This window comes from Balaenoptera ricei, chromosome 3 (assembly GCF_028023285.1).
Source record: "Balaenoptera ricei isolate mBalRic1 chromosome 3, mBalRic1.hap2, whole genome shotgun sequence".
NCBI classification, from domain to species: Eukaryota; Metazoa; Chordata; class Mammalia; order Artiodactyla; family Balaenopteridae; genus Balaenoptera; species Balaenoptera ricei.
Genome location: NC_082641.1, coordinates 34,567,211 through 34,633,964, shown reverse-complemented (window position 1 = coordinate 34,633,964; position 66,754 = coordinate 34,567,211). Strand labels below are relative to the sequence as shown.

The window sequence follows — 66,754 nt, the reverse complement described above, 5'->3', positions numbered from 1 at the left end:
AAAGTAGGTCCTGATTATTGCATGGGACACACTTCTACTAATGAATTATTTATCATTTTTCTAAAATTCAATTTTAACTGAGCATCTTATATTTTTATTTGCTAAATCAAGCAACCCCAGTGCAATCTAACGGGAGTCCTGAGCCGGAATCACTAAGCTAAACCACTCCTGAATTCCTGAACCACAAAACTGTATGAGATAATAAATCCATGTTGTCTTAAGGCACTAAGCTTTAAGGTAATTTGCTACGCACCAGTGGATAACTATTACACAGAAAGTCTGTGATTCCACTCAAAGTCGTATGCAAATTTCTGTGCATAATTGCATAGGTGTATTTTCTGGGTAATGGCTTCGATTAAATTCTTAATGGAGTCAGAAGCTATTCCCAAGCATAATATACATGAAACAGAGCAAGAAAAAGAAGGCAAGAGACGTGGGTTTAGTTGACCTCTTTGGCGGGTTAAGTCAAATGACATTTCCAATAGAACTTTCTGCAATGACGGAAATGTTCTATATCTGCACTGGCCAATATGGTGGCCACTAGCCACGTGTGGCAACTGAACACTTGAAATGTGGCTAGTCCATCGGAGGAATTAAGCTTTTAATTTTAAGTTTAAGTAGCCATATGTAGCTAGTAGCTACAGTATTGCACAAGACGATATCAGAACATGGGGCAAAGAGTCGTAACAGAATTTGGGCTGAGCCACCCAGAACTATAGGACGTTCTCAAAAAGTATAAATTCACTGACACAAGACCTTGTCTGATACTTCTTTATATATCCATCCCCACTATTACTCTCCACCCATCCTAGAACCAGCAGGGCCTTCCTTATCATTGATTGGTGGAAATTAGGTAGAATGGCCCCAAAAAACGCGCATCACAGCTAAATCTTTGTCTAAACCCTAATCTTAGAAGGATTCACCCTGACAAGAATTTCCGAGACTCTTTTTATCATATTCCAGCTTCACGCCTTACTAGCTGTGTGACTTGGGAAAATCATTTTACCTCTCTGTACTTCAATTTCCACATCGGTAAATTGGGATCATAATTATCTACCTCAAGGTGCTCTTGTGAAGATTAAATGTATTAACGTGCAAGTAAAGCACTTAGGAACCTCGCACAGAATCATTTTTACGCAAATGTTAACTATACAATGTAAATATTAATATAGTAACAAATTTATTATTAGAATCACAAATTTTAACATAAACTCAGCGACTGGCATATAAAGCCAGCTGATTATCCTACCCCACGTGGCCACGTACCTGGCTCAGCGAACGTTACTGCCCTTCTGGAGAGGATGTAGACAAGGCGGTCCCTCTAGTCAGAGGATCCCAGCTCAGCTGCTCTGGCGGCCGCTTACTGACTGCAATTCCCCATCGCAGCCTTCTTACTTGCTGTCTTATCATACAGAATAAGCCACAGTCAGGCTGTGTGACAGGGGAAATTTAGACCTATTTGCTCTCCCCAACAATTATTTCTCGTAATCCCTCCCAACCACTACCATCCGCTCTCAAAGAGTTGCCCCCGCCCCCCTTGATGCCTCTCTTTCCGTCAGTCCTCCACTGGCCTCCGTGGTTCATCTCTATGGTTCAAACACAGCCATGTTACCTGGGGCAGAGAGACTTACTGAGGGTCTTAGGGAAGGAGAGTTCTAGAGAAAAATTATGTTCAAGAACTCGTGAAGAAATTACAGATTTGTTTTTCATTGTTACTCCTGCTGCTTGCCTCACTATTATTTGCACATGTAATCGTTTTTCAACTTGTGTTTACTTTAGGATAGAGATTCAACGATGTTCACAGACTGCTTAATGGGCCAGCGCTACTTTGAAGCGCTCTGAATCACATTATTTTGCAATTCAGCGCTCTGCCCTTTAACCCAACAATGAGAGCCAGTGTTCTGCTGGTAAATCAGGGACGTTTAGCTTGGCTGACCTTGCTAAGAAGACAGTTTTACCAGAAAACAGGAAAACAAAAAATCACAGATGGGAAGAAAGAAATAGGCTTCCAAAGAAAGAAGCCAGGGGGATTGCTTCATTGGAATTGTCCCCTTACCGCCATAGTTTTAAAAGTTAAAATCAAGACCAGGCACTTCTTCTGGAGCCCTCAAGAGACTCCAAGATTGCAGCAAAGTATTTTCTAAAAGTGTTTTATTATCACTTGATTTAGTCCCCAACCCTGCCACTCTCCTTCAGATTACCTAAGTATAAAACTAGAGAATGCGTGTCAGTCACACATGGTAGCATCCTGTGAGCTAATCAGGAACTTTGATCTACACCCCTGACAGAAAGCAACTCTCTGACAAGCAATCTTCTATAGCTGCAGTCTGGGAATTATCATTTCTTGGAATTTCTCTTTCTTTCTAATTTACTGCAGGTATCCCTAAGACTGGGACAGTAGAAAACATGGGTAGAGTCACGAGCAACATGAGGGAAAGACAGTGGGGTTCATTACAAAAATGTACGTGTGTTTGCGTACATATAAAAATCACCAAGTCATGACCTGAGAAATGGCATTTACTTCTTACCTCTACTCTGTCAAACTTTATTTATCCAAAAAAACAATCTTACTTATTTGTATTCCTTCTGGACACATGGTCCTGGATTTTATTTATTGAATTATGTGGTTATCCTGAAAGCAAGGTAAATTTGGAGAGCACGATTTTCTAAATATATGTGACTCATAGTTTCTTTTTCAATTTGGGAGCCACCGAAAAACACAAGATAAGAAATCCTTCCTTCTACCTTACCTATCACTTCCTCCAAATATTCGGAGGTAAATCTTGAGGATTAAATTGAGCAATGCCCTAACACCTCAATTGAACATTGGTCAAAAAGAAGCTCAATCTTAAAAATGGGAAACCTGGAGAATTGCTTATTAGTCTGCAGGACAGTTTAACCAGGACATGTAAAATTTTTCTGGGAAAGATGGGGGAGTTGAAATTTATCTTTACCTTGAGTCCAGTGGAATTATAAGAAAGTCATTAATTACCCCACATCCAACCCTCAGTGACTCTGCTTAGGGCTGGGATGGTGAGAATGTGCCAGACCTGTGAATGGAGGTAGACAGGACTGTGGGGCCATTATCCAATCTGTAACTTCCATAGAGGATGGAATGGAGCCCCATGACAATAGCAGAAATGTGTTACTAAGAGATGAAGACGGCTAAATAGCAAAGGGCCAAATACTGAATGACAAATCAGGTTACACTATATCTGGAAGACACTGGGTAGCCAGAAGAAGTTCTTGAACAAGGTAATAAAATAATAACTTAACTTAGTATTTTAGCATGTAATTACCAGAGTAGATAAACTGGTAAGTCAGACAGTAGGTGATAGACTTTTGGACTCAGGAACTATTATAAAAAGAAATGACAGGGTGGTCAATTACTAGTAAGGAGATTGAATCAGTAATCAAAAACCTCCCAACAAACAAAAGTCTAGGGCCAGATGTCTTCTCCGGTGAATGCTACCAAACATTTAAAGGAGAGTCAATACCAATCTTTCTCAAAAGCTTCCAAAAAATAGAACACTTCCAAACTCATTTTATGAGGCCTGCATTACCCCGATACCAAAAGCAGACAAGGATGCTACAAGACAGGAAAGTTACAGACCAATATCCCTGATGAATATAGACGCAAAAGTCCTCAGCAAAATATTAGCAAATCAAGTTCAACATTATATTAAAAGGATCATACACCACGATATGCTTAAGTGAGATTTATGGCATAACTTAGTTCATAGGAATCTAGATCAACCTTCTCTTCTATGAAATATCATGTCAACCAATTGCATTGATGACATGATGATTGGACCTAGTGAACAAGAAATAGCAACTACTCTAGACTTATTGGTAAGACATTTGTATGTTAGAGGTTGGGAAATAAATTTGACTAAACTGAGAGTATCTCAGTGAAATTTCTAGGGGCCCAATGGTGTGGGGCCATGTGGAGACATCCCATCTACAGTGAAGGATAAGTTGTTGCATCCTGCCACTCCTACAACCAAGAAAACACAATGCCTAGTGGACTTCTCACTTCACAGCAAAAAAAAAAAAAAAAAGTCCTGCAACAGGCCTTAGTATTTTGGAGCCAAGCCCTGCCATCCTCTGCAAATAACTACTCTTCTTTCAAGAAACAACACTTGGCTTGCTACTAGGCCTTAGTAGAGACTGAACACTTGATTGTGGGCCACCAAGTTACCATGTGAGCTGAGCTGCCCATCATGAACAGGGTGTTATCTGACCCACCATGCCAGAAATTTGGGCATGCACAGCGGCACTCCATCATCGAATGGAAGTGATGTATATGTGATTGGCAAGTTATGTGAAGAAGTGATGCAAATGCCCGGCTACACTGCCTTCTCTCACCCATGTTCACCTATGGCCCCACGGTACACGATGAGCACCGTGATCAGCTGACAAAGGAAGAGGGAACTCATGCCGGGCTTACAGATGGGTCTGCACAATATGCAGCCACCACCCATGAGCAGACAGCGGTGACACTACAGCCCTTTCTCTGAAAACAGCAGTGAAGGGAAATCCTCCCAGTGGACAGAACTTTGAGCAGGGCACCTCATTGTCCACTTTGCTTGGAAGGAGCAGTGGTCAGACGTGCGATTATATACAGATTCCTGGGCTGTGCCCCATGATTTGGCTAGATGGTCGGGGACTTGGAAAGACATGATTGGAAAATTGGTGCCAAGAAAATATAGGGAAGAGGAACATGAATAGACTTCTCTGAATTTTCAAAAAATATGAAGATATTTGTGTCCCATGTAAATATTCACCAAAATGTGACCCCAGCAACAGAGGGCTTTAATAATCAAGTAGCGAGAATGACTTGTTCTGTGGAACCAGCCAGCCTCTTTCCCCAGCCATTCACATCATAACCCAATGGGCTCATGAACAAAGTGGCCATCGTGGCAGGGATAGAGGTCATGCTTAGACTCAGCAACGTGGAGTTCCACTCACTAAGGCTGACCTGGCCACGGCCACCACTGAGTGACCAGTCTGCCAGCAGCAGAGACTAACACTGAGTCCTCAATATAGCACCATTCCCCAGGGTGATCAGCTAGCTACCTGATGGCACATTGATTACATTGAACAAAACATCTATTATGGAAGGGGTAGTGTTTTGTTCTCACTGAAATTGACACTAAGCGTGCATATGGATTTGCCTTCTCTGCATCCAAAGCTTCTGCTAAGACTACCATCTGTGGACTTACAGAGTGTCTTATCCACTGTCGTGGTATTCCACACATCATTGCTTCCAATCTAGGAACTCACTTCACAGCAAGTGCCGCAATGGGCACATGCTCATGGAATTCACTGGTGTTACCATGTTCCTCACCATCCTGAGAGAGCTGGCTTGACAGGATAGTGGACTGGCCTTTTGAAGACTTAGTTACAGTGCCAGCTAGGTGGCAATACCTTGCAGGGCTGGGGCAAGAATCTGCAGAAGATTGTATATGCTCTGAATCAGCATCCAATGTATAGTGCTGTTTCTCCCATCCACTATTCAGAGATCCAAGAACTAAGGGATGGAAATGGGAGTGGCATCACTCACTGTTATTATCTCTAGTAATCCATTAGCAAAATTTTTGCTTTCTGCTCCCATGATCTTATGCTCTGCTGGCCTAGAAGTCTTAGTTCCAGAGGGTGAATGCTTCCACAAGGAGACACAAAAATGATTCCATTGAATGGGAAGTTAAGACTGCCACCTGGCCGCTTTGGGCTCTTCAGGCCTCTGAATCAACAGGCAAGGAAGGAAGTAACTGGGCTGACTGGAGTGACTGATCCTGACTACTAGACACTAGAAATTGGAGTACTCCTCCACAGTGGAGGTAAGGAAGAGCATGTCTGGGGTACAGGAGATCCTTTAGGGCCTCTCTTAGTGATACCATGCCCTGTGATTAAGGTCAATGGAAAACAACAACATCCCAATCCAGGCAGGACTACTAATGGCCCAGACCATTCAGGAATGAAGGTGTGGGTCACTGCATCATGTAAAGAACCACAACTAGCTGAGGCGCTTGCTGAAGGCAAAGGGAATACAGATTTGGTAGCTGAAGAAGAGAGTTAAAATACCAGCTACAACCACATGACCAGCTGTAGAAATGAGGACTGTAATTGTCCTGAATATTTCCTCTTTATTTTGTTATGAAATTGTGTGTGTATATTAAGCAAATATTTTTTTCTTTCCTCTCTTATTTCCGTATCATGCAACATAAGATTATTTACTTTACATCATAGTATTTAAGTATTGTTCATTTTACATCATAGTATTTAAGTCACAGGATATCAAGGGGAAGTGTAAACATTCCTCAAGTTCTCTACCTCCTCTTCTGGGCAAAGGGTTAGTATGTTTTCAGTTGTATGTAAGATAGTTGTATCATGTGAGATGGAATTCTGACCTTATTATTATCTTTATTTGGAGATTAAGTATGGTTTATAGAGATGTGTATGGAGGTTAATAAGTTAAGCCAAGTTAATAAGGGGTGGACTTGAGATGACTAATTTTCTGCGTCAACTTGCCTGGGCTGTAGGATGCCCAGATATCTAGTTAAACATTTTTTCTGAGTGTGTCTGTGAGGGTGTTTCCAGAAGAGATTGACATTTGAATTGGTGGACTGAGTAAAGCAGATTGCCATCCCCAGTGTAGGTGAGGATCAGTCAATCCATCGAGGACCCAAATAGAACAAAAAGCAGAGGAAGTTTGAATTCTCTCTCCCTCTCTACCTAATTGCTTGAGCTGAGACTGGTCTCCTCCTGACCTTGGAATGAAGCTTAAACCATTGGTACTCCTGGTTCTCAGGCCTTCAGAGTTGAACTGGAATTTACACCAGGGGTTTTCTGGATCTGTAGCTTGCAATGGGAGGTCATAGGACTTCTTAGCTTTCATAATCACATGAGCCGATTCCTTATAATAAATTATATATTATATATATTATAATTATATAATTATAGGGTTCTCTGAAGAATCCTAATACACTCTACTTATATGTACAATATTTATATACACTACTTCTAAAATCAAATGAAAACTGAAGTAGCTATATTAATACCAGACAAAGTAGACTTCAAAACAAAGAATATATCAAAAATACATTTGACTGGCAACAAATGGGTCAATTTATCAAGAGGACATAATAATCCTAAAAGTTTATGCACCTAAATCCACACAAAAGTTAGAGATTTCAATACTCTCAATAACTGATAGAACAAGCAGTCTGAAGATCAATAAGGATACAGAAGACTTGAACAACACTACCAACGTGAACTTATTGACGTGTGGGAACACTCCACTGAACCACAGAAAGCAACTACTTTGCAAGTGCACATGGAACATTCACCAAAATAGACCATATTCTGGGCCATAAAACAAATCTCTACAAATTTAAAAGGATTGAAATCGTACAAAGTATGTTCTCTAATCACAGTAGAATTGAACAATTGAACTGAATCAATAACAGGAAAATATCTTGAAATCTCCAAAATATTTAGAGAATTAAATGTTATTCAATAAAGAACAAGCCAGTGTTTATTAAAGCTCCATATCCTCAAGATCAAAATCTTGGCAGTCCCATTCCTAGGTGAATATACCCCTAGACCCATTCAAACACACACACACACACACACACACACACACACACACACACACACACACACTAGATTCATGGAGCATTAGAGCTTTAAAAATTTATTTCAATCCATTTTAAAATATCAGTTTGAGAAATTCATCATATTTATACAGCTGAATCTTTCTGAAAAGTTATGGAAATTAACTACTGTATTTTTATTTCAGTAACCAAATCTTATCTTGAATGTTGGCTTATTCTGAATAGGACAAAGTATTGCAAAAAATTTAGAACCTGTTAACGTCCTGTATCAATGAGAAGTGCTATTACCATCTTCAACATATCAGAATAGTGGTTAAGAGTATGATCTACTGAACCAAAGGGCTTGGATTTGAATCCTGTTTCCTCCATTTGTTATCTGTGTGAAGTTGGGTAAATCACTTACTTAGCTTCTCTATGCCTCCATTTCCTCATTTGTAAAACGAGGCTAATAATAGTACTTATTCCTAGTGTCCTTGAGCTGGTTGAATGAGTTAACATAAGTAAAGTGCTCCCAGCAGGTTTAGGTTTAAATATTAATGTTGCTCTTTTCCTGCATTTGTGTCTTTGCAATCCACAGCCCAAGACTGTGTTCCAATGTTCCTTCTCAGAAGAGATGGTATATACTAGCCTGAGTTGCTTGGGACTTGTATTAGGCATTTAAAACACTGTCATTATAATGTGAGAGAAAAATGTCTCCTAGAATATGTAGAGAGAATTATCACGTTCCATAAATTTACTTTGCTCTCTTTCCATTATTTGCCAAGATTGCCAAAGGGCAAGCTCATGAGATAAGATTCCTCACCAACCCAGTGGATGAAGCAACAGGCTTGACCAATAAATTACAGTAATTTATGGTCCCTTCTATGGGCTAAATGTGTCCCCTCAAAATTCATATGTTGAAGCCTTAATCCCCAAGGTGATGGTATTTGGAGATGGAACCTTTGGGAGGTAATTACGTTTAGATGAGGTCAGAGGTCATAAGGGTAGCGCCCCCATGATAGGATTAGTGCTCTTATAAGAGGAAGAGACCAGAGCTCCCTCTCTTTCCACCATGTGAAGATACAGCAAGAAAGCAGCTGTCTGCAAACCAGGAGGAAGGCCCTCACCAGACACCCAATTTACTGGGACCTTGATCTTGGACTTCCCAGCCTCCAGGACTGTGAGAAATAAATGTTGTTTAAGCCATCCAGTCCGTGGTGTTTTGTTATAGCAGCCAGAACTAAGACATTCGTGTTCTCTCTCCCACCAACATGGGAAAGACTGTTGATCACAGATTAGAATTCCCAGTCTGCGTTCCAGGGAACCGTCAGCTGCAGCCACCCCCACTGTTAGAAGCAGGAAAAACAATCTCTTCATAAGCCAGCATCCCAAGATCAACTTTCCCAGAACTTAGCCTTGCTTGTCAATATCATTTGGATCTCAGGAATTTCTGTTTCTCCCTTAAGTCCTCTGCCTCATTCTCTACTGCAGTTCTCAAGAGTGGGCATTCTCACCCTCCGTCAATCTTCCACAGGGGACATGAGACAAAATCCCCTAACTGTATTCAAAAGAAAAAAAGGGAGAGAATTAAGAGGCCCACACTTCCATGGCACAAAAGATTAGTATTTCAGAATACCTGCCCTGTGGGTGTCTCAAGAGAACACTCCCACACTGCACATGAACCTGCCCCTGCCTGGCAAGACACAACCCAAACATAACAGCCACGTGTCCACAGGACAGTAAAGGGGCCAGGTATAGTGAAACGGGATGAGCACCCCCCTGGGAGGCAGAAGAGCCATTTCTGGAGTAAACCAGCTGTGTCACAATGGATAATAACTGGAAAATGGCCGTTTTATTGAATATATACAGCCAGTGTCCTGAGTCACAGCGGGCACAGAACCATATCGTCAAGTCCCTACCCTCACCAGTCCAGAGGAGGCTTGGGGACCAGATCTCCTCAAAGGTGGCTTTCTCCCACATTTAATGAATCTGTGCACCACGTCCATGGGAAACAGCCAATCATTGCATTTTTAAGAGACTCCAGACACTTAGGATATCTCCTCATCATCCTGCCAAAGTATTTAATCCTATGGGGCCACAATCATCCCATCAGAGAGCTTGTCCAGGTTTACATCACACCTGACTTCAGCAATTCCCCCCTCAACACCCCGGTGCTCAGTGTCTGTGCAGAGAAGAGTTTCTGGACTTAGAGTTCAGTGGGGGCCCTTTATGAACTACTGTTATGGTACACACTAGGGCTGCATATGATCTAATAATACACCAATCCTGAGACTTTCATGTTAATCACTTTCTCCTGAGGGTGTCTGGTAAAACTTCCCTTTGATGAGAAAATTCCACTTCAGTATTACAGAAAATTCCTTTGACCTGTCTGTGTTCCCAGCCCACTTGGTCAGCTCATTATTGCATAACAGGCCCTCATCCAGCAGCACATCTGCTTCATTCTTTCAATCAATGCTTCTCTGTCTTGAGCATCATTGATCTGTTATGTACTTGAGGCCCCTCCCCTCTCTGAGGTACTGAGGGGGATTCAGTACCAGCCCCCTCTCATAGGGATGCACGGAAATAACAGTGATAACAGAGTAGCTCTTAATGTTTGTCCTTTCACAGGAAATTGTCCTCAGCCTGTGAATCAAAAAGAACATTTTATTGTTCTTTCTTGTGCCCACCTTTTCACCTTCAGCCCACCCCTTCTGAAAGGACAATCTTCCCATCTAGTCTTGTTAACCCTTGGATGAAAAAAGCAAATTTTTTTACATGATTGATGTTTTGAGGATAAAGCTGGAGCTTTGCCTGACGGGAATAAATAAAAAGACAAATTGTAGGTGCTTTGGTGGTCACAGCAGGGACTCCTATCATGCCATCAGCTTTCTTGTCCCCAAATGTGTGAACTGCCTGAAAGACCAAGGTAATTGAAAAGCATGCATATACCTCGGGTTTCTCAGATATTAACGGAAATTGCCTCCTACTGCGGTTGCTTTCTGGCTCAGTGTTCTGAAAGAGAACAGGTCATTCCATTTCTAGTGAAAGTATTGAATACACTTTAACTAGTCCATCAAGGGGGAAAAGTCTCAGTGGACTGGTGGGTAGCAGGACTAATGCAGCGGCTCAATTCTGCCCCTCCTATACTAAGGATGCTCCAATCTTTCCTCCCCCTCCCTCCCTCCTTCCCTCCCTCCCTTCTTTGCATTTCTTTTCTCTCCTCTTGTGTCTCCTCCTCCTCTCCTACCTCAGAGAAAGAAAGAGTCGTAGATACACCTGAACACCCTAAGTTTGTAACATCTTCCTTTATCTTCAAATTTATGATGACCACCTTCACTAGCTATTCTGCTCATCTTACAAATAATCCAAACGCCTGTGGTGAGTCAGTATGTGTGTGAGTATGAGGGTGTAAGGAATGTTGGTAGGTATAGAAAAAAATATAGAACAAATGATAAACTGTGGGGTCGGTCCAAACATATTGATGAATCCACATATCTTAACCAAAAGGAAAAGTGATGAATAATTTATGTGCAGCTGTTTTGGGGAATGTTGAGTAAACCAGCCGCTCAGCACCTGCAGCCCTGCGTGGCTACTTAACAACAGGAGGGACTCACAAGTCCCATATGAAGCTGAGATTAGCAATGACCTGCCTAGCTGAGAGGGGGAGCTCTCAGTCCAATGAGCCAGTTACCTGGCTTGTTGCTAGGCAACTCAAGAGTTCCAGGAGTCATTTGTCAGATATTCCTCTTGCCACTCCGCATCCCCACCGTACCCCCACCTGAATACCAAGAATATTCCCTCTGTTTCAAGGGACTTACAAGCACCCTGGACCGTTGCTGTTGGGAGGGAGGTTCCATACAGAGCAGTGAGGATGGCGCTCACTAAATCTCAGGGCATTGATAAAGCAGCACTCCTGTTGGTCAATTATTAGGAAATGTGTGGAGTGTCACAAGAAGGCACACTCCGACGCAATTAGGAGACCTTCCAAAGCAGCGTCTCTGCCCAGGTGACTTACAGTGTCCACTGAAAATGTTGAGTGATGGCCAGTAGGATGTGACTGGGCTCCCATATAGCTCCCTGAAACTGGTCAATGCTCCAGCTGATTCCCTCCTCTCCCTCTGTCCCCTGCTAGGTCCAGATGACTTTAACTTCAGCACTTTCTACCTTCTCTTCCAAGGCTAGATCCCATCCCAGCCCAGGTGTCCCTCACCTGGTCTGAGGCAGAGGGAAGGGCAGATGGGGACATTCTCACACTCCCTCTGCTCTCACTGCAGTCAATTTTCATGGCATAAACAGTCCTCCCAGCTTTCCTCAAAGGCTTCTCTTCAGATGTTCAAGAACTTATTTTGGAAGTTTCAAAATGTGTTTGAAGTCTTAATGTTGAAAGTTACTTTCTTCTTGCAGCCCTGCTTCCACGATCCTAATTCGCGCATAGACAATTGTGAAGGTCTCTGTCCAACTAGAGGAAAAGTCAAGTATAAGGATGCTCGGAAAACTTAAAAAGGCATGAAATTTCGTATTTCAAGACAGCAACTCTCTGCAACCTCATTCACTGGTCCCCTCCTTCTCCACCAACTATTCACTCATCCCTTGGATAGACCTGGAGGACATGATGCTGAATGAAATAAGCTAAATACAAAAAGATAAATACTGTATAATCTCACTTTTAGGAGGTATCTAAAACAGTCAAACTCATGGAGCGAAGAGTAGAATGGTGGTTGCCAGGGGCTAGGGGCAGGGAAAAATGGGGAAGTGATGGTCAAAAGATATCAAGTTTCAGTTATGCAAGATAAATGAGTTCTAGCGATCTACTATATAGCACAGTGCCTGTAGCTATCAATGCTATAATGTACACCTAAAATTTTCTAGCAGGGAAGATCTTATGTTAAGTGTTCTTACCATAATAATAATAATAATGAGGGTGGGAGGAAACCTTGGGAGATGTTGGATATGTTTATGGTCTGGATGGTGGTGATGGTTTCACAGATGTACACTTATCCCCAAACTCATGTACAGATCTTTACATGTCAATCATACCTCAATAAAGTATTTTGAAAATTTTAAAAATATAAAAAAGAGCACATTAGCCATCCTTCATGGAAAGTCTTTAAAATTAAACATAACACAGATTTTAAAATTCCAAAGTATAGTATCTTTAATGAGTTTTTTAATCATTGTCATTTAAACTAAAGTTTCATTGAAATGTATCAGAAAAATACAGAGATATTATTTGTATATAAAAGCGTATTTTAAATTCCATTGAAGCCCACTCATTTCATCACCTACAGCTGTTATTTTGTTTTGATGAAAGATGAATAGGGACTAAATAGAAGGCTAATGCCTCACATGGATCTACCTGTAGAGCCCCCTGAAAAGTCTAGGTGTGTGTCCACATTAGAGAGCGCTGTTCTCCCAAATACACAATCACTCAACGGCTCAGGCACGAATGATGCTTCCTGCAAAAGGAAAGGGGAGGAAGGGGACAGACTGCAGGTCTTGTGTCTGGAAAACACAAGAAAAGCTCCAGAGAGAAGCCTCAATTGTAAATACTTGTTCTCAGACAGGAAAGTAGAAGGTGCCCCTGTGACCATAATGTGATGGATTCCACTCTGATAGCAGTGATTCAACCTCCTGACAAGATTAGGGATCTCTAGGTGTGGTGCCTGGGATGGAATAATTGTATCTGCCTTTTTCCATTCAAGGTCCCCTTTGTACTCGGTTTCACTGAGCGAAGCCAGCCTCTCCAATCTTTCTGTTTTTTGTAATCATTTTGTAGAGTGTGTTCTGGTCGGTTCTTTTAATCATACTTAAAAGAATCATAGAGCATTCAGATTTCTCTAGTCCAACCCTCTAATTTTCAGATTAAAAAAAAGTCAAGGTCCAGAGAAGTCAGCAATTTTTCCAAGAACATAACAGCTCCTTCAAAGGTTCATCAATAGCCTTCAGCCTGACTGACATTTAAAGGGAAGAAAAAGAGGATCTGGATTCAGGTTTGGGAGAACAAAGGGTTGTGTAATTATGCAGGGCCTGGGGACTGCGAGAAGTGGACACGGAGTGGAAGGAGAAAGAATGGGCCCGCGTGCTGAGAAGCTGTCTACAGGGCCGGGCGTGCAGAGGTTCTAACTCGGCCACGCGGCTGCAGGATCGCGAGCAGGCCCACCGGCGCCGGGAGCTACGGGGCTCCGGCGGCGCAGGGCCGGATGCTGGTGACGGAGATGCTCTGTCCTCGGCATCTCAGGACGCCGGCCTCACACTCTGTCATCGTCCGCTCCCTGCCATTCGCCTCCACGCAGACGCTGAACCCTGTTTCCTCGCACTCCGAGGCGGCTCTGCAGACACATTTGCTGCTCTGGGCTGGAAAAAGAGGCAAGAGAGGCTTGGTGGCCCATGGTGGACGTGGGGAAGACAAGGCGCATCACGTCCAAAGTCGTGATGTTTGGTGATTGGAGAGCTATAGACGCTCCTGCCTCGCGTGATGTAATCAACTACCCTCCCCTCTCCCGGATCCCCAGGAAAAGCCGCAGGATTGGGCAAGGGAGGCATTTCGCTCCACTCCGACAGAATAAGCAGGTTTTGAGGCTGCTGCCAGGCTTCCTATCGATGGGACCCCCGCGGAGCGGTTCTCTCCTCCACGTGCTGCACGGGGGGGGGGGGGGGCCCAAACCCCCGGTGGGATCCCTCAACGCCCAGACCAAATACAGAGACCTCAGCAAAGAGCCGGGCGGCAAGGCTCAAACAGAGGGAGACAAAAGAATTAACTTGCTTTGAGAGAGAGAGGGCATGGGATGCAAAAGGCCTCATGTCCCGTAAAGACCCATCAGAAACGAGTCGGGGAGGAAAGCAGTGTGTGCGCTGAAGGTGCGAGGCTGGAACGCACCAGCCGGGCGTCCCCAGAAGGAGGGTAACCAGGTCTGCCAGACCACTGTGGTGACTGCCAAGCCGAAAGTGACCCAGACGCGGCTATATGTGTCATCGTCTCTGCTGCACATGGGACGGGAGTGAGGGGAAAGGTGCCCAGCGGGTACCGGCCAGGAAAAGGAGGGCCTGAGGAGCTGGCAGAGACCTTACAGATCAAGATCGCACAGTCCGGCTCCCAAATTGACAGATGGGGAAACTGAGGACGGTGACTTGGCTCTGGCGACCCAACTCTTGCCCCCGCGGAGGAGCGCTGGCCGGTGCTGGTTGTCAAGATCACTGTTAGGTGCTCCCTGGACACGGCACCAGCAAGTATGGAATCACAGCCTGAGAATGTAGTACCTCCTTTCCTATTCTCTTCACATCCTTCGGACTGCTTCTAGGAGAAAGTGTCAGCTTGGCACGGGTGCGCTTTCAGCACGCCCCTGACACTTGCTAAACACCCTTTATCACCAGGAAGCATCAACCTCCAAGCTTTGAGCAGCATCTGGCTGGAATCTCCTACCTTGTTTTGTTTCACTATGTATTTTCATGGTTACCTAATATTTAAGGCAAGGGACATTTCCTATTAAAGATGTGATATAAAGTTTCTTCTTCTAAAAATTGTTATTTTTATGGGAGTCTGTTTCTTTCTCAATGAGTACATAGTATGGATAATACAAGGACAGAGCAAAGATCGTGAAGGTGGAACGTGATGTTTGGGAGGACATTCAGACCATCAGGGAGAGTTCTTGATCCACCCCCTCCCCGGGGAAGGCAGTGGGGGAGGACAGTTCATGCCCAGACCAGTCGGGGTCTTTGACACCCTCAGGGATGTGCTTTGATCTGCTGCTAAACTAGAAAACTACATGTTTGAAAACTTCACTCCTATTACTTTAGCATTTTTATAGTTACAAATATGAAATGCCCCTTACCATCACATTTTCCCCATAGTGGACACACACCGCAAGCTTTCTCAGCTGAGGCAGGTAGAGTACAGCTCTCCCTACCAGCAACAGTGTAATTTCTACCCTGACATTGGAGAACATGCATCTTGCAAACTGTCAGAGGCAGTATCCTTTTGCTTCTCTCATCTCGAGCACATACATCCAAGGAGGATCTGAAACAAATTTTTTTAATTACTTTACTTACAAGATTTTCTTTCTTCAAAGCTGAGAATGAGAAGTGAAAGGTGAGGCTCTGGGTTCAGTGCCTCAGATGTTGTCACCTACAGCAAAAAGATGGAACAGAAATGCAAATGCCCCCCATTACTAGGGCCAACCCCCTCCAATCTTCAAAATGAACATATTTTGTTCTTTATTTACTCACAAATTTTACAAACTTAGATATCTAGTGTCAATGTAGTTTCATCTAGAACAGATCAGATACAGCAAATTAGAAGAGAAGGCAACGTCTGCTAGCCACAGCTGGTAGACTGACGACAAAGAAGGAGACAGAAAATTAGCAAAGATCAAAACACTCAGAGGAATGGTAGTCAAATGGGACCACTGACTGCAGAAGAAAGCACCTCCTCCCAGGCCAGCAGCCCTGAGAGTTCAGGTCCATATTATAGCATTATCCACAGCTGATGACTGAATCCTCAAGGGAAAATGAACTCTATTTTTCAATGCTATTTTTAGAGTATCTACGTTTACAAAATAGTTTAGAAATATCTCCATAAAATGGGTTACTTTTTTTTCGTATGCATTGGTGTTAAAATAGTGCTAACTATTTGAAATGTCACTAATAAAAACAACCACATTTCTGAATGCTGATGGGTAAGGAAACAATTACTGTAGTGAAACCCTAGACAACAAGGCATTTTTGAATAGTAAACAGAATCTATATTTACTTATATATATTTAGCTCTAATGCTTACTTCTCTGACCAAGAGTTAAATTTATTTGGACATTTACATAACAGAAACAAATCCTAGTATCTCTTTTTTATCTGTTTATTTAAACTTTAAATAGAAGTACTCAGGACACCTTAAAGGGCAGAGAACTTACAAGGCCATCTATCTGATTGTTATCAGTATCTGATATTAAAACTCTTACCGTATTTATAAACAGGTTGCAGATAAACTCAATGAATCAGAGAAGTTGGAAAGAGGATGAAAGTGAGTCAAAGTAAACAATGATTAATAGAGAATAACAGCACAGTCAGAAGATTCTGGGCTGACCATCTCCATTTATGCTATTCAGTTTTATGTTCTCCTTCACATGAGAAGTTACTTCTTATAAGATACCACCATAGTCATCATTACCCAATGTAGGTGTTCAAGATGTGTTTTGATGACCATACTAATTGAAAGCCAAGTAATTGGCTAATAATTTGTGTTTTGATTCTTAACCTTAAAGATGGCCAGTAAGTCCTGGGGACTGGATAGCTTCCATTTGCCTCTCCCGATCCACCCTCCACTCTTCTCCACCCTGCCTGGGAGGCTGACACGTATGGACCACATCAATAGACTTCCTTGTCCTCTAGCTTCAGGGGTGTTTGATCAATGGGGGAGTCTGGCAAGAGACTGGAGGGAGAGAAGAGGGTACAATGGGGGGTTTTATTCCCCTGGCTCACTGCTGGGGATCTCTGAGGTCCCCAAATGAGGGACTCAACTCCTCCTCAACTAGCCCTCTGTCAACAGGTTTTCCTAAGTGCTCCTCTCTCACACCTTCTGGCTTGGGCGTGGAGATACTATAAACCCGAACTGCTACCAGCCCAGGAGTACTGCCCTGTGGCTTGCAGTTTTCTTTACTCTGCACACATTTCTGTAAATAGTACCACCAGTAAACCTCCTCTTGTCCCAACTTAATCATGCCATCTGTATCCAACATACAGTAATTACTTCAGATATCTTTCTACAATGGAGTGATTTCAAGTGTGGTGGTGTTCTTAGAATGCAAATCTAGAAATAAACATATTTCAAGAATCAGAAAAGCAGCTGCTTTTGTTTCTCTTGGTATCTTTAAGAGTTTATGTCTCATGGGAATTTCAGCCCTAATCTCCTCAAGCTCTAAATCCTCAGGTGACAGTTTTGTCATTTTGCCCCATTTTATGTAGAGAACAAGCAATCTCAAGCAGCTCTTCAGCCTTTCTCACCAGCCAGATTAGAACACTGCCTAACGTCACCAATGGTCAGCGCTGGTGACCCAGGCAAATAACAAGCAGCAAATGGGCTGGATTGAAATGCAAAGACCCTTAACCCGTGGTAAGTAACACCTTTGAGCTAACAGAGACTAGCATCTAAGAAATCATCCCATCTATTTTTTTTAACTTAATTATTATTTTTTAACTTTTTATTTTATATTGGAGTATAGTTTATTAACAATGTTGTGTTAGTTTCAGGTGTACAGCAAACTGATTCAGTTATACATATACATGTATCTATTCTTTTTCAAATTCTTTTCCCATTTAGGTTGTTAAATAATACTGAGCAGAGTTCCCTGTGCTATACAGACGGTCCCTGTTGGTTACCTATTTTAAATACAGCAGTGTGTACATGTTAATCCCAAACTCCCTAACTATCCTTCCTCTGCACCCTTCCCCCCCGGTAACCATAAGTTCGTTCTCTAAGTCCGTGAGTCTGTTTCTATTTTGTAAATAAGTTCATTTGTACCAATTTTTTTTTTTAGATTCCGCATATAAGTGATATCATACGATATTTGTCTTTCTCTGTCTGACTTACTTCAGTTAGTAGGACAATCTCTAGGTCCATCCATGTTGCTTCAAATGGCATTAAGAAATCATCCCATCTATTTTAAATAAAATAAAACAGAGAAGAAGACAGAGCTTACCCACATTCATAAGGCATTTTACAAACACATCTTGAATTCTGCAGTTTCTCCCAGCGCTGACATTCAGGCACTTCCGGTGCCAAAGGGGCATCTAAAAGAAAACGATAATGGAGAGGCGATCATTAGGTGAAAAGCTTCTTTATAGCAAACAAGGTATTTTTTTAATTGTTGAACCAGGCTCTGTAATAGTCTCAACTGCAACAAGTTTGTACAGTAAAAAATAAAGCTATAAAGCATTTTACAAGAGCTAGAGCATTCCTAGGACCACCCAATTTCATTGGTCATAATAGCCACCATTTCTTGAGCATTTACTCTTGGCCCTGCCCTTTTTATACATTGTGATATTTAATCCCCTTAATAAATGCCCGTTTAGGAGATGAGGAAACTAAGAGACAGAAAAGTTAGGAAATTCATGCTAGTTAACAAATTGGCCAAGCCAGGATTGAAGTCCATGTTTGTCTGAATTGAAGGCCCACAGAGTAGGTTCCCCTTCATCAAGTACATGGGGTTTTAAAAACTGTTTGTTATGTGGACGCATTTTGCCCACTGTGCCTATAATGAGACAGAAAGCATACCATCACTTGACCTATACAAGAAGAGTTCTCAGTATCTCAAGGACAACTATAATAACCTCTTACATGTAAATGTCCAAGTGGTCTCCCCTCAACAGTGACTAAATGTCTGGAGGTACTTACATTAATAAAATCCTTTCCTTTATTTTATGTTTCCTACAAACTGATAGAAAGCCAATCATCATTCCAGTTTTTTTTTTTTTTAAAGAATTTCATTTATTTATTTATTTATTTATTTATTTATTTTTGGCTGTGTTGGGTCTTCGTTTCTGTGCGAGGGCTTTCTCTAGTTGCGGCAAACGGGGGCCACTCTTCATCGTGGTGCGCGGGCCTCTCACTATCGCGGCCTCTCTTGTTGCGGAGCACAGGCTCCAGACGCGCAGGCTCAGTAGTTGTGGCTCACGGGCCCAGTTGCTCCGCGGCATGTGGGATCTTCCCAGACCAGGGCTCGAACCCGTGTCCCCTGCATTGGCAGGTAGATTCTCAACCACTGCGCCACCAGGGAAGCCCTCATTCCAGTTTTGACAGGAAAACACTTTGGTCCAACTTACAAGAGCATAATTTGCCACGGCCTAGGCTATGCCTGCCTACAACGTGAACAGTCTATACCACCCTGCAATTTCCACCTCCTCCCAGCTTCATTACAATGGAATTCAGTGGCATATACTTTTGCATCATAAAACTAGCTACCTCCTGGATATATCTATAAAGGTCATTTGCCTGAAGGATGTGTTTTTATGGGTACACAAACTATGGAATACTTCCTTACTTCAGAAAACATAAGAGCTTTAGACATGACAGGAAAATCTCATGAACAAGGAAGGCATGAACTTGTAAAAATGGTAGCAAGGTGAAGTATGCCTGCCGTGTCCAGCAAGGTCTCTAGCAAGTACTTATTCTTTAAACATTTTCTTTGAAATGGTATTATCTTTTTTTTTTATACAGCAGGTTCTTATTAGTCATCAATTTTATACACATCAGTGTATACATGTCAATCCCAATCGCCCAATTTGAAATGCAACGTAGTATCCTGAATTGGATCCTAGACCATGAAAAGGATATCGGTGGAAAAACTGGTGATGTATGAACAGAGTCTGTAGGGTAGTCAATAGTATGGTACTGTTTAATATTAATGTCTTGGTTTTGACCAACTAAATTGTGTCAAGGTATGTAATGTGTTAATATTATGTGAAGATGGGTAAAGGGTATATGGAAACTATACTTGCAAATTTTCTGAAATCCTAAGTAACTCCAAAATAAAATATTTTAATGGTATTATCTAGATCAATGCTTCTCAACCAGGGGCAAATGTTTGCTCCCCAGGGGACATTTGGCAATGTCAACAGACATTTTTGGTTGTCACCCCTGTGAGACGCTATTGGCATCTAGTGAGCAGAGACCAGGGATTCTGCCAAACATCTGATAAGGCACAGGACAGGCTCCCACAACAAAGAATTATCAGGCCCCAGATTCCAGTAGTGCTGGGGTTGGGAAAGTCTGATCTAAATGGACCAAAACTGAAGTTCAGTGATTAAGTCATGTACATTAGTTCTGCATTATTATTAGCAGTTTATTTGCTAACCATTCATAAGGATAGAATTTCAAATTTTAAATATTTTCTAAAAGTTATTATAATTTCTTTGCGGAAAATCGCTTGTAGAATTACCTAGACCAAAGACTTTTGCATTTAAAAAGAATATAGCTTTGTTATCTTCATGGCTTGACTAACCAAGTAAACACACTCTTAGGACCCACCTACAGTATATACATTTACTATTTTAAAATCAAATATCTTCACATCAAGACTAAGTACTGATGCAGGTGTGGATAAATAACGGGCTAGTGTTTAACGGATACAGAGTTTCAGTTTGGGAAGATGGAAAAGCTCTGGAGACGGATGACAGTGATGGTTGAACAATAATGGGATTGTACTTAATGCTACTGAATTGCACATTTTTAAATGGTTAAAATGGTAAATTGTATGTTGTGTATATTTTACCACAATATAAAAAAGACTAAATACTTGTACATCAGGTATTTTAAAACTCTGGAGGCTGACAAACCTGGAACTTTTGGTTTGTTATAGGCTTATTTTAAGGGTAGTTATTATTGTTATCTAAATCTTCCGAAAAACATCCTTAATTAAAACCTTAATCGGATTTGCTACTGAGTGGGAGAAAATTCCTACCAAATGTGTTATAAAGTGACTGAAAAAGACATTTCAGAAAAAAACAAGTATATAAAGTATATAATCTCATTTGGAAGAAAAGAGCAACCTCATCAACTGTACACTGTTCTCCTTAATTTTAGCATTATTGGTACAGGTCCATTATTTTATCCCAAATAAACTCATAGCTTTACTTCACTGCATGTAGAAAACAAAGCAGCCGCCTCTGCTGTGACAGCTACAGAGCACGTGAGAACAGGTAGGGCAGCCATTCCACTGGACACGCAGCCCTCCCATTCTGTCCTCTGTGATCTGTTTAACACAATCAGTCACAGACTGCTCCATCAGTCACAACCTGCTCTCTTTTCAGCTGTGAAGATCGAATTCACCTAATATTACTACTCACGGAATCAACTCCTTCATCTTCACCATAGAAGCCAAATTTCAGCATTGAATTAAAAATTATATACTCAAGAAATAAGAATATCATATAAAATAGAATGCAAGTGCGATTTTCTTCTTTCTTGTTTTTAATTGTTACAAACATAATATTTTCCATTTCTTAAAAAAAAAGTAAACAAAGAAGAAAGAGGAGGTTATTTTGAAAACAAATCTATCCCATTTTAAGTATCTCTAAAAGAAATAGTTTGGCTTTCTAAATCTCTTCCTGCCTTAGCTTCTTAAAAGACCATTTTATACCAATGGACTTATTTACAAAACAGAAATAGAGTCACAGATGTAGAAAACTAACTTATGGTTATCAGGGGGAAAGGGGGGAGAGGGATAAATTGGGAGATTGGGATTGACATATACACACTACTATGTATAAAATAGATAACTAATAAGGACCTACTGTACAGCACCGGGAACTCTACTTAATACTCTGTAATGGCTTATATGGGAAAAGAATCCAAAAAGAGTGGATATATGTATATGTATAACTGATTCACTTTGCTGTACACCCGAAACTAACACAACATTGTAAACCAACTATACTCCAATAAAAAATTTTTTAAAAAACTATTTTAATTTGCCATGTGTTCAAAATACTGGATATTTGGATTTCTACTATTAAGAACAACTTCACAAACCACAATACTTTTCCTTCAATAACTCTGCTTTGCAGGGTTATATGTAAGCGCTTTTAAATTTTCAATTTCAATAGCACTAATAAACTCTAAGAGTCCAAAAACGAAACATACAGAATTTTATATAAATTATGATCTCAACTCTGTACTTCATAAAAGTACATTTTTAAAAATCAGGAGGAAACCAGAAATCAGCTTTTAGAAATTCTTTATTTTCTTGGCACCTTAACAAATATAAAGCTAATCTTTGATATGAAGGATTTAAGTTAAAATTTCAGAATCCCCAGGGCAATTCTTGCCTTTCCTTGAATTCTGTGAGTCTATCTGTGCCATGTGCAGAAAACTCTGTTACCCACTCTATGAACTGACCTCCTTCTTGTAGCAGGGCAGGCATGGAGGGAATGACTCCGTTATGGAGGTTCAGTGCCTTGAGGAACTGCCGCAAGGACTCTCATTCCCTGAGTGTATGTGTCCTTGGACAGACCCAAGAGCCACTCACCTTTTTGCACACACTGGACGTTCTTCATCTCAGGGCTCCACTTAAGGCTGGATCCGCAGAGAAATGTCGAAGGACCTTCTAAGGACCTGCCACCTGAACAGGAAAAGGTCACCTTCTCACCAACGGTGTAGAAAGGTTTGTGGGGATGACTCTGTATGCCATCCATCAGTGCAGGCAGAACGCAGGCAATTTCTAAAGAGAAAAGAGAGAAGAATACAAGGGTCACTGCTTTCCTACACCATCTTTTAAAAAAAAAGTGACAGCCTCGAATGGTGCTGATACACTTGTTCTGCTTTTTCTAATTAGAGGACAAGGAGGAAGAGGTGAGTTCACTCTTAGGATGCTCTGAAAGACATATCCCAACATGCCTGGCATGTTAATGACATGAATGACTGAAGGCCAAAACAGTTCCCACTCTCTCACCCCTGCCCTCAAAGCCATGTGACAACTTAAAATGAATAAGCCTTTTGGAGTCCTGAAGTCCAGCCTGCTGTTAAAACCAGACTTTTTACAGCTGCTACTTCTTGTCTGGTGAAGCCCCACTAGAATTTTCCCAAGAGTTGTGTTCATTTGCATATCATTAGCATATACCCAATTAGATATTTTGCTATCTGAAATCTTTAAAGAACCACCTTTAACCTTGCAACCATAAAAGTGTTAAATCATTTTTGGTTTCCCAGTTCTATCTTTTCTTATTCAATTACTTTCATTAGCTCAAATCTTCTACTTGAAAAAACAACAAGGAGAAAAATGAGAAACATGCATAGTCATGGAAAGCGAGTCAGAATTCATGATTAAAAAAAAAAAAATCTTGCCAATCTCTCTAGTGGACTTTGGACAATATTCTACAAAGTACTGCTTTATTTTTGCACCATTTTAATCAGAAAACCCATTCATTCATTCAAAATCAGCATTCATTGAGTGTCTATATTTTGCCAAATATGTTGTGTGCTACTAGGGACACAAAACACTAGTCACATAATCTGCCTTCAAAAAGCTAATAATTTAGCATCAGATTTGTTTATTTCTGGCCATGACACATTTGCTGGTTTCACACTAATGCTCCCACTAAGACATATAGAAAGGCTGTACAAAGTTAAAAGAAAAAGTATTTCTGAGCGCATCAGACAACAATCAGAGCAGTGGAAATTTGAAGGCCCAAGACTCTAGAAAAAGGGAAGTCTAAAGTAGTGATTACAACGTTTGGTAATGCTTTTGCCCTTGAGGTTATTTGTAAATTTGGAAAAAAACATTTTTTTTTTAATGTGCTGAAGGGCTGCTAAACTAAGCAGAAAGCTGCAGCTCAGAGGCTGAATAGCTGCATGGAGTTTTTAGCAGTCTCACAGGGCTAGGAGACCAAAAATTAGAGTCCAGTCCTGTTACAAAGGAGGAGCCTCAGTAGAAATCCCATACTTTCCCTTATGATCCCTTAATGGATACAACCTGAGATAAAGGTAAACCAGACATAAACAAGCCTTGTTCTTGCCAGTAACAAACCTAAATCTTTTCTAGAGGAAGATAACATCATCCATATGCATTTTTTTTACATATAAATCTGGCATTCAACCAAAACTAATCCAACATTCAAAAATACAATAGAAACATCTATAGCAGATCCAGATGATGGGGTTAACAGACATGGACCATGAAATAACTATGATTAATATGTTGGAAAAATGAAATTAGAAGATGGAGACTATCAACAGAGAATTAGAAAGTATAGAAAAGTAGACAAATGGAATATCTAGAATTGGAAAATGAAATTAAGAACTCAGTAGAGTTCTTGAAAGCAGATTGTCACAACTGTACAGAGAATTAATAAACTGGAACATAGATCAATAGAAAATATTTAAAATGAAACAGAGAGAGAAAAATCGATGTAAAACAAAAAAATGTAGGGAATTCCCTGGCGATCCAGTGGTGAGGACTCGGCACTTTCACTGTCTTGGGCCTGGGTTCGATCCCTGGTCGGGAAACTAAGATCCTGCAAGACACAGGGCATGGCAAAAAATACCAAAACAAAACAAAGAGATATATATATATATATATATATATATATATATATATATATATATATACATACACACACACACACACACACGTATGTATATGTATATACATTCTAAAAAATGTATAATTTGTGTCTCATGAGGAGACGTGAGCAAGAATGAGACAGAGCAATATTTGAGGACAAAGGTGAAGAATTTTCTAAAACTGACAAAAGACATTAAAGCATAGGTTCAAGAGTGCTTTGAAGATCAACCAGGACAAAGACAAAGAAAATCACACCTAGGCACATCAGAGTACAGTTGCTTCTGGAAAAGAAAAAAAAAAATCTTAAAAGCAGCCAGACCAAAAAAATATGATTTCCAAAGGAGAAACAATAAACTTGAAAGTTGACTTCTCACTAAAAAACAATGAAGTCAGAAGGCAATGTAATAAAATCTTTAAAGGCTTTAAAGAAAATAACTGCTAACTTAGAATTCCTTATCCAGTAAAACTATCCTTCAAAAGTAAAGATAAAATAAAAACGTTTTAGATGAACAAATACTGGGACAACTTTTCACCAGTAGATACACAATAAAGAAAAAGAAGCTCTTCAAGCAGAAGTATCTTATTAATCTTTTAAAAGAACTAAATTTTGGCTTTAATACTCTTAGCTAGGGAATATTTATAGTCTATTTCAGTAATATTGATAGTTTATTTCTTCCCAAGGACTCTAGGGCAGAGAGACAGAAAGACAGACAGAAACAGAGAGAACAAGAGGAGACCTTACAAATCAGTAAGAAAAAGACTAACAAACCAACAGAAAAAATGCCCAAAAGATTAGACAGCCACTTCACCAAAAAAAGTATCCAAATACCCAATAAATATATGAAAACAGGCTTAACATCATTAGTCATCAGAAGAAATACAAATTTAAAAATACAAATTAAAAAATAAGATATTGCTACACACTCACCAGTATAGCTAAAAAAAAATATATTTAAGATAGACAATATCAAGTGTAGGTGAGGATACAGAGCAATCTTGACGTCTCAGATTCTGTCTGGGATGTAAATTGGTACAACCACTTGGAAGATTGGTAGCATCTACCAACTCTAAATGTATGTATACCTGACAACTCAGAACTTTTACTAATATGTATGTACTCAAGAGAATAAAATGTACCTGTGTGCACTAGGACTTTCCTCACATAGCCTAGACCAACTGATATAGGACAAATACATCCCTGTAGCTCTGTCTATCCATCTGCTGAAGAATCTTATATTGTAGTACAGCTGAGATAGAAACCAGAAAATAGCGTTAGGGTGATACAACATGCAGAAGCACCTACTCAGATGCCTACATCTAAACAAAATAGGATCAAAAGCATTTAAGGAAGTCGATTGTGGTAAATCCCTGGTGATTAAACTCTAAAGAATGTCCTGATGGTCTTAACCAGAACTGAGCTCCCTGACCTATTCTAATTTGCACCAGAAACTTTAAAATTGCAATAAAATGTGCCTCACCTAACAGGAGCACTAGCAACTAGAGAAAGCTGAGGGGTTTTTCAAGATATTCCTGAAATTTGGACAGGATCATATAAGCTTTTCAGGAAAAGGAGATCAAGACATGGGCATATGGTAAGCTGTTATTTATCCTGATTTATTCCTTTCCACACTATTCTTTCATCTTAAATTATATACTATAATCAAGGCCACTCACTCTGACAATGCATTTTCCCAACAAGCCACTGTAAATTTTCTCCACATCTGGCAACAGGGTCTCCAACAAGAGAGTATCCTTCATGGCAAGTATACACTATGTTTTTCCCAACAGGAAACATGGCACCTTCATCCTGAACAGAAATAAAAGATGGAGAAAGGAAGAATATATCTCTTTTGCATTAACAAAATGTTTCTTTAGATATATTCAGCCTATAAATCATGACTTCTTTAATCGTCAGGCAGCCTACATTCAAATAACTCATTTTGAAAATTGTCTGTAAAATTATTTTTTCCTGTAGAGTCCTAGCCAACAACACTGGTACCACCATTAATTGAAATAAAGCTATTAATGCCACTGTACTATAATTTATTGGCAGCTCCCCAAAACCAAGCATTGTACTAAACATTTTACTAAAATTACTTTAGTGGACACTGCTCAAATAACTTCTATTACACTTTCAGGAAAGTATCGGATTTTGGAAATGTCCTTGTCAGTCAACTCTTCCTAGTGAGGTGTTATGGGCTGTCCGTTGGCAATACTGCCCAACAAATGTCATTATGAACAGGCAGAAATGTTCAAATGTCTTATCAACGTGTTCACGGAAGTTTGAGGTTCCCACGGATGACTTTCAGGGGAAGCATGATGTTGATCGTCACCCACTACCTTCCCCAGCCCCATCCTGTAAGGGAAGTGATGCTGAGGCTGGGTCAGATTCAGGGACATGCCATTAGCCCATAATGCCAGGAGGTGAGATTTCACTGTGAAGCAAGGAAGAATCTGAGGTCTGAGCCTAGAGGGAGTCATCATTCTTGTTTGGTGTCTCTCTTGGTTCCTTTCCTTATCCATCTAGTTCTCGGCTACTCAAGAAGATGGGGAAGAAAACTGGCCTGGGAGAGGGCATGGAGCTGGACCAGCTCTGCTGTAGGCAATAATAGAACAAAATTCTGTGGCGCCTTCTTCTCACAGACAGTCCTGTTCCTCCTGGCCCAGTCTGGCTCCATCATGAGAGTTGGTAGGAAAAAGAGCACCCAGATTGGCATTGTGATTTGAAGAAAATGGGGAAAGATATTTGATCTGCCTTGGTTCTAGCCCCTAGGCCTTCCTCTGCCTTGCAGAAGGGACTTCTATGTGAGAAAGTCTAACTCCACAGTGTCTAAACCTGACCTCTCTGTCAAAACCATTAGTAACAATTAAAAAAAAACAAAACTCTCAGGCTCTACACTAAACTTACAAAATGAGGAAAAAAAAAAATGGAGAACAAGGGGCAAGCAGCAATCTATTGTTAAGTTTCCTGGGTGCCTATGATGTAGCCAGTCCACGGGTCAGTGTTTGGAACCCCCAGCTCCTACAGGACACCACATGCACTACCGTTGAAGACAGCAGCTTCGTGGTTTGCTGAAGTATATGAGTCTGCCTGGCCTCATTCTATAAGCATGTTTCCTTCAGGAACTTCATGGGTTGTGGTGGGACAATATGAGTGTTAGAGATTCTAGGTTCACTTTCTCTCTCTCTCTCCACACACACACACACACACACACACACACATCTCCCAACAGTACCTACATTTGGGGAAATTTCAGCAAACACTCAGTGAGTATATGTTCAAGGGCCTGGCATTTGAGAGGCAAATTCCTCACCCAGAAACCAAGGCTGGTGGCATTGAGAAAATCCTGATGAACAATAGCTCCTATGTACCATGAAGAGATACTTCCTGGGGTTTGGAGGCAAAGCCTCATCATAAGAAGGAGTGAGAAGAGCACATGAATTAATATGGCCCCAAAGCCATATTAATTTCCCAGAATGACAAATGGCAGATGACTTGTGTTCCTTCCTGAACAAGAAAATTGCTCAAAGTATAATACAATGACCCATATCTCACCAGACACTGGCTAAATGTCTTACTGGCCCCTGGAATAAAACTAATGCTTTACCCCAACCCTTGTATTTATGAAAAATTTAAAAAGACTCCTTGCAGTGAAAAGAACAGGGTAAGTTCTCTATGCTGAAAAACTTGCTTATAGATTCCTACTTTTGTGTTCCGAATGGAAATGTTTAGCAACCCTCTGGCATGATTACATTTCTAATTCATTGGGTGGCGATATTGATTTCCTTTACCGCAGGAGATATATTACCTCCTGAAGAATTCTAACCACCTTGGGCCAAAGAAGAAAACTCACAAACTAAAACCCTCACTGCTAAACTAAAACGCACACATAAAATGTTTTTAGTACTGTTTCATCACGGAAGGAGGAAATAGGTTATGACATCAGTAGAGAGCTAGAACTTGGAACAAACAGTGTATGTAAAGGAAAAAAGTATCTTTTATAACCAACTTGAACATATCCGTCTTTCAAGGCAGGAGGTGATGGACAGAATTCTGTTGGAACCAAAGACAAAGGAAAGCAATGTGGTTCAACCAATCTGAAAGGAAAAGGAAACAAAACATAATTAACATGATGGATTTTCCACAGTTTAACAAATATTTTACAGCACAGTGAATTTTTCATTTGCATCTGAAGGGACTCCATCAAGTGAGTAGTGGACACTGTGATGTGATGTGATGTTTTTGTCATTCTCAGAATAAAATGTCTGATCACATCCCATAATAGAAAACACAAATATCAACTCAAGCTTCCAAAAGGTAACTACCAGATCAGTAGTATGGAAAACAAACAAAGAAAAGAAAAAGAAATAAAGCCATTGGACAACACATATGCTTTATGGGATTCCTAGAGGTCACCTGTCTCACACCCACTTTTTCTCCTGCTCTTTGGTTCTTAAATACCTTTAACACAAAATCAATTCTGTATTGAAAATAAGGTAATTCAAGTTCGTGATCCTGCGAGAGAGGTAACACAAAATAATAACTGTTTTTGACTGAGTGCTTACTATGTGCTTAGGCACCTTGGCAGATGTTCGACAAATGTGCCTCAGCTCAATTCACACTCACAGTAACCCCATGAGATATGTGGAGAAAGGCTCAGGAAGTTTGAATAACTTGTCCAAGGTTATAGAGTAAAAAATACCAGGGCTGGATTCATGTCTAGTTAGTTAAGCTCCTAAAATCATGCTATTTCTACCTCTCACAAGGCAATCTCTAGGGGAGCTCACAGTAACTGAAACCGAGCAGGGCCCTGTGGGGCTCCAAGGCACAGAGGCCTTTTTTTGTTCCCCATTTCTTGTAGGCAAGACTCCAGCCTCCATGACCTTCCCTGAGTTCCAAAGGGCAGATTTGAACAGTTGCTAATCAAGGGAGGAGCATCCAAGTAACCACCTGAGGCAAGATTAAAGAGGCCAGAGTGACTTCCCTGGTGGTCCAGTGGTTAAGAATTCACCCTCCAACACAGGGAACTTGGGTTCGATCCCTGGTCAGGGAACTAGATCCTGCATGCTGCAACTAAGGAGCACACATGCTGCAACTAAGACCTGGTGCAACAAGGAGAAATTAAATTAGTAAAAGTTAAAAATAGGTGTTTTAAAAAAATTTTTTTAAATGTTTCATTGCTGAATCATACCCCTGGGTTAGAGTTCTTTATGCCACACCCCACTCTTAAATACTGTCCTTATTAACCTTTTCTGATCAGGTATTGGCAAAAATTCTAGAAAGATAATTTGAAGGTCATGTGAGTTGAGGAAATGTGTAAGATGCTTGGGTGTCTGGTATTAACATAGGGAGGTGAGATGCCTTATTCCTGGGTCTTGGGTGCCTCGTAATCCAACAATAACCAATATCTCTTGGCTGAGGAAGCTGGCGAACATGTGAGATTCTGGTAGGAGAACAATGTTGTCTTCAAGGGCACAGATCTCTGGGGAGATGAGGGTCTCTGAGGAGACCTCTCCCTCCGTGGGCATATTTCCTCTGCCTGTAGACATAAAGCTGGATGGACAGGAGCATCCTAAGGGAAGCACTGAGAGAATTCTCACTCTTCTTGGTGCTCAGAGGAGAGGAAATATCCTCTTCCTCCTTAGTATAAAAAAAGGAAAATTATGCTTAATACTTCACATCTCTGAGTTTCCTCAGTGTGTGGCAAGCATATAAGGAACTCAGCTCAGAAGGAGGCGACATTCACAGGCTATTTGTAAGGCTTCCCCTCAGATTTCGTGTTTCTGGAGTGGAGATAATACTGGTGTAGAGTGACCTCAGAGGCACTGCTGAAAATCATTGTTTAATGATAGATGTCATTGTTATCATGATTATGATGCCGAAATCTCGGCCTCTCTGTACACCAATGCCGAATCAAATCTCAGAGACAGAGTTTTGGGTGAAGTAGAAAAGGCTAGCTTTATTACTTTGCCAGGCAAAGGGGAACACAGCGGGCTCCTGCCTTGAAAAACTATGTGTCCCCACCCCAGAGGATGTGATGAGGGGTTTATAACAACAGTCCAAGGGTGGGGTTTCTGACAAGATCAGGGTGTGTGCAGGGCTTGCCCTCCCTTGTCTCTGGTGGTCAGGCTCCTAATCTTGATGAGCTCCTCTGGTCCCTCCTACCAGAATCTCATATGTTTGCCAGCTTCCTCGGCCAAGAGATATTGGTTATTGTTGGATTACGAAGCACCCAAGGAATAAGGAATAAGGAATCTCACCTCCCTATGCTAATACCAGATACCCAAGCATCTTACACGTTTCCTCAACTCACATGACCTTCAAATTATCCTTCTAGAATTTTTGCCAATACCTGATCAGGAAAGGTTAATAAGGACAGTATTAAAGAGTGGGGTGTGGCATAAAGAACTCTAACCCAGGGGTATGATTCAGCAACGAAGCGGGTTTTTTTTTTTTAATATTGAAGCGTTTTTTTTTTTAAATATTGATTGATTGATTGATTGATTTTTGGCTGCGTCGGGTCTCAGTTGCCCTATGGCACGTGGGATCTTAATTGCCGACCAAGGATGGAACCCGCATCCCCTTCATTGGAAGGTGGATTCTCAACCACTGGACCACCAGGGAAGTCCAGCAACGAAGCATTTTTGAAGATAGCTTTTGCAAGATCCTGGCAAACAGGAAGTTGGTATCAGACACCTGGGCTAATCAGTGAAGATGTTAGCCGTCTCAAATGTATGCTTCATGCTTAGTCCAAAGTAAATAAATAAGAGGGAGTGGTATATCTGAAAAATAATGCAACTATTAGTGAATGCCTACTATATGCCAGGCACAGTACAAATCACTTTATATTCTTAACCTCAGGCAATATCCTATTAGCATTGTATCTACTATTTTTATCCTAACTTGCCCAAGTTCACAGAGCAAGTAGGTGGCAGATCTGCCTGATGCCAAAGCTGCTGCTCTCATGCACTGAGCCAGACTGCCTTCCAGTTCCCCAGCCTTTTGTAACACCTGGGTCAGGAAAACTTGAAGCACACAAGTGCAAATTGGCCACAATATGCCTCTCTCCTTCAACTGACCCCAATGCTAAGAGCAAAGCACTCCCTGATAAAAATCACCATTTAAGGTTTAAATCTTTCAATAGCAGCAATCGTGTATTCTGTGCTTACTGCAGAGGGCACTGAGTTTTACATAACTGCCAGGAGGTCTGGTCTCTATTACCGCAAGTGCTCCAACTCCTCGTCTTCGCATTGTCTGGTTTCTGACGTTTCTCCAATGCAGGATTTCCCACCCTCACTGGGAGGTGGGTTATTGCATTCTCGGCTCCTTGTTTTCTTCCCTTGAACACAGGGGCCCCAAGAGGACCAGCAGCTCCACCCTCCATCAATCCCTCCTGTAAATAAGAGAGACGTTGTTCAGAGAGTACTTGGAGAGGAAGATTTCAGAGCTCGGTAAGCTAAGCTTCCTACTATGTGGTTATTGGGGGAGGGGACGATCTGGGGTTTATTACCTTCACTCTGTTCACTGAGGTCTCCACAATGGCCAGACTGTCTCTGCACGCTGACTAGGATTGTCCGTATTAAGGCTGCATTAACGAACTTCTTGCAATACTATCTTAAATTTGTTTATTATTTTACAACTGTTTCAAAGCACTTTCACATGCATTTTATAATTCATTTACTTCTCATAAGAACGAATGGAGGTGGCCAAGAGGTCTGTTAACATTCTCATTTGATAGGCGTGGAATCCAAGACAAAGTGGTTAAATGATATGCGCAATGCTGTACTGGTGGGCAAGAGCCACATCCAGACTGTAACCTGGTCTTATGGCTGAGTCCAGGCTCTTTTTATCACCCCACAGTCTCTTAGTAAGGCAAATAAGTTCCTAATGTTAAAGCAGTGATTGGGCATGAGAAGAGCATAGTCTATTGCAGCGGTCCCCAACCTTTTTGCCACCAGGGATCGGTTTCATGGAAGACAATGTTTCCACGGACTGGGGAGGAGGGGACGGTTTGGGGATGATTCAAGCGCATTACATTTATTGTGCACTTTATTTCTATTATTATTACATTGTAATATATAATGAAATAATTATACAACTCACCATAATGCAGAGTCAGTGGGAGCCCTGAGCTTGTTTTCACTTGCCCCTCACTGATAGGGTTTTGATATGAGTCTGCAAGCAATTGATTTATTATGGTCTCTGTGCAGTCGAACTTCTCTGCTAATGATAATCTGTATCTGCAGCCACTCCCCAGCTCTAGCATCACCGCCTCAGCTCCACCTCAGATCATCAGGCATTAGATTCTCATAAGGAGCGCACAGCCTAGATCCCTCACATGCACAGTTCACGCTGTGAGGGTCTGTGCTCCTATGAGAATCTAATGCCGCTGCTGATCTGACAGGTGGTGGAGCTCAGGTGGTAATGCGAGTGATGGGGAGCGGCTGTAAATACAGATGAAGCTTTGCTCCCTCGCCCGCCGCTCACCTCCTGCTGTGCAGCCCGGTTCCTAACAGGCCATGGACCAGTACCAGTCCGTGGCCCGGGGGTTGGGGACCCCTGGTCTATTGGGTACTCCAGGCTGGCAACCCCAGGGCTGGTGCTGTACAAAATGAGGAAATATGTAAGTAGGAAAAATGCTTCTACCCCCTGTCAGCATCCTTCTCCAATCTACAGGCACCTCCTCAACTCACTCTGGCCACCTTCTACCTCAGGGCTGGTTCATGGCTCACAGTTTTTAGTATTTTTCCCGTCATATTCCTTGGAGGAGGTAAGAGAGAATTTGAAGCATATTCTAAGAGCTTTGCTTTCCTAGTTAGAAACTGATCTCAGGAACCATTCTCCCAAAGCATGACTTCTGATAATAGATGGCTGTGTTTACTGCTCCTTAGCTATTTCTACTGTGTGACCTACATCCCTCTTTCTTCCACTCCCTCCACAGCCACTCCTCAGTATCACACACAAAAAAACTAAAATAATTTGTATAATTTTGCCCATGATATTCCTTACCCTTACCCTTTCTTCCACAATTAGAAATTGAGTTAATAATATAGTCCCCTGAGTATGTTAATAGTAGGTAATAAGAGCTTGATGTATTATGATTGCTACTCCACTCCTCACCAGCAGGGGGAGCTTCCATTTTATCAAATAGCTGTAAATCTAAGCCTCAAAGGAATGAATCACAGTGGTGGCATTTTAGTTTACCAGGACAGGCCACTTGGGGAGACATTTGGAGGCAAGGATGCTTTCCTGATGCTTGTCTATAAGCAACCGTGGTTTAGTCATGTACTTATTCATTGATCAAACATTTATTAAGTGACTTTATGAATCAAGAACTATGTCAGGCTGTGGGAATAAAGAAAGGAATCAAACAGTTCCAAATTTAAGAAGTAAGCTTTCTAGAGGAGAGAGACACACAAATAAATATAAAAATAAATATACACAAATCATCTCACACTTTGCCTACTCATAAAGTGAACGTCACATACTAAATACTTAAAACACCAAATGCACTGTTGAGCACACAGCCAATGTTCAACAAATATTTGTGAATGATTGATTGGTGGGACATAACACAAAATAGAAATAGAGGTGTTTCCAAGAGCTTGCCACCAGAAAGGTTAGTCAGTGCAGACACAAGCTCTGTAGACCTAAGTTATGACAAAACCTTACTGAGATGACTATGGAAGGATGGAAGGTGTTTCAGGCATAAATCTGTTCTAATGGAGAGTGGAGAATAGATGCAGAATAGATGCAGAATAGATGCAGTTCTGTTAGTTCAGATGGGAAAATAGAGAGATAGCAAAGGGCCCGACCTCAGTAGCTACAACCCGGAGGTGGAATAGGGAGGGAGAGACAAATTCAAAGCCCTATGAGACTTCCCCTTCTCCATACACGAAGAAGCACAATCTCAGAGGCCAGAGGGAAAGGGTAATTCCCTTTTCATTGTGTCCAGCATAACTTGAGAGAATGCAGCACACTGACCTGCTTGATCCCCTACGAGGGCTCCTTGTTCACACGCCACACCAAACGTGTATGGTTTGCAATGGCACTGACACTGGGTCCCCTTAACAGTGGCCATGCCACCATTTTGACAAGGCCGGCAATGACAGGGGTCAAATTCATCCAGATATTCCTCAATGGCCCGTTTCAGGTACAGCCTTTTCACAGAGGCACAGGGTACTTCCTTTACCAGCTCATACAAAGGTGTCAGCTACACAGATAAAGACATCATGGTCAGTAATCAGGGTTTTGGGCGAGAATATTTTCCTTTCAGCATTTTGGCTCAATCTCCACTAAAACAAAATCAAAAGCCACTCTTATCTTAATTCCAACTATTTCTTGTTCAAATAAAAAGAGAAAGCAATTCACTACCTTTACAAGACAAACCTAGGGAAAATTAGAAACAGATAGGGAGGGAATATTTTTTGTATTTTGTGTGCATACATAAAATTTTAAAAAACCAACAGGATGTTCATTTTCTAGTTACTGAAAGATTATTTTGAAGACAACAAATTTCCACCTCTGCAGAGGATAGAAGAAAAGGAAATGCACTTAAATTACAGTAAAGAAGCAAATGCAATTAAATTTGAGATTAAATATCCTGACTCTGAGATACTTAACATATCTCTCTAATGGAGACTATGATTCTCTCTCCCTGAAGAAATTTAAAACAGGTAGGCATTATTGCCCTGTGCTGGATAGTTCTGATGAAGAGCAACTTCAAGACCGGAGATGGATTGGCTAAGCTCTAACAATCTGCTCTCCCAGAAACAAAAAGGCTCTCATTTGTAGCCTTTGCCGATTTCTGCAGTGTAACTACTCTCACCATGGCCAGTTTCCGGCTGCCACCATGATGTCACTGAGCACGGAGCTGGGAAGAGATCTGCACCATTGGCTCTTGAGAGAGTCTGAGTGAGCTGGCTAGAGCACCACTGCGAGTATGGAGATCAGCTCAGAGAGTCACATTGCCCTCCGTCTCTGCCCAAGCTCTTCTGAACTGAACAGCATTGCATGGTTATCTACCTGTAAAATGTCTCTTCTTTCTCTGTCCCTTTCCTGTCCAGCTAATAAGTTAGCATAGCTACGACAGTCACAGTCCTATGTGGGAAAGCACATAGTTGAGAATAGAAAAGAATGTCTGTTTTTTACCCTAAACAACAGTTTAGGATTTTTAAAGATTTGTATGAGATACTGACAATGAAAATAGGTCATTTTGAATATTAATGAATGACACTTTAAGGTAAGACTTCCCAGGAAAAACTCCCCCTCCCACTGTCACTGTTATTGGGAGGCAACTGGGCTCAGTATGGTGTTAGGAGGGTACCTGAGGAGCACTCGTAATTTTTGAGTTCATAAAAGTGTCCAAGTTTCTTAATCTCAAAAGTCAGGTTGGACCTGGGACACTGCCTGACTCCTGTGGCAGGGAATAGATCATAGAATCACTTCTTCTATAACATGTGTTTTGAAAATGTGAATTTGCTCCACTGAGATTGAGATATTAAAAAATAAAATGAGCATATCACAAATATTGTGTTTTCTTATGTACAATTTTGTCCATAAGAAACACGGGGTGAACACAGAAAACTGCACACAACTGAACCAAGTTGCATAAGAACACACAAAACACTCACACACAAGCGCACATCTCAAACACCCATCTAGTTCACCACCTGTATAATAAACCACACCAACTACAAATGGTGTTACGACTGTCTGTCATTTCTGATAGCGCTCCTTCTACCACTTCACAATAATTCACAATCTGTAACCCTCCCATCACCCAGCAAGCTTCAGATCCTCTTCTAGGTAATGTGCCACCTTTATTGTAGTCCGTGCATTTCTTAACAATTTAACATGTATAAAACTGCTACTGTTTTTATTGGTGCCTCTCTTTTTTTTTTAAATGAGTGTCACAAAAGTTTTTGAGTGTTGTTTTCCTAACACCTTTTTTCCCATAAGCCCTGTGGTCTTTATTGTGTAATTTTGCCTAGCTCTCTGATTTTGAAGAACACATACGTTGTGTTATAAAAGAACTGACTGTGCCAATAAAACATCCTAAAATTCTGCCAGCCAAATTGATTCTATCTTTTTAGAACTAATTTGCATGACCAGGAGCCTACAAGCCATGGCCACAGGAAGAAAGGTGACCTGACAAATGTAACACTAGACAAGCCCCTAAATGCCTTCCTCTTGCAAGAATCTATAGCTCCTCTGAATCAGGGACCAAGGAAAACATAATCAAATTTAGGTCAAAAGCTCGAAATGCAAATTTTAGCATTAATTTCTCTTGGGATTTACAAGACATTTAACCTTTACAACTGAAATATGGACATACAAGATAATGAAACTTGTTTCCTATTATGTATGCATTCATTTTACTATACAAAACATAACTGAGATACAGAAAACGCTAATTACAGCCTTCTCTGTTTAACCACCTTAATTTAATCTCGTTTTCCCAGTGCAAATAAACATGACTGCTTTCTGGTGCTTTCAACAGAGTGTCACGTACCTTTTGTTTTATGACTTGGGGAAGTTCAGTCACAGATCCTGCCCAGCGAGAATATCTCCATTTGTTTCCAGCAGGATTGTCCAGTTCCAGGTAACTAAGGCCAGACACAAGGCCAGGACGTCCCCCTCTGACAAATGGGTCCCCTCGTAACACATTGCCCTGAGCTCCTACTCAAGGAGAAATCAAACGAAATAAGTCTGGATGCACAAATGAAATGAGAATGAGAATATGAAATTGAAAGTCAATGAAGTAACACAACCCATTCAACTGTATGACATTCTGGAAAAGGCAAAACTATGGAGAGAGTAAAAATACCTGTGGTTGCCAGGAAGTGGGGTAGGAGGGATTTTTAGTATTTTTAGTGGATTTTTAGGATCTTTAGAGGACTTTTAGGGCAGTGAAATTGCTCTGTATACTATAATGGATACACGTCATTATGCATTTCTCCGAACCCACAGAATGTACAAGAGTGAACCCTCATGTAAACTATGCACTTTGAGTGATTATTATGTGTCAATGTAGTTTCATCAGTTGTAACAAATGGACCACTAAGGCCTGGATGCTAATAATGGAAGAGGCTGTGCCCATGGGGACAGCGGGGATATAGGGATTCTCTGTACTTTTTGCTCAATTGTTTTGTGAATCTAAAACTACTTTAAAAAATAATATCTATTAGGAGAGTAAAGAAAAGAGACACAACCATTACCTAACAGTAGATGATTATTAAGAAATTATTTTTCATATTCTTAATGTTCTTAGTGTAAGAAGAAAATTTGTTATACAGGTGACTATCTTGTTTCTTAGAAGATACATGCATGTATTTAAGGATGAAACATCATGACATCTGAAACTTCCAAATGGTTCAGCAAATATCACAAATATTTTAAATATATATTTATGCATTGCTAAACAGTCAACATTATAAATACTATATGTAGATATATATATCAAAACATCAAAATAATAATTATTGCACGTATGAGGTGGGTACGTTGGCGTTTTTTACTATGTTTTTTCAACTTTTCTGTATGTTTGAAAATTTTCATAAGAAAATGTTGGGAGGAAAAAGTTCATTGCATCTGGAATACTAACAGTAACCAAAATGCTATTAACAGGCATATATTAACACATAAAAAGTGTTCTAAAAAGTTTGAATACTAATCAAATCCTTTTTCTCATTTCTGTGCCTTATAATTTCAGAAATATTTTCATCTCCATGTATAATTGATTTCCACACTGGTCATGACTGGAAGTTCCTAACTTGCTGATCAGACTTATGTTGATTTTCATTTCCTTTTTTTAATTAAATTTTGCAATTTCATAACATTTTCATAAAATTTTGCAAATTCAAAAATTACACTTTTATCATCAGAAGTTATTAAAGTCTCATATTTTTAAAGAAATGCCTGAGTGCTTCCTCATCTTCCTTGTTAGCTACGTTTTAAAATGCAAATAGTCACACTTTTAATGCAGTGTATTGCCAAGTTCAGTCCCTGAACTACTGGAATCAGAATCACCTAGAATGACTGCAGATTTCTGAGCTCCAGCCAAGACACAGAAGGACGTAGCTGAGAGAAAAGTCAAGTACTCAGCATTTGAACAGGCTGCCCCAGGTAATCCTCTTGCATACCAAAGTTTGAGAATCACCACCTCAACTGACATGCTTGTTTACAAACTACACAGTCTAAGAAATCAGCTTTTATATTTATTTCTAAGCCTGTAGCCTCTCTCTCTACACCTCAGTGAGCTCTGTGCTCCAGCTGGCCCTCTTCCCCTAGACAATCAGCCTGGGGCAACAGTGAAGGGCCCAGATTGTGAAGCCAGACATTGGAATCTTGTGCCTGACCCCAACTGTGGTCTTGGGCAACCTTTCTGTGCCTCAGTGTCCCTGTCGGTAAAATGGAAATATGAATAATACCCAGTTCTTAGGTAGGAGTACATTGGTTAATTTTTGTAAATCACTTAAAATTGTGCTGGGCACATCATAAGTGCTACATGTTTGTTAAACATAAAATAAAATAAGATAAAACAAAGCAAAATTAAAATAAAATAAAATAAAATCAGTAAGTAGCTTCCAATCACCAGCCCAACTGATAACTGATGTCAACAACTTCTCAAAGCTCCCACTTTCATTTCTATTTCCAGATCAGTGTATTTCCATGTTGTTCAAAAACTTGTCCTCCTCCTTCGTCATGTCAGGTCCAAGAAGACAGGCACTTTTTCTGGCATGTTCACTGCTGTATCACCAGTGCCTAGAACAATTTCTGCAGGCACTATAGGTTCCGTAAATAGTTGATCAATAAAGTAAGTGAATGAGGAATTAAGCCTGGCTTAACACTTTGTCTCCCTCCTTATTGCAGTCATCTACTAAATGATTCTCACTTCCTTGATGAGGACTTCAGCACCTGGGTCAGTCTTCTCCTTCATCCCAATTTCTGCCATCACCCCGAGAGAACTTGAGCTCTAATGCTGCTCCATGGCCTCACACAATGCACCACAGTCTCATTTCCATCCCTACTACACTAAGAATCTCTTCATTTTAAGGCAATTAAGCCTGAATCACCAAATCCAATGAAGTCTTCAGACCTTCTCTTACGTCGCTTCGCTGTAGCATTTCTCGCTGTCGATTTCTTCTCTTTTACCTTCCATGTTACTCATCTTTTCTGGTTCTTACCCTATCAGATTATTTCTTTTCAGTCCCTCTTCTTTCGCTACAACTTTATATTTGTCATCTTTCATTTAATCACTCTCTGTATTAAATCCTTTAACGGCATCCCTTGCCATCAGGATGAAACCCAAACTCCCTAACACAGCATCTAGACACAGTCTAAATCAGCTTACCCTTCCAGTTCCTTCTTCAATCACTCAAAGACTAACACTCCACCTCCCGCACTCTGCCACCACCGTCACCACCACCACCATGCACCAAAAACTTTTAACTGCACTGAGTATCCATGTCACAGAGTGAAACTGAAGCTTCTCCTCTTGCTGTCATTTTTCTAGGCTTGTTTGTCAACCTTCCTCACAGGAAACAAAGATGGTGTTCACTGAGGACATAGTTACAGTACACAGAGATACCCAGTGAAATTTCCACTCTGTATGATGGCTCACTGCCATGACATATGACAGAGAGATCAGAGGTAAAAATAACCAAGTATTTCAAAAACACAAAACAGAACACCCGCTAGAATTTCAAAGGCCCTTGGAGACCAGGAATTAACCACAAGAAAGAGGGATGGAGGTAAGTTTGTAATGAAAATTACCCCCTTCCCATTTACCTGAAACCAATTTTAAGGTCTCTTCCATCTGCTTGCATGTGTGCTCTGATAATTTAAACAAAAAATTGATATGTGAGGAAGCACATTTCTTCTTCTCCTCTGAACTAAGACCTGGGGGGAAAAATTTTAAAGGTGCTTAGTTTCCACATTTGTTGAAAATCTCCTTTGAGATGCTGGCCAGGTGTGAGAGTGGGATAAGAGGTTGTTTCCTACCACTGGGGCCATATAATCAAAAATATACTATACGTACATTTTCAAGTGCTCTAGAAGGGTCAAGGGTCAGAAAAAGCAATATTTGATGTTTGTTATAAACAAAATAAGATACATGCATTATATTTAGGGGTAAAGCATCACATGTCTGAAACTTACTTTCAAATGGTTCAGCCGCTCTTGGCTTCTATTAACTTTGACCAGAGGGTGGGGGTGGGTGAAACAGTGAAGGGAGAAAAAACTGAGCACTTCACAGATTGATACCTTTTACCCAACTGCAGTCAGCTTCTCAGGCATAAGGCAAATAGGTAAAAGTAGACGTGCAATGGCCTCCAGCCCACCCATTGGAGACCCCAAAAGCTGGGTTCTGGTTCTACAGTAATTAATTCCTAAAATCCTAGTTCTAGTGCCTCAGTCTCTCTATCTTTAACATCTCTGGTTTCTACATTTTTTTCCTATGACATATAATCTTAGATGGTTACAATTTCTACTCATTATCAAATGGACTTTTGCCAATGCATTTTTTTAAAAGAGGATAGAAAATAATAAAGGGTAGAAATATATTTTTATATAATTTTACTAACTATATTATAATAAACTCAGAATTTCTTAAAGAACAATTGGGGGCATATAACATATCCCAGAATCCTTGATTAATTTCACTTAAAACTTTTAAGAACAAAAACTGCTCAAGAGTAAAATTTTTACTCAAAATTTTTTTACCAACTCAGAAAGCTTTAAAAAAAAAAATCCTCTTCGTTTCTTTTTAAGTGTTAAAGAAAAAAAAAATGGTCATGAAACTGAGTTTAGATCAAGTCCCTTTCCGGATTAATTCCCCAAAGAAATATTACCTCTGTTGTTGCTACAAAAACCTGTGCTTGTGCATTCATTTCCAGCCTGCTGAGGTTGGAAAAGCTCACACTCTAATTAAATCTTAATTGGTAAAAATTAAGCCCAATAGAAAAAAAAAAAAAAAAGTCAATGGAAACACAGAAAAATATTGTAGTTCACTCACAAGAGAAGGCTACAGGACCTCCTCCGAATCTCAGGTAAGCAGTCTTACTCTCCTCCAAGGTGGTAAGAGTCTTGACTGAAGAGTAAGATGCTAACGAGACGATTTGGGATAGAGAAGCAAGTGTGGCCACGAGCTTCAGGACAAAGTTGGAAAGGAGCAGGTTGGACTTGGAACGTAAATAAGCCAAAAGGTCTCTGGAAAGGAGGAATGGATACCAGGACACACACTCTTCTCCAACATGGCAGCAGCTGGTGAGGAACATCCTCTCACTGTGAAGTCAACCAAGTATGAACTCAGTGGTGTGCCCTGAGTCTAACAAAAAGCAGGCAATTCCAGCAGCAACATAGCGTAAGGAAAAAGCTAAGTTGACGCTGGAGCCAATTAGACCTGCTTACAATCAGTATGCCCCTGGATTTCACTCGGTAGCAGTGAGGATTATTGCTAACATAGGCAACCTGCCTGTCTAGAAGAAGGCATCCAATAAATTTAAGCTATTGTTACAAGTTTTAGGTAGTAAGCAAACTCATGATATCCAGAGCAGATTTTTTTTAAAGGAATGTGAGTGGTAAAGAACAGAGGTAAATAAGAAAAGACTTCATTGAAACGTTTTGATTTCTGCAATATCAGTAAACTCCTCATTACTTTTCCTCGAGGAATATTACTTAATCTGAGAAACGGGGAAGATTAAAAAGTATTCTAAAAATCCAGTCAACACCTTCTAGAGATAGCAATAATGATAATGGCTTAACTCTCACTTTAGGGTACTATCCAAAAGAGTAGGCAGGCTTTTTCTTAAACCCTGGAAGATTTTGAGTAGAGTATAATAGATTCTTGCAATTTTGGATTCTTTTGCAATTTAATCTCCATTTGTCATATTTTAAAGCTCTAAAGTTTAACTACTCATTAAAATCCCTGCGATGTTTGTATATAACAATATTTTTAATACTCTACCGCTTTGTTTGATTTTTTCTGAGTCCAAATAAAAGATAACTTTGTATTCTCCTCCTAAGGACCCAGACTGAAGATAATGTGTCCCATACTGGTCGATCAGTCTTCGATAGGCGCTGTAGTCATACAGAGAGGGAAGGTAGGAGAGTTCCTTCCAGAATGACTCAGCAAGTTGTAAAAAGTCCGGATTGTTATTGATAAACTGAGCCACTTCAACAGTGTTCTGAAGAACCAACAACTGATAACTCTATAGGAAGAAGAAAGAGTAAAAGGAGTTTTAGGATGAAGAGTAAAAGGCAATGGAAATAGTTCCTTGTCCAATGTCTCCATCAATAGCCACCTCCATCAATGCAGACTAAATGAATTTTTATTTTTGATGCATAATGAGGTCTCTTCTGGGCCCACCCACTTGAAGCAATCTAAGGAATTTTCGGAATCCCAAACAGAAATAACATCTGAGTGATGACATGGTAACTGGTTTTATACACGACTTTTAAAACCCCCAAGACCAAGTGGTTATGCCTTCCTCAACTAGAAAAAAAGATTCAACATTGTTAACTGCTAAATAATCTCACAAACAGGGATATAATATCCCTAGAGTCCACATCATAACAATGACTTATAGGTAAGGTGACCATATAATTTATCTCCCATACTGGAGTATTTACAGGGTAAGCTACTTTATAATGAGGTCTTTTAAACCCTTCCTAAGCATCTTTTCATGATGTCCAAGACAGAGCTACCTTACACCAAATCCTCACTTATGTGAACAATACAATATGGGTATAATAAATGTTTTTATAGCTCATATTTCCACAATCAACTTCTTAGTCATAAAACAAACAAAATTATATTCCTTTGTACCTCGCTTATGTGATTTATTAATCGTTACTGACTTTAAGAATGAGATGAATTATGTATATTATGAATGATGATCAGCCTGAAAAATTCTTCAGCAGTAAGTGTGAATCAATTAGAACAATTCATTTCAACTGTTCAGGTTGCCCATGATGAAAGTTTTAGTATCTCAATACAACAGAGTATCTAAAATTAAGTCTTTTAACCTCCTCGGATGAAAATGTTGGTATCTCCAAAGTAGTAAAGTATTTTAACATCTTTTATTTTCATGCACCTTCTTTAAAAAACTAGTATTAGTGTTTGGGAAGCACATTTCATTGGATTTTTGAAATTGTATATAATACTTAAAATAGTAGCATCAGTAATCATGAATTAGAAATTTAGGCTAGTTTTAACTAGAAGATTTGAAAGTAATAAGTTTTTTTTTTAGATTTTTAAATAAGAACAAATACTTCAATGAGAAAATAAAAAGTGTAAATAAATGTATTATCAAAGAGAATTAACAAGACAAAAACCATATCTTTTAAAGAAATATATTGGATTATCTCTTTGAAGAAGATACTGTGCCCTAATTAAAAAATGAAAGCTGATTCTTTTAGTAAATGCACTTCTGTTAATGTTAGAAATACCTAAACCAGTAAAATATGGAAAAGTCGGGCTTCCCTGGTGGCGCAGTGGTTGGGAGTCTGCCTGCTAATGCAGGGGGCACGGGTTCGAGCCCTGGTCTGGGAAGATCCCACATGCCGCGGAGCGGCTGGGCCCGTGAGCCACGGCTGCTGAGCCTGCGCGTCTGGAGCCTGTGCCCCCCAACGGGAGGGGCCGCGATAGTGAAAGGCCCGCGCACCGCGATGAGGAGCGGTCCCCGCACCGCGATGAAGAGTGGCCCCCGCTTGCCGTAACTGGAGAGGGCCCTCGCACGAACCGAAGACCCAACACAGCGAAAAATAAATAAATAAATAAATAAATAAAGTAGCTATAAAAAAAAAAAAAAAAAAAAAAAAAAAAAAAAAATATGGAAAAGTTAACTAATATTTCATACTAACCTTTTCCTTATGGATTTCTTCAATATTTGAAGAGTAACTGTACGAAGAAGATGAAGAACTAAAAAAGAGGAAGCGTCCTTTACTAGATGATGAATGTTCTGTTGATGTATGTTTTACATAAGACCAGGTACTATTGTAAAATTCATAATTAAAATCATTATTTATTTTCACCTATAAAGAAAACGAAAAAGTTAGATCTCTGGGACTTTGTTTTTGAAATGTTCTATGTGATCCAGTAGTGGATTTAAATTTCTAATTCTGTTCGACTTGAACAAATGTTAAGATTGGAATTGTTTTTCCTATGCTAGACAGTAGAAGAAAAAGTCATCCCAAACAAATTTAAAAACAGACAACAGGATAGTCACATGTGGTTGAGAAGGGACAGCTCCAGCATTCATGAAGACTACTATTTCTTTATCCTTTATTTTGTCCTAGATCAAGTGTCAAAATGAAATGCCCACAGAGGACTGGCAAGTAATATAAATGTTGGAAGCATCCAGTGGAAGGCGGGGTAATGAAGAAGTGAGCACACACCCTGTCTAAAAGGGTCTAAAAGGTACCCAACACTCAAATCCATCCGACAGTCCTATACATTACTACAGGTTCTAGCACTGACAGATATCTGATTTTTCAAGAAAAGAGATATATCTGAATCTTCATGAAAAAATCTTTAGTTTTCTTTTAAATCATAGGCAACTATCTTGCTAAAAATGTCAGTCACCATGAGAATAAAACAACATGAAATATGACTCTCAGTCTGTTCTATATAAATATTCAAATCAGTAACTCTCCTTTCACAAGTATTTGTGTTTTTATTATATGTCCATACACATCTGTATTTGAGATCAAAGTATAAATAAACACAGAGAAAATTAAAATGATGAATATGATACATTTTAAAAATAAAGCTAAAATCTAAAAAAGAGTGGATATATGTATATGTATAACAGATTCACTTTGCTGTACACCTGAAATTAACACAACATTGTAAATCAACTATACCCCAATAAAAATTAAAAAAAAAAAAAAGCTAAAAAGAAAATAGAATATTATGCAGCCATCGTAAAGGATGAGTGTGAGGACAAATTGTTCATGTTAAATGAAAAAGCAAGTATAAATGTGATATTTACAAATTCTATTAACCACAAATATGCAAGTATATGCCCAGTCAAAAAAAGACTAGAAGGAAGTTCAACAAAATGCCAGAAAATATTAAAAATACTTTCATCACTACCCATGTTAAAAATCAGGCATTCATGCTAGAAGCATGACAGAAGAGAAGAAAAAATAGATTTAACCATACCTTTTATTCCAACATTATTTTCATTATATTATGAAATTGGTTTGTTTAAAAGTCAAATGCAAAAATTCAGCTCAAGTCAAAATGAAGAATATATTATTATTCTTAACTACAAAGAGGACATTATTATTATTATTATTATTATTATTATTATTATTATTGAATACAAAGAGGACATTATTTAAAAATGTACTAGAGATTTCTAGAGTCACTAGATAGTGTCTCAGTCCTATTTGGTTTTGGACAGACACAGAATTTAGTTTTTTCTCTCGAGAAAGAAAAGTTACCTACCTTCCTTTCAATGTAAAAAAAAAAAAAAATTAGCCTATTTTTTTCTCTTCTTCAGATGTACAATTCAAATACTTGATTCATGATTTATGCAGATAAGCCTCTTACAAACTTCAGTTCAGCGTCTCCTCACTCCCATGCACTCTACACATAGCCACAAGAATCCTTTCTCAAGGTAGTGTGATCTTAAATTTTCTTTAATACCCTCTTCCTTCCAGCTAAGATCCTGAAATTTCCCCAGACTGAGTCTTCCTCTGAAGTCACAAATTCAAACATCCTACACTCTGACATCTCTTACTCTTTTGAAACTCATTCTATTATTGCCATATCTATTATTCAACCTCATAGAGACAGCCTTTCAACTTACTTTCCCTTCTCTTTCCCTATCAGCACCTTCATTTTGTCACTTCCTTCATGTTGTAGTTAAGTTTCATGGTTCATGACTTATTATTCTCTTGCCAATGAACCTAACTCCTGCCAATGAACCTTGCCTAGGTATGTTCTGCCACCATATTTGCCAGGCAAAAATTCAACCTTTGTTCAGTGCTCGCAGCCAAGCACCTTAGCACTGCTATAGAAAAATCACACAACTATCGATTGGTGTTACTGTAAGTCCATTCACAATCTCCAACCTCAGTGGAATCCTCAATACATTCCAGCAACCCTAAATCTCTAGCCAATTCTTTCTCTCATTCCCTACAGTGTCTATTTCAAAAGTTCTGCACCCATCTCAATCCCCCACTCTTACAATCATTTCCTTCAGTCTCAGAAGATAAACTTAACCTCTTTCTTTACAAACACTCCCACTATCAGACAGAGACTTCTTACACTTCTGGCTAACAAATTTACAGACTTACGAATGTCTTCGCTTCCTTTCCTGTGCAGGTGTTCCTCCTCCTGTCTAAGGCTAATTTCTCTGTCTTTTTTCTGTACTGCATTCCCTCTCACCTCTTCAAAGGACTAATTAAATTGATTGATTATTCCCTGTCTTACAGCTTCAACTTTTCTTTCTCTACTGGCTCATTCCTATCAACGCTTATACATATTCTAACCCCACCTAAGTACAGTGCGCTGCAAGGGCTCTGAGCCACACTTCTAGGGTTCAGACCCCATAGTTGTCATCTGCTACCTCTGTGATTGTAGGTAAATTACTCAGCACTCTTTGTCTCAGTTTCCTCATCTGTAAAAACAGTAGATGACAGTACCTACATACTTAGGTTATTATAAAAAAAATGTTCTATTGAAACGGTGCTTAGTATATAAAAGGTTCTTAATATATGTGAGCTACTTTTATTATCATTCAGATTATTTTCTGTTAACAAAGTAGATTTAGAAATCTCAGATATCTAGACACATACCAACAGAGGAAGCAGAGGATCAGATAACTAAGCATTAGTTAAAATTGCCTTTAGAATACATTTTTGTTATTCATTTGATATACATATAGGATCTTGCTTTAAAAAATATAATGAAGTATACTAAGTGAACTAAATCAGAGAAAGACAAACATCATATATCACTTATATGTGGAATCTAAAAAAAGGATACAAATGAACTTGTTTACAAAACAGAAACAGACTCACAGACACAGAAAACAAACTTATGGTTACCAAAGGGGAAGGAGAGGGAGGGATAAATTAGGAGTTTGGGATTAGCAGATACAAACTATTACGTATAAAACAGATAAACAACAAGGTCCTACTGTATAGCACAGGGAACTATATTCAATATCTTGGAATAAACTGTAATGGAAAAGACTCTGAAAAAGAATATATATATCTGAATCACTTTGCTGTACATCAGAAACTAACACAACATTGTAAATCAACTATACTTCAATAAAAAAATTTTTTTAATATAATGAATTACATTCAAGAGCAAAACAGGAGGATCCAGGAAGTTATTTTCTCCACCTTAATCTTTGCTCACTCCCATCTGCAACTCATTACATGCTGAGAATAAACAAGACAGTCTTTCAGCATCTCCCAGGCTAAGCTAAGCAGGGTGGCACCTTCCCAAAGTGACCGTGGAGCTGGAATGTGCTTATGTTTCAAAGGCTTCCTTGTGGTATGAAAAATATGAGCAAACAGAGAATGTGCATAGCATCAAAGTAAGTGGCTTACTCAATAAGAAACTGGGTTTGTCCTGGATAAACTACCATGCTGATTTCCAAAACAGAGATTAGAAGAGAGATTGACTGATTCTGTTTTATGTTTATTTACTAACATTTATGTTCCAACAAGCCAAAAGTCATGTTCCACCTGTAGAGGCCTGAATCCCCAGTGGCTCCCCCTCTATTTGAACTGAGGAGGACGTTGAGTTTCCCGCGGCAGTGATTGACTCACTGCCTATTGCTTCCACCTCACTTCCCTCCAGCTGGATCCTAAATAACAGGCTATAATTTCCCTCTGCCTCTGACAAACACCTTCAAATTCAGTGACTGGCAAGGCATTTCAGATGTCAATCCAAAAACCAAGCCATGCTGTAGAAAATGAATGTCAGGATTATGCTGTTATTAAGTTATTTTTCTTCTTCAGAAGCTGCAGGTTTCCAGCATGTCTCCTTTCCAACCATGTCAGAAATTCTCTCCCTTATTATTCCTCTGTTCTGTAACTTTCTAAATTTGACTACATATATACACACACACACACACACATATACACATATATATGCATATATATACATATATGCAATTCTCCCCCTTATAATTATGAAAGAATTATCAACACATCCTCTTAGTAATACGAGAAGAAAAAATTCTCTTTATATGCCTATCTCACATTCTCCCTTCTGGCCAAAGGGTAAATTACAATATATGTTTTTCACCAAGTAGAATTTAGAGTCAAAAAAGTGGTTAATACAATACATTCAGAGAGTAAAATATACTAGAAAAATGAAGGGCTGTGAAGTCTGACAGACTGGATCCAAACTCTACTGCTTATTAATGTGGTGACTTGAAGCAAGTCTGCTGAAGTCCTCTGAGCCTCGATTTCTATATATATAAAACAGTAAAATATTACTTACCTTCCACAGATGTCGTGAGGACTAAAATTACACAAATTGCCTAAAATAGTGCAGATGCCACAGGAAATATTCAAAAATTGGTAGCTATGATTATTTTTCAAGTCAGTTCCACTTTCTACTTTCATGATTCAATAACTCTTAAATGTAATTTAATTCCATTATAAGTTGGAGGTTGGTGGGTTTGCTCCTTATAATCAGAACTGCTTTCTGAAGATGACTAATTTTGGTAAACTAAAGCCCCTTCCTTCTGAATATCCTAATAGTTTTGGTTTACAAATTTGGGAGTAATCAGTAAGGAGGGCTGAACGGGAAATTTTTGAGCTCTGGGAAGATGGGAGGAAAGGCATGAGAGAGGAGATCTTGGAAGAGATGAGCAAGAAAGAGGCTAAAACAGGATGAGACCAGAAACTTCTTTCGGCTTAGGTTGTGGAAAGACAGACAATTTAAGATAGAGGATCTCAACTGTTTTTGTCAGAGGCATTGGCACTATGAGGTAGATAATCTCTCCTCTATGTTCCCTCTAAATCTTCAGGAATTTCCCCTAAAGCCATTACTGTTTTGTGTGAGTAGATTTTGTGTTGAAATCAATAAACAGGATGAGTTTAGGTGTGTAGGACAGAAACAGCCTGCAAGAAGCAGAAGCCTGCAGAGGAAACCTTGAGACCATAAACAAAATTTTAAAGTCTGGCAATATGGTTGCTGGCAAGGATGTGGAGCACAGGCCACTCTTCCACACTGCTGCTGGGGTATAGATTGGTCATATATAGGTTTTGGAAACTTTAGTAAAGTGTAACCTAAACATAGCCTACAAAGCAGCAATTCGAGTTCCAGGTGTCTGCACTAGAGAAGCTCTAGCTCATTTGTATGGAACTCATGCACAAGAATGTTCAAGGCATTTTCATAAGAAAAAAATAGAAACAGCAGTAAAAATGCCATCTACATCAGCATGAATAAACTTTAAAACTCTAATTTTGAGTGAAAGAACGATTCATAGAAGAATATATACTATATGATTTGTCTATATAAGTGGCAAAGAACAAGCAAAACTAAATCACAAATTTTTCTTTAGGGACAAAGACTTATGGGATAAACATATACAGAAAAACAAGGAAATGATTAATACAAAATATAAGATAGTGGTTGCATGGGCAGTACAGGTAGAGAAGATGTGACAGAGAGAGGTAGATAGGAGCCTTTAAATCACTGGTAATATTCTATTTCTTGAGGTGGGCGGTGGGCATATATAGTCCTGTTTGTATTATTAGTTTTCTCCAAACTGCAAGTATATGTTATTCACAGCCTTTTGTACATATGAAATATTTCATAATTTTAAAAAAAGCATTTTTAAGTAAGGTGACACTGTGGCAGTGGTTAGGAGACTATCACAACCAGTCATGAGCAGGGCCTTGGGTTTTAGCACCCAAACAGGGACAGACCATCAGGTTCTGGACCCACATGGAGTATGGAGTTGAAAATGAGACAATGGATATTTCAGCTTGAATGACACAAATTAAAAGTATCATTGCCCTATAACCCAGATTTAAAGAATATATATTCTTAAATAGTGAATGCAACATAAAAGAAGAAGACTCACAGATATAGAGAACAAACTGGTGGAACAGGGGGGGCAATATAGGGGTGAGGGAGTGGGAGGTACACACTACTGTGTGTAAGATAGGCTCAAGGATGTATTGTACAACACGGGGAATAGAGCCAATATTTTGCAGTAACTGTAAATGGAAAGTAAACTTTAAAAATTGTATAAAAAAAATTTTAAGAATAAATAAATCATTTTTTAAAAAAAGAAAATGTATTTTTTAAAGCCTATATAAGACATTTCTAAGAATTGACCACATATGAGGCCACAAGTAAATTCTCAACAAAATACCAAAAAAATCAATATCATATGAATAATGATCTCTGGCAACAATTCACATATTAGAAAGAAATCAAATCAATGTCATTAAGTACCTGGAATGTATAGGAGAGGATATTTCCACTCAGTCTGTAGAAATCTCTCCCATCCCCGCTAAACACCTTTCTGCATTGACCACCAAAACTTTTAGTGTTGAGGACTTTGTTCCTAAACTGGCCCGTGAGCGCATTGTAACTGTTTTTTAAAAAATGAAAGAAGAAAAGGCTGTTAAAAACCAGAAATACCACTTGCTGAAACAGGCATCATTAGAGAACTCTAGATATTCTTGAAATACATTACAGTTTAACATCTCTGCGAGAGCTCAAATAAAAAGCCTCCTAAAGCACACTATGCATTACCCTACTCCCCCTGCTTGCTATAATGGTTAAAACTAATAGCTGGGGAAACCCAACATCCTTTTAGCCTAAGAACGTATTTAGGAAACACACAGCCCTTTTGTATCTACGGCAACAGCTGGTTTTGAATTGAATCTATAGATAAAACCAAACAATTAAGATTACTCTTGAAGACAGAGAACTCTCTACAACGATTTACAACTAGTTGGCCTCTTAGCATGCTAACTGGTATACTCTTTAATTTTACCATTTTTCTGTTAATGAATTTTATAGTAGTATAGAAAAATCACATCTAACTATCACTCTCAAAGAGATTATTTTAAAACCTTGAAACTTTAACTTGGGTCTGACCATAAAAGTTTTTCAGAATTCTTTTTAAAAAGGTTAAGAGGATTGCCTCAACTTCACTTGAAAGTTTAGGTGATTACTTTTCAGTCTGAGTGTTCCAACACACTTTCTCTCTCCTTCCGCTGCTCTCATTCTGTTGTCTCTTCATTCCCTTAAGTAGCCCCACATCATTGAATTAGTTCTCCCCCCTTCCCTCCCATAGCGGGACTGACTGGCCAGGTTTTCCCAGGTCTGAGGGGTTTCCTTAGATGCAGGACTTTCAGTGCCAAAACCAACAGTCCAGGGACAACTGGTCCCTCTGTGCTTTACCACATATATTTACAGGTATATAGATAGGAATTTTTAAATTGTTTCAGGATGTGGAAAAGAGCTCTAAGCAAAGTCTTGACTATTAGGTGATTTGTTATTAGACTTACCAAACCACAAAATAAAATACAACAAAATAAAAACTACAACCCATCGATGGGTGCAGGAAGACACCCAACACCTTACCCATGTCCAGTAAGTTCTATGTTGGGAGGAGGTTTATCGAGGTCACAGGAAGGCCTGCTTTCTGAGTCCTCACATTTGTCCTCATCAGCACCGTCCTCTTCACAGTCAGAATCTCCGTTGCAAACCAAAGATCTGCTGATGCACTGACCTGAACACAAGAAAAGCCACCACACAAAAATAAAAGAGGTGAAAAGGAAAACACTACCTGGGATCAAAAGATTTCACCCTGGACCCCCAACACAACACTGATACTCTAATGTGAGTTCGAGATAAACCCTCAGCACCCAGGGAAGGACTGCTGATTATTTTGGTCTTCATTTTTCAACATGCAAATTGATTCTGACCTTGGCTGGACACAAGATTGAAAATAGAACCTGAATTCAAATTCCAGGCTCTCACCCATAAACATCAAGCACTTTGTCTGAATTCTCCAAAATCACACAATGCCAGTCATTGGGAAGACAGATTGACCTCCTGCCCTTCAACTTTCCATTTCTCTTCTGTAATCACTGACCAAGATGCCAAAGTGCTGTCTTTCTTGGTGATTTAGATATATATGCTTTGAGAGCATGGGAACTGGATTAAAAGATTACAATTCAACATTTCTTTAGCACCTTCTCTGTTTAGGACACTCTTGGGTGTTGGGATACAAATATGAATAAAAAGGGTATTCACCAGGGTTTTCATATACTTTACAATCTAATTGGAAAGAGTATGAAGTTAGATCATTACAATTCAGCAATGTAATTGTTATGATAGATATAAGCCCAGGGTACCAGAAGCACAAGGAAGCACTAGAGGGTCCCAGATGATCTAGCCCCGGCCTCCCTCCTCAGCATTATATCCAACCATTCTCTTACTAGCTTCCTATGCCCTAGTAATACTGGATCATTTACATAAGTCAAAGACCAACTTTTTTTGCCATCTCCACTGACGTTGCACCTACAATTCTTCAAAAATCAAATCACACATTACCTCCTCTCAGAAACCACCCTTGCCCCACAAGCTACAATGTATGTCCTTCATCTGTGCCCTTATAGTATGCATGGCACAAAACTGTCCTGATAGCACATCCCACTATGCTGTCACTTGATCCAATGCAGCAAACATTTGTTGAGAGTCTACTATGTACCACACACTCCAGATGCAAAAATAAAAGAAATATAATCCACACCTTCAAGGAGTTCAGTCTACCAAAAGATATCCAGGGCAACAAATACTTCAGATTACAGATGATACAATGCACATAGAGAACACAGAAAAGTGATCTGTTAAATAGCTCTATCAGTTGGGCATTTAGGGAAGGTCTCCCTAAGGCGGCATCATCTGATTTGGGTTTTGAAAGTACAATAGGAGTTTGACAAGTATTGTTGAAAAACATGTCTAACACAGGAAATGTTTATGTACTATTTTGCCCATAAAACTTTAAGAATTTTGAGGGAAGAGGCTATGTGTTTCATTCTACATCCACAACCCTCATTTCTGTATCTGGAACATAAAAAGAATAATAAATGTTTGCTAAAAGTTGTTGAATTAACCTTTCTGCACAAATGCAACATAGACAATAGGTCAAATATTATTCAATCCAAAGCTGTTTCATTCCCCCATGCATAGAGATGACCCGTATTGCTCCTTGATTAACTAATTAGAGTTGCTTTTCTTGTAAACATAAAAATAATTTGGGCAGTAATATTGTTTTTGCCCAATTTCAGTCTTCATTCCAGACTCATTCTACATCTTCACCAAAAATGCAATGTCAAGAACTGCTTGGGTCTGTCAATAGCCATATTTCTTTTTCAAAGAAGCAAAGAGTATCCCCACCTTTATTACCAGATGACACCCATGCATTTAAAAGAATGATAGTTGAGTGTGCAACTAATATGCCAATAAAAATCCAACTGATTTGGGGGGAAATTAATTTATAGGCTAATATAAATGCAGTACAATTCAACAAATACATACTGAGCAAATTAAACAAATAGCATTTGAATTTACACTCTGCATGCCGAACCTATGGGAAGCAAATACCTGAAAAACACCTGAAACGTTCTCCACATCCCTCTTCTGTTGGACATCCTCGTGTAGGTTCACACGATTGTGGTTCAAAAGCACTTCCAACACAGGGATGGCCGCCATACTGACCATAAACAGCAACTGATCGCTTGCGAGTCTAAATACAAACCAAATAGCTTTTCAATATCTCCAGTTTCCTTTATTTGAGAAATAAAATCTGGGATAAATTAATACAATTGGAGAAATGATGTTTGTAAAATTGTTCTGGTGTACTACAGAAGTAAAGCCTACAAAATCAATGCACCCAAAAACCCACTTGTCTTTGAGTCCAGTGACACTTGGGTTATTATTTATAGAGCACTCTCAGTTATATATTTGCTCTTAGGGTTGAATGAAAAAAAAAAAATTAGTGAATCTTTAAGAAAGTATGCTGGATAGACCAGATCACAATACAGAATGACTAATTTTTTGCCAAAGCAATGTACCAAGAGCTAATTAGAAAAGGTGAAGTGAATTTTGCTGGAGAAAGGGTAAGCATATTGGGAAGGGAAGTTAAGAAGAACAGGAGTAAGGGAAATCTTTAGAAAAGTGGTAGTAATTAATTTGAGCTGAACCTTAAGCCTTCTTCAAGAAGGCAAGGTGAGGCAAAACAATCCAGGGAGACATATATGCTAACATGGAAGTCAAATTTACAAAACAGAAGCCTAAGTGGTCCACAGGTGAAGGCACATCTACAATGATACTTTACTGGACAACCAAAATTACTGACCTCTGAAATGGGAAAGATGTCAAAGGCCTATCTTAGGGTGGGGTGGGGTAGGAGGGGGTAGAAAAAAATTTGAGGAAATCCCTAAGGCAAATGAGAAAACTAATTCATCCTAAAATTCATTTACTCAGTATGAAGACATGTATCTTATGTTTAAACAAAAAGAAAAATCTGCAAAATCCGTTTCCTCCCCAAAGGCAATCAAAGGTGCATCTTTTAAGCCTCTTCCTATACTCAACTCTTACCAGTTAATAAAAATGGACAAAATCTGAGATTCCAGAGAATTTAAACCTTGAGCAACAGGGAAGACTAGATATACAAACCAAAGTTGAATCTATTCATTCATCCTAAATTGGGACAAAGGGTCACAGATATGTAATTTGAACTCTGAGCAGGTTTGCAACAGCCTCGTGCTTTCATTGCATCTAAGCAGAGGAGTCATAGAGGAGTATGAGTGAGGAATGGAACTCAGTACAGTTTCTTAGTAAGTTTTTAGTTTATGTATTTAATTGATGAAGACACCTCTTATATGTGGCTTAGTAACATCATGCTTTTCGGAAGTTCCAAAGCATAGATTGCGTTGTCGTATAAGTAATGTTTTCCTTCTCCATAGACACCAGGATGACCTTGATGGCTGTCTGCTCTCAGGGTCTCATTCTCACCTGTCAAATTCTGATCTTATGACCCCTTTTTCATTTTCACTTGTCTTCTTCTGGATGAAAATTCTGTTTTTATAATCTAAGCATGATGACCTTCACTCAAAAAAATTACTCATATGAAAAATACCTTCTATCTACCTCTATTTAATGTTCTTTCTTAACTTGTTTTTAAATTATAAAAATTTTTTCTGAAGTTGGTGTTTGTTTCACTTTTGTTTTGTTATTCATGTACCTGTTTGCCTGTAATCAGAGTTGTCATCTAATATTATATTTGCCAGAAACCAAATCCTAGTTACTTGTGTAACTTATTTTGTAAATACCCCTCATGTAGATACTAAATAAATGCTAGAAAATGAGGATAATGATGATGCTTCAAAACACAAGTTATCTTCTATAATATGGTTCTGTTACTTTAATTATTTTAAAATGATTTTAAATGCACATTTTTATCTAAACTGAACCACCTTTAAAATATTTTACAAATATCAAATCATGTTGTACACCTGAAACTAATATAATGTTATATGTCAATTGTATCTCAATAAAAAAAAAATTTAGCCATTCAAATGTTCAGAACCTTTGAAACCAACATTATATTTTTGAAATTTATCCTAAGATGATTATCAGAAAAAAGACATATCTATGTGCAAAAATGTTCACTAAAGTTTTACTCATAATCACAAAATATATAAATAACCTAAATCTCAAACAATAGGAAGTGGATAAATAAGATTGGTATATACATATAATGGAACATAATTCAGCTGTTAAAATTCATGCTGATAGTATAATGTTAAGTTAAAATAGAATACAAAATCATGATCAAATAATCCTATTTTAAAATTCATAAGCACATAGAAAGAAAATAAATTGAGGAAACACCCAAATACCAGTCAATAGAACTCTAATTAAATTTTTTAAATGTACATTCATACAATAAAATGCCATGTAGCTATTCAAAAAGAATAAAGCAGATCTGTGCTTACATGGAAAAAAAAAAGAAAAGAAAAGAAATTGAAAGAATAAATACTAAAATGCTGACATATTGGTTTCTTCTAAATGGTAGAATTATAAGTAGTGTTTTCTTTATATAGAAATAAACATTTTATTTCATTTATAAAACAATAAATCATTTTCTCCAATGATTAATTTATAATAAGGAAAAAAAACAGACATTTTTAGAAGTACTCTATAATCTCCCAGTCAAGTCTGGTATTTTATTTATATTACTTTTGTATTAAACTTTAAAACATTGAAAAATGTTTGACTTTCCATGGTCATTCACTATTAGTTAGGTAAAATGAAGCAGCTATTTTGCTAGTCTTTAGTGTTTGTTTCAAATGAAAAGAAAACTTGAATCCAGTAAATATGAAATTTTGAATTATCTACTAACTTCATTTCACGCTATTCTTATTTCTCTGATAGTGAGTTAATGAGTTGCTTTTAGCGCCTCTCCTATGTATATTTCTAGGCTCAAATGTAAGATTTAGAAAAGTCCTGCAAGAAAAATGAGAATGCAGAAATTTTTTTATTACAATATTAAGTATGAAATAAGTCATACTTTTTCCCTTCAAACTTACCAGTTACATTTTCAAAAAATAAAACAACATTCAAAAGTTAATGCCATTGTGTCCACACCTAAGCTATTTCTACATATAAATAGTAAATACAAAGTTTTCACATGGTCCTACCTGAGTCTTGGTACAACCATTGCATTCTGACCAAGGGGCATAGGAAGCCCACTGGCAATTGACTGGCGAGGAGGCACTGTCATAGTGTCAAATTGTCCATCATAAAGCCGACAGGTAGGAGAGAAGACAAAAAATTGGCAAGAATGGTCAAAAATTGCTTCACGATTTTTTTCCTAAGAGGCACCAAGAGGATCCCAAAATATATAAAAATATATGTGGGAAGGACTCACTTTTTCAGAGATTTATTAAATATCATTTATGAAATATCTAGAATGTACCAGGCACTATTTAGACACTAGAGCTATAAACATAAAAGAGATAGGATACTGACAATTGGTAGAGGGGAGGATGAAGACACAGATGTGTAAACAAATAATCATAAGACAATAATATAATCATGATCCCTTATACAGTATAGCTAATGAGATAGATTTCCTAACAGAAATGTGTACAGTATAATGCATTGTGGAAATACACATAAGAGAGTGTCCAAAGTTGGGAGGCTAAGTGAGAACATATAGAAGGAAGGTATTATGGCCTTTGACGGGATTTTGGACGATGAATTGAAGAGCTATACAGAAATTTAACTGAGAGACAACAAGCTCTAAAACGACCGTATGAGAAGTAGGAAACCAAAATCTGGCAAAGGCTAAATGGACGAGAATTTAATTTTACATGCTCCCCCTGTTTATTTAGGTCACTTCTCAAGCACACACCCAAGTAGAGTAGGGTCAAGTTGAGCTCAAAGAATTCCACCCAAATAAAATACATGTGGAAAATGGCAAGTTGACTCTCTTACAATGCTTAACTCTGGCTGTGTCCAAGAGGTCATGTTGCTTAGTCCAAAGAGATTAAGGAAGCCTTACCTAAAACCACACTTCGCAAGGGGTAGAGGAACCAGGACTCCTGATTTCTGGACTTTGAGTACATTCCTAATCTGGGAGACATCTCAGGTCAAGGTGATTCCTGCTTAGTTAAGCATAGCACTGCCAGGTGCTGCAGATAAGGAGTCCCGTTTGGGGCTCAGGTGCCCTCATGGGGCTAATCTTGCTAACCTGTAGTCTTGATATGGCATCAGTGATCCAAATGCCTTAGTGTTTTTGACCTTTAAACAATCTGAACTTAATGCTATGTGTCTCTTTTGTCTCCCAGAGACAGGCAGAGGCCTTCCCCAAACACCGAGGCTTAGGAAGGGAAGCTTGCTTGGCCTCACCTCCTCTGTGCCCCCTGTCCAGTCCCCTCACAGAGCCCTTACCACACCTGCATTGAAATCAACTCTTTCAAGATCTCAATCACCCCCTCTACTCTCAGTACCGTCTGGCTCCTCTGTGTCCCAGTCACTGGCACAACTCCAGACACATGTTCTGACAGTTCGATGAGGTAAACCGACCTGGTCCTCTCCCATCAGACAGTGAAAGCAAAGCAAGGCCGTGAGTAAATGACGCTGGCTTTTTTCCAGGTCTCAAGAGCCGATAAACCTATTTTCTTAAAAAAAAAACTCTCAACTTTTAAAATCCCAAAGACTATTTTGCAAAGATTACATTTAAAAATCAAATTCTGCTCTAAGATGTGTAAGTCAGCTGCAATTCCCTGAATTGCAGGTAAAACCATGATACTGGGAGAAGCAGGAAACCTTGAGGTGTTTATAGTCTTCAGGTTTCTTCCTTACAGGGAATAAAATAAAGTAAAATAAGAATAAGAATAAAACACACTTTCTCTATAATTGCCTTTTCTAAAAAAGGGGAAAAAAAAGTGTTGAAGGGTTAAACAAGCTCAGGCTGCAATGTAAAAATCAGACCATACTTAAGAATTTCCTTAAAATAAAAGAAATAATTGTTAATGATTTCCACACATAATCCAAAAAATTCTCACCTTGAAAAAACTTGGAACTCTCCTATAAATCCCACCAAGAAGAATAAACTTATTGCCTAGGAGGGGGAAAAAAAAAACAATAAAGCAGTATTTTAGTTAGAGCATTGCTTTAATGAGTCAAAAGTGAATACATTTGTACAAGTCAAGATTTGTGAGTTGGGAATAGAAAGAGTGAAAGAACCATGGAGAAGCCTCGATGATTCTGCTTGACTTTTAAGTTTTCATTTTAAATAAAAATTTAATGCAATTCTCTTTTTTTAAAATTTTTTGGCCGCATTGGGTCTTTTGTTGTTGCGCATGGGCTTTCTCTACTTGTGGAGAGCAGGGGCTACTCTTCGTTGTGGTGCGCGGGCTTCTCATTGCGGTGACTTCTCTTGCTATGGAGTGCGGGCTCTAGGCACGCGGGCTTCAGTTGTGGCACGTGGGATCTTCCCGGACCAGGGCTCGAACCCGTGTCCCCTGCATCGGCAGGCAGATTTTCAACTACTGCGCCACCAGGAGAGTCTCTAATACATTTCTCTTGAGTTCACCTCACACTATTCACTTCTGGAAAGATAACTAGGGGCTAGGTGATGTCATTGACAAATAAATTGAAAAGACTCCCTAGAGTTAAATGTTCACAAACATTTCTTTAGGGTCCCATCATCTTTTAATTCCTTACTCCACTCTCCTCTCTAACTTTGGTACCCATGAGGACACCAGAGAAGAGAAAGCCTGGAAAGAAGAACAGTTCCAAGGGCTGAGAAGCTAAAAGAGAAATAGCTTCCTAAATGGAAAAATCAAAAGTGGAGGTACATTCCTAGCCAGAGGTGCCGTGATGCTCATCACAATCCTTAGTTCTGCACGTGGTTTTCAGCCTTTAAAACACCACAGAGGCCTTTTATAATCACATTCACGTGATAGCAGCAGCCTAAATATTGAGCATCTGACAAGTTATGAAATTGTATGTGAAATGTGATTACATTTTGTTTGAAAATCAAATGTGTATTGAAAACAAATCTAGAAAGAAACATAACAAAGGAGAATAGTTCATTTCTGGTTGTGAAATCATAGTTGACTTTTATTATTTTATTTTCATTTCTATGTATTTTCCTACTTTGACAACTGAAGGTGAAAGGAAATACAATTCAAATCTGTAATGGAGACTCTTTAAGAATATCAAACACATTCAATTCATAACCCAGTAAAAAAAGTCCTTAAATCATCTTACCTCACATTTTACCAGGCCAATGTTCTTTCTCTTCTCTTGATCTCCCCAAACCTCTTTTCTCTCAGGGTAGCTGTGGAATGGCTTCCCAACATTTTTTCCAGACCCTTCTACTCACCTTCCTAGATCACCCATCCTCTTATTAGGTATCTTTTTTTCAGTTGTAAAATCCTAGTTGCCTTCTGCCTTTTACAGCCTTACAGATTTTTTAGCCTATAATCTGATTAACATAACCAAAAGGGCAGAGAGGTACCAACAGCTGTGGGCACCCTGGAAATGTGAACAATGGTGGGAGAGGCTATGGATACTTTTCTGATTTTTCAACAAACACATGAAGCACATAATGGAAAGCAACACCTTTTAAACGTTGTTTTTTGTTTTTTTTAAATTATAAACTGCAGTGGGTTGTTTCTTTTCAACAATATGTCTTTTTTTGTAGTATGTCAACTCATTTTTCCTGCCCTTGGGCCAGCCTATCCCATAGCTTTATTAGTCACTCCCAGGCGTCCTGGAACAATCTAACAGTCAAATTGCAATGTATCATCCAATTTTAAATGTCTATCCTACTCCCAGGTCCTGCGGGAGGGGTGGGGTCCACTTCGAAGTTCCTCTGCTTTATTCTCCTTCTTCTTTTCCCCACCTTCCCAAGATGCCTGTCTTCTTCAGAGTCAGAGCAGCAGGAGTGAGAGGGGTAAGAGCCAAAAGGATCTTGCTTGCCTGATGCAGCTGGAGTCTAGTGATGGTAAATCAGGGTGTGTTAGATGTTTGAATGCCAATTCTTTATCTCTCATGGTGTTTTTGTCATTGTTTGGATATCCCTCCTTTGGGAATCTACAACCACTGTTCTCTGGCACAAATGATTCATCTCTTTGTTCAGCTCTCTTGAGTCTCACCAGTGCCTGCTTCCTGATGCTGTCTGCTGGGGTTGCTTCATCCTGCAGGCGTCTCCCAGGCAGAGTCCCTGACAACCCAAGTCTGGCCCCTTTCTAAAGGTCCACATCTGGTCCATGGGATACCTGCACACATCCTTGTCCTGTCTAACTCTGGATGTCAGGATGTAACCAATACTGCTGTGTTGACTTACTTGCTAACCACAGGGCAGTGAACCAGCCTATGCCTTTAGATTTTCTCAAACGTGAGTAGGGTATCATTCCCTATACACCCTCATGCTCCAAGGGACACAATATTGCATACTTTTGAGGATGGAGATGGCCAAAGGGTCACCAAACAAATTTAGGGCTACTCTTTTGGTATTGCAATAATACTGCATTGAATGTACAATATCTCACTTTAAAATGTGAGGGTACTGAGCACGTATTATTATTGGCCTTTGACCCTCAGGCAAAACAGGCATCATGAAAAAATCCATTTTAACATTCTATTACATACTTTTTTAAATGTCAACGAAGTTTTAAGGGATATACTTTTTCATCAGAAAAGATAACTTTGCCACCATCCTCCTTGTATACATATTATAACCCATGAAGATCTGCTTATCACAAGTTCATGAGTTATACAAGCTGAATCTCTTAACCAAAAGAATGTCTTGAAAATTTGCTAGCTGGGTACCTGAAAATGAAGCAGTTATCATTCCTTGCCTTTGGAAAGAGTATCTCATCAAATGGACAAGAGAGAACAATTACAAATTAATAAATAAATTAATGACAGACATAGACATACAACTGAGTTAACTCTATAAAAGAATTGCTTCGTTGAAAAGATATCATATCTTTGCAGTGTGTAATGTAGCTAAGCTGGGACTACATTTCCCAGAATTCTCTTCTCTTCTTTCTTATGACTGAATGAGCATTAGCTCTACCTCCTTCCTCTGAAGTGTTCCAGCTACAACCATTGTCTCTATGCTTCTAATTTCTCCACACCTGGTCCTTTACATTTGTCTGTTGAATCATGAGCCCATTTGAGGTAAAAAATAAAATATTAATTTCTGTAGCATACACTGGGTTCCAAATTCCAAGAGAAAAAAGTATGGAAAAATCAAATCTAATTTCTTAACATGCCCTAATTAATATCTTGATCAATAAATTTAGAACATAGGGCACCAAACAGATGAAGAAGAAGGTAGATTTTAAAATCAATTTACTTACATCTTTATCAGAAATAGACATCAATTTGCAACACTTCTAATGATAAAGAAATGCAAAAGGGCACAAAAATATGATTTGAGTACTTTGTAGTCATTAGAAGCACGTTATAGATTGAACAATGACAGGAGAACATGCTTATGATATAGTGAGTAAAAAGATTCAGATCCAGACTGATAGCAATTTCATAAAATATATTTTGTACATGTTCATATAAAAGTCTGAAGAGAAATAGATTAAAATGTTAATAGTGGTTATCTCTGAGTGGAGAAATAATCAATATTATCTTCTCTTTGAACTTAGTTTTGCCAAGATGGTAGTATTATAATCTGGAAAAAGACATTTTTTTAAAGGCACAAACACCATCACAGTATAATTGACAGAAGACAGCTGATAACATCAGATCAGCTCTGGGTGTGGCGAGGAAGCAGAAAAGCCCTCATCTGAGACATCACTGTGCCTGACCACACCCCAGCACCATGTGAATCATGCTTTAGGTTTACAAACCCCAGGTTCATCTCACTCCACGGAAGAGAAAGTGAAGGTCTGGACCACAGCCAGCTCAGAGGGAAACACTTTTTGCTCTAAAGCCCTGAAACACTTCAGACCCAATTATCTCCTATCCAAGGGATACAAAGAGAATGAAAAGAATTCTGGGACCACCTCTCTGAACTTAGTTCACATGAATGGGGGGTGGGGGGCGCGGGGTAGAAAAAAGAATACTCCCTCTTAAAAGGCCAGACCTGAAAACCATTTCTAGTGGTGTCTTCATAGCCTAAGTTTACCTTCTCCGAAACGTATCACAAAAGCATACCCTTCAGATTTACTGTAAAAATATGAATCTCTACTTTCAAATATAGGTGGGAACTCTGCATGCAACTCACAAAGAAATCATTTCTTTATTTGTTGATATTTTATCAACCAACTGAAAGATAAAAGTAAATATGTTACCCCAGCAGAAAAATGTCATAATAATCAATGAACCATCTTTAAGCACAAAACAATTATTAAGTTGTCTCATCATAAAATAAGTAAGGAAATTGATTGATGGTTAATACAAATATTAGGAGAAAGTATACTAGCTAGATGACTCTAGGAAATGTATCCTATTCTTTTTGAGCTAACAAACATTTTAAATTTTTAAGTAAAAATAAAAGAGTGATAGAGATTAGATTATATCATAATTCTAACTTTGTATGGTTACTTGACGTTCTAGCATCATAACATTAAACAAATTAACTTTATGATTTGTGTGTAATTTTCAATAACTTAATTAAATGTAATTTCACCCATGAGTTACTCGAGACCCACCTCTCACTCCGCCTCCAAAGCCCCTGGAAAGTGAGCGTAGATTCAGTATTGCAAATCGGTGGCATAGTGATGACAAAAGCAATCTAGCAGCTGACAGGGCTGAGAAATTATTGCTCCAGCATTGTAATGTAAAATTTTTAAAGTTTAAATACAAACGTCTGCAATAATAAAATTGTAATAGCAGGTTCAACTTATTTTTGCATCCCAGAATTATAGTCTATGATAGTGATTTCTGTCTTCAGTCCTGCATTTTTTTTTCTTAACATTTGGCCATTTTCCATTAGACCAATATGTGTTTTTGGTAAACCTTTAGTTTCATTCCATTTATCTGTATCTTCTACTCTCACAAGCCTTATCTTCTCATCCAGATTCCAAACTCTAAAGTTTCAAGTCTCCAAATTCACTTTTCTATAAAGCTCTTAGATAAGTCAGATCAAGGGGGTTCATTGCGTGACTCCAAATCAAACAAACGAAATCCATGGGAGAGCATTTTTCCCTAAGGAATAACAATTGTATTATTGTATTTTATTTCTTAATGGCTTTCTTGGGACTTTCATAAACATTGTCTCCAATCTCTGATTCCCAGACCTCTAAACCAATAAATTAACTGCAAGAAAAGAAAAACAAATTCACTTTGGCTGAATTGTTAACTATATTTAATTAAGGATTTTTTTAAAGTCACCCTCGGAGACTTCTCTTTCCTATTTTCCCATGTATTCTCATTTTTTTTGTTTTTTGGGGGTTTTTTGAGTTATTTAAGTTAAGCCTTACTCCCTTTTGAGTTAGCTTCGTTCACAAAAATAATGAAGTTATCTTACCTTCATGTTTGGGAAAACATTCAGGGCAGAAGACAGAAGGAAAATTTCCTCCTCCAGTGCCCAGTGAATTTTCAACAGGAGGAAGAGCCCAGCAGTCTACTCCCCGCCTGTCTCTCCCTGCTGGGGATTCACTTGGCACTCATATATAGAGCAAGTGGTTCCAAGACTTAGCTGTGACCCCAACCAGGTTCTCTGGGGACACGGAGAGCCTGCCCTGTACTTAGTCTGTGCCTTGAAACCAGATGCATCTTGTCAATTTACCCAGGCCTTAGCTACAGTCAGCTGGGACTGTTTGGAAGTGTAGTTCTGAGAAAACATCTGTAAATCAAGAAAAGCAGCAAATGTTCTCACTTCAATGTTTAAGTGATTTTCTACCAAAGGAGACTCTGTGTAAGGCAAGGGATAAGCCTCCTTCCTGTTTCAATCTACCACGCTAAGCAGATGTTTTCATGATTCTCTAAAAGGGTGTTATACAACAGACTTTGAGATTAAACACTTTGTGGAAGAAAAAATGTAAATGCAATTCTGTCACTCAAAATGTAAATGGAACATTCTGGAGTGGAATCCCCCCAAAATATATAATATCCTAACACAATATAATGCACATCCCTTCATGCTTAACTTTCAAAGAATGATCAAAAAGAGCATGTTTTTTTGCAAACATATTTAAAGGCATCACTAATTTCCCCAAGAACAGCCCTTAATCCTATGATATTCAGATCACTCTGTTGGAAAGTTCTTGTCACGGTCATCAACCATGTCTATGTTCTCTTCTTCAGTTGCCTTGTCTTATTCTGCCAGATCCTCACTTTCCATGGCTTTGCATTGATTCTAGCACTTCTCCAACATCATTTTCATAGATTTCACGAAAGGTTGCATTTTTGCAAGATTTCAGATTTTCTATTAAAGTTGAGCTACAGTTTTTTGGGTTTTTTTTTGGTTTTGGTTTTGGTTTTTTGTGAGCTACAGTTTTATTTGCATGGTTTGGCCAAATATTCTGAAACTTGCTGTTAGGGCATTATGGGTAGGAGTGACATAAGTGTGAAGTAGGAAAGGAAATTTGAACTGAGAGTAATTTTATAACTAAACATTCCATTCGTGAATATTTACCAGTTTTAATATTTTTTCTTTTTATATCCAAAATATTTGAATAATAAAGAAAGACCCCCACCCTCCATTTATAAATTAATGGTGGTCTTCCAGAGGCAAAACTTCCACATCTTTTGTGCAAACTGTTAGTGCTTTGTGTGGGAAAAAATTTGCCACAGAGAAGATGATGTCTGATTCCTGAAAGAGTTCTTTTTTTTAATTCAACTCCAGTTGCATGAATTCCAGATGTCATGGACTCTCCTTAAGCACTCAATGTACAATTCCACATTCAGCGGCTGTCTTAGTTTGGGTTCCCCCAGAAGCAGATCTGAGACAAGAATTCAATTGCAAGTGGGTTTTTTTTTTAGTTTTTTTGGTTTGGGGGTTTCTTGTGTTTTGGGGGTTGTTTTGTGAAGTGAAGTGATCCTAGAAAGCACTGCTGAGGGATAAGAAAGTGAGACTGGGAAGGAAAGGAAGTCAATAAAAGGTACTTTAATATGCAAGATACTGAGGCAATTATAGCTCAGTCCCAATGAGGAAATCTGGGAGACATTGAAGAGCACGTCACAGAGTTATTCCAACGAGGGGGTAAGGCTATATTTACCAGCACCCTGTTTATCATTGGTTAAGGGTGGCTTCTGGACCATCAACTCTCTGACACTTCCAGCTTGAACTGGAGGTAAGTTGAGAACACATCTGTAGCCAGGAAAGAAAGAAAAAAAAGACTTCCAGTAGAAAGTTGCTGGTATTTTCAGTATTTGCAAGATATAGGCAGGACACCACCAGCACCTGCCACAGTAGTTTTTCCATTCATTCATGCATGCACTCATTAATTTGTTCATTCTAAATTCAACAAATATTGACAAAGGTTGCATAATATGATAGGCTAGGGGCTTTGACAGATGGGAGGCTTGAGCAACATCCTTCTTTATTTTCATCATTTACATGCTATAAAGATCATAGTAGCCCATTTATAGAGTTTCCTTAGTC

The 66,754-nt window shown here is 39.1% G+C and overlaps 1 protein-coding gene across 1 annotated transcript; it reads right to left on the bottom strand.

Moving 5' to 3' along the window:
• Nucleotides 1-12,727: 12,727 nt before the first annotated feature.
• C7 (complement C7) lies at nt 12,728-64,806 on the bottom strand. The gene is made up of 18 exons (XM_059916304.1): nt 64,676-64,806; nt 59,238-59,293; nt 57,366-57,441; nt 54,265-54,406; nt 52,237-52,384; nt 51,097-51,235; nt 44,514-44,684; nt 42,616-42,859; nt 40,440-40,550; nt 37,162-37,328; nt 34,632-34,860; nt 31,869-32,040; nt 28,657-28,744; nt 26,321-26,453; nt 22,613-22,804; nt 18,287-18,377; nt 15,428-15,612; nt 12,728-13,952 (listed from the first exon to the last, which is right to left on the bottom strand). Exons 1-18 carry the CDS (start codon nt 64,679-64,681, stop codon nt 13,771-13,773), a joined length of 2,532 nt encoding a protein of 843 aa, XP_059772287.1. The 5' UTR covers nt 64,682-64,806; the 3' UTR covers nt 12,728-13,770.
• Between the last annotated feature and the right edge of the window lie 1,948 nt (nt 64,807-66,754).

Bases quoted from the DNA above. Each gene is read 5' to 3' on its own strand.
- C7 (XM_059916304.1), bottom strand. The intron at 42,860-44,513 runs GTTAGTATGAAA...TTCTTCCTATAG, and splicing joins AAGAAATCCATAAGGAAAAG to AGTTATCAGTTGTTGGTTCT. The intron at 32,041-34,631 runs GTCAGTGTGCTG...TCTTATTTACAG, and splicing joins CCTCGTAGGGGATCAAGCAG to GAGGGATTGATGGAGGGTGG.